This window comes from Osmia lignaria, unplaced genomic scaffold (genome assembly GCF_051020975.1).
Source record: "Osmia lignaria lignaria isolate PbOS001 unplaced genomic scaffold, iyOsmLign1 scaffold0006, whole genome shotgun sequence".
NCBI classification, from domain to species: domain Eukaryota; kingdom Metazoa; phylum Arthropoda; class Insecta; order Hymenoptera; family Megachilidae; genus Osmia; species Osmia lignaria.
The window spans coordinates 11,292,610-11,364,698 of record NW_027478163.1 but is presented as its reverse complement, the minus strand read 5'-3'; positions in this window follow the sequence as shown (position 1 = coordinate 11,364,698).

The window sequence follows — 72,089 nt, the reverse complement described above, 5'->3', positions numbered from 1 at the left end:
CCGTGGCCCCTTTCTTTGAGATAACTCTGCACTAGTGCGAGCCGCAAATGCCACTTCCAGCTTAGCTGTGCAGAAGAAGAACAACAAGAAGAAGAAATATCTCGAAATATGTCCGTCAGGCCCCTTCCCTTGAGACAAATCTGCAAATATCTCGGAAACGAAGCGAGCTATGGCAAAATGTTGAGAGACCTTTTTTGTAGAGAATTAAGTTTCCTACTTTTTATGTTCTATGATATTTTTTGATCAGATGCGTAGTTCTCGAGATATATCAAGATATTTAAAAGTTCCGAAGCCGCACCAACATAATAGAGATACAGAAACACCGTGGCCCCTTTCTTTGAGATAACTCTGTACTATTGCGAGCTGGAAATGCCACTTCCAGTTTAGCTGTGCAGAAGAAGAACAACAAGAAGAAGAAATATCTCGAAATATGTCCGTTAGGCCCCTTCCCTTGAGATAGATCTGCAAATATCTCGGAAACGAAGCGAGCTATGGCAAAATGTTAAGAGACGTTTTTTGTAGAGAATTACGTTTCCTACAATTTACGTTCTATGATATTTTTTGATCAGAAGCGTAGTTTTCGAGATATATCGAGATATTTAAAAGTTCCGAAGCAGCACCAACATAATAGAGATACAGAAACACCGTGGCCCCTTTCTTTGAGATAACTCTGCACTAGTGCGAGCCGCAAATGCCACTTCCAGCTTAGCTGTGCAGAAGAAGAACAACAAGAAGAAGAAATATCTCGAAATATGTCCGTCAGGCCCCTTCCCTTGAGATAAATCTGCAAATATCTCGGAAACAAAGCGAGCTATTGCAAAATGTTAAGAGGCCTTTTTTGTAGAGAATTGAGTTTCCTACTTTTTATGTTCTATGATATTTTTTAATCAGATGCGTAGTTCTCGAGATATATCAAGATATTTAAAAGTTCCGAAGCCGCACCAACATAATAGAGATACAGAAACACCGTGGCCCCTTTCTTTCAGATAACTATGCACTATTGCGAGCTGTAAATGCCACTTCCAGCTTAGCTGTGCAGAAGAAGAACAACAAGAAGAAGAAATATCTCGAAATATGTCCGTCAGGCCCCTTACCTTGAGATAAATCTGCAAATATCTCGGAAACGAAGCGAGCTATGGCAAAATGTTAAGAGACGTTTTTTGTAGAGAATTAAGTTTCCTACTTTTTATCTTCTATGATATTTTCTGATCAGATGCGTAGTTCTCGAGATATATCAAGATATTTAAAAGTTCCGAAGCCGCACCAACATAATAGAGATACAGAAACACCGTGGCCCCTTTCTTTGAGATAACTCTGCACTAGTGCGAGCCGCAAATGCCACTTCCAGCTTAGCTGTGCAGAAGAAGAACAACAAGAAGAAGAAATATCTCGAAATATGTCCGTCAGGCCACTTCCCTTGAGATAAATCTGCAAATATCTCGGAAACGAAGCGAGCTATGGCAAAATGTTAAGAGACCTTTTTTGTAGAGAATTATGTTTCCTACTTTTTATGTTCTATGATATTTTTTGATCAGACGCGTAGCTCTCGAGATATATCAAGATATTTAAAAGTTCCGAAGCCGCACCAACATAATAGAGATACAGAAACACCGTGGCCCCTCTCTTTGAGATAACTCTGCACTATTGCGAGCTGGAAATGCCACTTCCAGTTTAGCTGTGCAGAAGAAGAACAACAAGAAGAAGAAATATCTCGAAATATGTCCGTTAGGCCCCTTCCCTTGAGATAAATCTGCAAATATCTCGGAAACGAAGCGAGCTATGGCAAAATGCTAAGAGACCTTTTTTGTAGAGAATTATGTTTCCTACTTTTTATGTTCTATGATATTTTTTGATCAGAAGCGTAGTTTTCGAGATATATCGAGATATTTAAAAGTTCCGAAGCCGCACCAACATAATAGAGATACAGAAACACCGTGGCCCCTTTCTTTGAGATAACTCTGCACCATTGCGAGCTGCAAATGCCACTTCCAGTTTAGCTGTGCAGAAGAAGAACAACAAGAAGAAGAAATATCTCGAAATATGTCCGTTAGGCCCCTTCCCTTGAGATAAATCTGCAAATATCTCGGAAACGAAGCGAGCTATGGCAAAATGTTAAGAGACGTTTTTTGTAGAGAATTATGTTTCCTACAATTTATGTTCTATGATATTTTTTGATCAGAAGCGTAGTTTTCGAGATATATCGAGATATTTAAAAGTTCCGAAGCCGCACCAACATAATAGGGATACAGAAACACCGTGGCCCCTTTCTTTGAGATAACTCTGCACTATTGCGAGCCGCAAATGCCACTTCCAGCTTAGCTGTGCAGAAGAAGAACAACAAGAAGAAGAAATATCTCGAAATATGTCCGTCAGGCCCCTTCCCTTGAGATAAATCTGCAAATATCTCGGAAACGAAGCGAGCTATTGCAAAATGTTAAGAGACCTTTTTTGTAGAGAATTGAGTTTCCTACTTTTTATGTTCTATGATATTTTTTGATCAGATGCGTAGTTCTCGAGATATATCAAGATATTTAAAAGTTCCGAAGCCGCACCAACATAATAGAGATACAGAAACACCGTGGCCCCTTTCTTTCAGATAACTATGCACTATTGCGAGCTGTAAATGCCACTTCCAGCTTAGCTGTGCAGAAGAAGAACAACAAGAAGAAGAAATATCTCGAAATATGTCCGTCAGGCCCCTTACCTTGAGATAAATCTGCAAATATCTCGGAAACGAAGCGAGCTATGGCAAAATGTTAAGAGACGTTTTTTGTAGAGAATTAAGTTTCCTACTTTTTATCTTCTATGATATTTTCTGATCAGATGCGTAGTTCTCGAGATATATCAAGATATTTAAAAGTTCCGAAGCCGCACCAACATAATAGAGATACAGAAACACCGTGGCCCCTTTCTTTGAGATAACTCTGCACTAGTGCGAGCCGCAAATGCCACTTCCAGCTTAGCTGTGCAGAAGAAGAACAACAAGAAGAAGAAATATCTCGAAATATGTCCGTCAGGCCACTTCCCTTGAGATAAATCTGCAAATATCTCGGAAACGAAGCGAGCTATGGCAAAATGTTAAGAGACCTTTTTTGTAGAGAATTATGTTTCCTACTTTTTATGTTCTATGATATTTTTTGATCAGACGCGTAGCTCTCGAGATATATCAAGATATTTAAAAGTTCCGAAGCCGCACCAACATAATAGAGATACAGAAACACCGTGGCCCCTCTCTTTGAGATAACTCTGCACTATTGCGAGCTGGAAATGCCACTTCCAGTTTAGCTGTGCAGAAGAAGAACAACAAGAAGAAGAAATATCTCGAAATATGTCCGTTAGGCCCCTTCCCTTGAGATAAATCTGCAAATATCTCGGAAACAAAGCGAGCTATGGCAAAATGTTAAGAGACCTTTTTTGTAGAGAATTATGTTTCCTACTTTTTATGTTCTATGATATTTTTTGATCAGACGCGTAGCTCTCGAGATATATCAAGATATTTAAAAGTTCCGAAGCCGCACCAACATAATAGAGATACAGAAACACCGTGACCCCTCTCTTTGAGATAACTCTGCACTATTGCGAGCTGGAAATGCCACTTCCAGTTTAGCTGTGCAGAAGAAGAACAACAAGAAGAAGAAATATCTCGAAATATGTCCGTTAGGCCCCTTCCCTTGAGATAAATCTGCAAATATCTCGGAAACAAAGCGAGCTATGGCAAAATGTTAAGAGACCTTTTTTGTAGAGAATTATGTTTCCTACTTTTTATGTTCTATGATATTTTTTGATCAGACGCGTAGCTCTCGAGATATATCAAGATATTTAAAAGTTCCGAAGCCGCACCAACATAATAGAGATACAGAAACACCGTGGCCCCTCTCTTTGAGATAACTCTGCACTATTGCGAGCTGCAAATGCCACTTCCAGCTTAGCTGTGCAGAGGAAGAACAACAAGAAGAAGAAATATCTCGAAATATGTCCGTCAGGCCAGTTCCTTTGAGCTGAATCTGCAAATATCTCGGAAACGAAGCGAGCTATGGCAAAATGTTAAGAGACGTTTTTTGTAGAGAATTATGTTTCCTACAATTTATGTTCTATGATATTTTTTGATCAGAAGCGTAGTTTTCGAGATATATCGAGATATTTAAAAGTTCCGAAGCCGCACCAACATAATAGGGATACAGAAACACCGTGGCCCCTTTCTTTGAGATAACTCTGCACTATTGCGAGCCGCAACTGCCACTTCCAGCTTAGCTGTGCAGAAGAAGAACAACAAGAAGAAGAAATATCTCGAAATATGTCCGTCAGGCCCCTTCCCTTGAGATAAATCTGCAAATATCTCGGAAACGAAGCGAGCTATGGCAAAATGTTAAGAGACCTGTTTTGTAGAGAATTAAGTTTCCTACTTTTTATGTTCTATGATATTTTTCGATCAGATGCGTAGTTCTCGAGATATATCAAGATATTTAAAAGTTCCTAAGCCGCACCAACATAATAGAGATACAGAAACACCGTGGCCCCTTTCTTTGAGATAACTCTGCAGTATTGCGAGCTGTAAATGCCACTTCCAGCTTAGCTGTGCAGGAGAAGAACAACAAGAAGAAGAAATATCTCGAAATATGTCCGTCAGGCCCCTTCCCTTGAGATATATCTGCAAATATCTCGGAAACGAAGCGAGCTATGGCAAAATGTTAAGAGACCTTTTTTGTAGAGAATTATGTTTCCTACAATTTATGTTCTATGATATTTTTTGATCAGAAGCGTAGTTTTCGAGATATGTCGAGATATTTAAAAGTTCCAAAGCCGCACCAACATAATAGAGATACAGAAACACCGTGGCCCCTTTCTTTGAGATAACTCTGCACTAGTGCGAGCCGCAAATGCCACTTCCAGCTTAGCTGTGCAGAAGAAGAACAACAAGAAGAAGAAATATCTCGAAATATGTCCGTCAGGCCCCTTCCCTTGAGATAAATCTGCAAATATCTCGGAAACGAAGCGAGCTATGGCAAAATGTTGAGAGACCTTTTTTGTAGAGAATTAAGTTTCCTACTTTTTATGTTCTATGATATTTTTTGATCAGATGCGTAGTTCTCGAGATATATCAAGATATTTAAAAGTTCCGAAGCCGCACCAACATAATAGAGATACAGAAACACCGTGGCCCCTTTCTTTGAGATAACTCTGCAGTATTGCGAGCTGTAAATGCCACTTCCAGCTTAGCTGTGCAGGAGAAGAACAACAAGAAGAAGAAATATCTCGAAATATGTCCGTCAGGCCCCTTCCCTTGAGATATATCTGCAAATATCTCGGAAACGAAGCGAGCTATGGCAAAATGTTAAGAGACCTTTTTTGTAGAGAATTATGTTTCCTACAATTTATGTTCTATGATATTTTTTGATCAGAAGCGTAGTTTTCGAGATATGTCGAGATATTTAAAAGTTCCAAAGCCGCACCAACATAATAGAGATACAGAAACACCGTGGCCCCTTTCTTTGAGATAACTCTGCACTAGTGCGAGCCGCAAATGCCACTTCCAGCTTAGCTGTGCAGAAGAAGAACAACAAGAAGAAGAAATATCTCGAAATATGTCCGTCAGGCCCCTTCCCTTGAGACAAATCTGCAAATATCTCGGAAACGAAGCGAGCTATGGCAAAATGTTGAGAGACCTTTTTTGTAGAGAATTAAGTTTCCTACTTTTTATGTTCTATGATATTTTTTGATCAGATGCGTAGTTCTCGAGATATATCAAGATATTTAAAAGTTCCGAAGCCGCACCAACATAATAGAGATACAGAAACACCGTGGCCCCTTTCTTTGAGATAACTCTGTACTATTGCGAGCTGGAAATGCCACTTCCAGTTTAGCTGTGCAGAAGAAGAACAACAAGAAGAAGAAATATCTCGAAATATGTCCGTTAGGCCCCTTCCCTTGAGATAGATCTGCAAATATCTCGGAAACGAAGCGAGCTATGGCAAAATGTTAAGAGACGTTTTTTGTAGAGAATTACGTTTCCTACAATTTACGTTCTATGATATTTTTTGATCAGAAGCGTAGTTTTCGAGATATATCGAGATATTTAAAAGTTCCGAAGCAGCACCAACATAATAGAGATACAGAAACACCGTGGCCCCTTTCTTTGAGATAACTCTGCACTAGTGCGAGCCGCAAATGCCACTTCCAGCTTAGCTGTGCAGAAGAAGAACAACAAGAAGAAGAAATATCTCGAAATATGTCCGTCAGGCCCCTTCCCTTGAGATAAATCTGCAAATATCTCGGAAACAAAGCGAGCTATTGCAAAATGTTAAGAGGCCTTTTTTGTAGAGAATTGAGTTTCCTACTTTTTATGTTCTATGATATTTTTTAATCAGATGCGTAGTTCTCGAGATATATCAAGATATTTAAAAGTTCCGAAGCCGCACCAACATAATAGAGATACAGAAACACCGTGGCCCCTTTCTTTCAGATAACTATGCACTATTGCGAGCTGTAAATGCCACTTCCAGCTTAGCTGTGCAGAAGAAGAACAACAAGAAGAAGAAATATCTCGAAATATGTCCGTCAGGCCCCTTACCTTGAGATAAATCTGCAAATATCTCGGAAACGAAGCGAGCTATGGCAAAATGTTAAGAGACGTTTTTTGTAGAGAATTAAGTTTCCTACTTTTTATCTTCTATGATATTTTCTGATCAGATGCGTAGTTCTCGAGATATATCAAGATATTTAAAAGTTCCGAAGCCGCACCAACATAATAGAGATACAGAAACACCGTGGCCCCTTTCTTTGAGATAACTCTGCACTAGTGCGAGCCGCAAATGCCACTTCCAGCTTAGCTGTGCAGAAGAAGAACAACAAGAAGAAGAAATATCTCGAAATATGTCCGTCAGGCCACTTCCCTTGAGATAAATCTGCAAATATCTCGGAAACGAAGCGAGCTATGGCAAAATGTTAAGAGACCTTTTTTGTAGAGAATTATGTTTCCTACTTTTTATGTTCTATGATATTTTTTGATCAGACGCGTAGCTCTCGAGATATATCAAGATATTTAAAAGTTCCGAAGCCGCACCAACATAATAGAGATACAGAAACACCGTGGCCCCTCTCTTTGAGATAACTCTGCACTATTGCGAGCTGGAAATGCCACTTCCAGTTTAGCTGTGCAGAAGAAGAACAACAAGAAGAAGAAATATCTCGAAATATGTCCGTTAGGCCCCTTCCCTTGAGATAAATCTGCAAATATCTCGGAAACGAAGCGAGCTATGGCAAAATGCTAAGAGACCTTTTTTGTAGAGAATTATGTTTCCTACTTTTTATGTTCTATGATATTTTTTGATCAGAAGCGTAGTTTTCGAGATATATCGAGATATTTAAAAGTTCCGAAGCCGCACCAACATAATAGAGATACAGAAACACCGTGGCCCCTTTCTTTGAGATAACTCTGCACCATTGCGAGCTGCAAATGCCACTTCCAGTTTAGCTGTGCAGAAGAAGAACAACAAGAAGAAGAAATATCTCGAAATATGTCCGTTAGGCCCCTTCCCTTGAGATAAATCTGCAAATATCTCGGAAACGAAGCGAGCTATGGCAAAATGTTAAGAGACGTTTTTTGTAGAGAATTATGTTTCCTACAATTTATGTTCTATGATATTTTTTGATCAGAAGCGTAGTTTTCGAGATATATCGAGATATTTAAAAGTTCCGAAGCCGCACCAACATAATAGGGATACAGAAACACCGTGGCCCCTTTCTTTGAGATAACTCTGCACTATTGCGAGCCGCAAATGCCACTTCCAGCTTAGCTGTGCAGAAGAAGAACAACAAGAAGAAGAAATATCTCGAAATATGTCCGTGAGGCCCCTTCCCTTGAGATAAATCTGCAAATATCTCGGAAACGAAGCGAGCTATGGCAAAATGTTAAGAGACCTGTTTTGTAGAGAATTAAGTTTCCTACTTTTTATGTTCTATGATATTTTTCGATCAGATGCGTGGTTCTCGAGATATATCAAGATATTTAAAAGTTCCTAAGCCGCACCAACATAATAGAGATACAGAAACACCGTGGCCCCTTTCTTTGAGATAACTCTGCAGTATTGCGAGCTGTAAATGCCACTTCCAGCTTAGCTGTGCAGGAGAAGAACAACAAGAAGAAGAAATATCTCGAAATATGTCCGTCAGGCCCCTTCCCTTGAGATATATCTGCAAATATCTCGGAAACGAAGCGAGCTATGGCAAAATGTTAAGACACCTTTTTTGTAGAGAATTATGTTTCCTACAATTTATGTTCTATGATATTTTTTGATCAGAAGCGTAGTTTTCGAGATATGTCGAGATATTTAAAAGTTCCAAAGCCGCACCAACATAATAGAGATACAGAAACACCGTGGCCCCTTTCTTTGAGATAACTCTGCACTAGTGCGAGCCGCAAATGCCACTTCCAGCTTAGCTGTGCAGAAGAAGAACAACAAGAAGAAGAAATATCTCGAAATATGTCCGTCAGGCCCCTTCCCTTGAGATAAATCTGCAAATATCTCGGAAACGAAGCGAGCTATGGCAAAATGTTGAGAGACCTTTTTTGTAGAGAATTATGTTTCCTACTTTTTATGTTCTATGATATTTTTTGATCAGATGCGTAGTTCTCGAGATATATCAAGATATTTAAAAGTTCCGAAGCCGCACCAACATAATAGAGATACAGAAACACCGTGGCCCCTTTCTTTGAGATAACTCTGTACTATTGCGAGCTGGAAATGCCACTTCCAGTTTAGCTGTGCAGAAGAAGAACAACAAGAAGAAGAAATATCTCGAAATATGTCCGTTAGGCCCCTTCCCTTGAGATAAATCTGCAAATATCTCGGAAACGAAGCGAGCTATGGCAAAATGTTAAGAGACGTTTTTTGTAGAGAATTATGTTTCCTACAATTTATGTTCTATGATATTTTTTGATCAGAAGCGTAGTTTTCGAGATATATCGAGATATTTAAAAGTTCCGAAGCAGCACCAACATAATAGAGATACAGAAACACCGTGGCCCCTTTCTTTGAGATAACTCTGCACTGGTGCGAGCCGCAAATGCCACTTCCAGCTTAGCTGTGCAGAAGAAGAACAACAAGAAGAAGAAATATCTCGAAATATGTCCGTCAGGCCCCTTCCCTTGAGATAAATCTGCAAATATCTCGGAAACGAAGCGAGCTATTGCAAAATGTTAAGAGACCTTTTTTGTAGAGAATTGAGTTTCCTACTTTTTATGTTCTATGATATTTTTTGATCAGATGCGTAGTTCTCGAGATATATCAAGATATTTAAAAGTTCCGAAGCCGCACCAACATAATAGAGATACAGAAACACCGTGGCCCCTTTCTTTCAGATAACTATGCACTATTGCGAGCTGTAAATGCCACTTCCAGCTTAGCTGTGCAGAAGAAGAACAACAAGAAGAAGAAATATCTCGAAATATGTCCGTCAGGCCCCTTACCTTGAGATAAATCTGCAAATATCTCGGAAACGAAGCGAGCTATGGCAAAATGTTGAGAGACCTTTTTTGTAGAGAATTATGTTTCCTACTTTTTATGTTCTATGATATTTTTTGATCAGATGCGTAGTTCTCGAGATATATCAAGATATTTAAAAGTTCCGAAGCCGCACCAACATAATAGAGATACAGAAACACCGTGGCCCCTTTCTTTGAGATAACTCTGTACTATTGCGAGCTGGAAATGCCACTTCCAGTTTAGCTGTGCAGAAGAAGAACAACAAGAAGAAGAAATATCTCGAAATATGTCCGTTAGGCCCCTTCCCTTGAGATAAATCTGCAAATATCTCGAAAACGAAGCGAGCTATGGCAAAATGTTAAGAGACGTTTTTTGTAGAGAATTATGTTTCCTACAATTTATGTTCTATGATATTTTTTGATCAGAAGCGTAGTTTTCGAGATATATCGAGATATTTAAAAGTTCCGAAGCCGCACCAACATAATAGAGATACAGAAACACCGTGGCCCCTTTCTTTGAGATAACTCTGCACTAGTGCGAGCCGCAAATGCCACTTCCAGCTTAGCTGTGCAGAACAAGAACAACAAGAAGAAGAAATATCTCGAAATATGTCCGTCAGGCCCCTTCCCTTGAGATAAATCTGCAAATATCTCGGAAACGAAGCGAGCTATTGCAAAATGTTAAGAGACCTTTTTTGTAGAGAATTGAGTTTCCTACTTTTTATGTTCTATGATATTTTTTGATCAGATGCGTAGTTCTCGAGATATATCAAGATATTTAAAAGTTCCGAAGCCGCACCAACATAATAGAGATACAGAAACACCGTGGCCCCTTTCTTTCAGATAACTATGCACTATTGCGAGCTGTAAATGCCACTTCCAGCTTAGCTGTGCAGAAGAAGAACAACAAGAAGAAGAAATATCTCGAAATATGTCCGTCAGGCCCCTTACCTTGAGATAAATCTGCAAATATCTCGGAAACGAAGCGAGCTATGGCAAAATGTTAAGAGACCTTTTTTGTAGAGAATTATGTTTCCTACAATTTATCTTCTATGATATTTTCTGATCAGATGCGTAGTTCTCGAGATATATCAAGATATTTAAAAGTTCCGAAGCCGCACCAACATAATAGAGATACAGAAACACCGTGGCCCCTCTCTTTGAGATAACTCTGCACTATTGCGAGCTGCAAATGCCACTTCCAGCTTAGCTGTGCAGAGGAAGAACAACAAGAAGAAGAAATATCTCGAAATATGTCCGTCAGGCCAGTTCCTTTGAGCTGAATCTGCAAATATCTCGGAAACGAAGCGAGCTATGGCAAAATGTTAAGAGACGTTTTTTGTAGAGAATTATGTTTCCTACAATTTATGTTCTATGATATTTTTTGATCAGAAGCGTAGTTTTCGAGATATATCGAGATATTTAAAAGTTCCGAAGCCGCACCAACATAATAGGGATACAGAAACACCGTGGCCCCTTTCTTTGAGATAACTCTGCACTATTGCGAGCCGCAAATGCCACTTCCAGCTTAGCTGTGCAGAAGAAGAACAACAAGAAGAAGAAATATCTCGAAATATGTCCGTCAGGCCCCTTCCCTTGAGATAAATCTGCAAATATCTCGGAAACGAAGCGAACTATGGCAAAATGTTAAGAGACCTGTTTTGTAGAGAATTAAGTTTCCTACTTTTTATGTTCTATGATATTTTTCGATCAGATGCGTAGTTCTCGAGATATATCAAGATATTTAAAAGTTCCTAAGCCGCACCAACATAATAGAGATACAGAAACACCGTCGCCCCTTTCTTTGAGATAACTCTGCAGTATTGCGAGCTGTAAATGCCACTTCCAGCTTAGCTGTGCAGGAGAAGAACAACAAGAAGAAGAAATATCTCGAAATATGTCCGTCAGGCCCCTTCCCTTGAGATATATCTGCAAATATCTCGGAAACGAAGCGAGCTATGGCAAAATGTTAAGAGACCTTTGGTGTAGAGAATTATGTTTCCTACAATTTATGTTCTATGATATTTTTTGATCAGAAGCGTAGTTTTCGAGATATGTCGAGATATTTAAAAGTTCCAAAGCCGCACCAACATAATAGAGATACAGAAACACCGTGGCCCCTTTCTTTGAGATAACTCTGCACTAGTGCGAGCCGCAAATGCCACTTCCAGCTTAGCTGTGCAGAAGAAGAACAACAAGAAGAAGAAATATCTCGAAATATGTCCGTCAGGCCCCTTCCCTTGAGATAAATCTGCAAATATCTCGGAAACGAAGCGAGCTATGGCAAAATGTTGAGAGACCTTTTTTGTAGAGAATTAAGTTTCCTACTTTTTATGTTCTATGATATTTTTTGATCAGATGCGTAGTTCTCGAGATATATCAAGATATTTAAAAGTTCCGAAGCCGCACCAACATAATAGAGATACAGAAACACCGTGGCCCCTTTCTTTGAGATAACTCTGTACTATTGCGAGCTGGAAATGCCACTTCCAGTTTAGCTGTGCAGAAGAAGAACAACAAGAAGAAGAAATATCTCGAAATATGTCCGTTAGGCCCCTTCCCTTGAGATAAATCTGCAAATATCTCGGAAACGAAGGGAGCTATGGCAAAATGTTAAGAGACCTTTTTTGTAGAGAATTATGTTTCCTACTTTTTATGTTCTATGATATTTTTTGATCAGAAGCGTAGTTTTCGAGATATATCGAGATATTTAAAAGTTCCGAAGCCGCACCAACATAATAGAGATACAGAAACACCGTGGCCCCTTTCTTTGAGATAACTCTGCACCATTGCGAGCTGCAAATGCCACTTCCAGCTTAGCTGTGCAGAGGAAGAACAACAAGAAGAAGAAATATCTCGAAATATGTCCGTCAGGCCAGTTCCTTTGAGCTGAATCTGCAAATATCTCGGAAACGAAGCGAGCTATGGCAAAATGTTAAGAGACCTTTTTTGTAGAGAATTAAGTTTCCTACTTTTTATCTTCTATGATATTTTCTGATCAGATGCGTAGTTCTCGAGATATATCAAGATATTTAAAAGTTCCGAAGCCGCACCAACATAATAGAGATACAGAAACACCGTGGCCCCTTTCTTTGAAATAACTTTGCACTAGTGCGAGCCGCAAATGCCACTTCCAGCTTAGCTGTGCAGCAGAAGAACAACAAGAAGAAGAAATATCTCGAAATATGTCCGTCAGGCCCCTTCCCTTGAGATAAATCTGCAAATATCTCGGAAACGAAGCGAGCTATGGCAAAATGTTCTGAGACCTTTTTTGTAGAGAATTAAGTTTCCTCCGTTTTATGTTCTATGATATTTTTTGATCAGAAGCGTAGTTTTCGAGATACATCGAGATATTTAAAAGTTCCGAAGCCGCACCAACATAATAGAGATACAGAAACACCGTGGCCCCTTTCTTTGAGATAACTCTGCACTAGTGCGAGCCGCAAATGCCAGTTCCAGCTTAGCTGTGCAGAAGAAGAACAACAAGAAGAAGAAATATCTCGAAATATGTCCGTCTGGCCCCTTCCCTTGAGATAAATCTGCAAATATCTCGGAAACGAAGCGAGCTATGGCGAAATGTTAAGAGAACTTTTTTGTAGAGAATTAAGTTTCCTACTTTTTATGTTCTATGATATTTTTTGATCAGATGCGTAGTTCTCGAGATATATCAAGATATTTAAAAGTTCCGAAGCCGCACCAACATAATAGAGATACAGAAACACCGTGGCCCCTTTCTTTGAGATAACTCTGCACTATTGCGAGCTGCAAATGCCACTTCCAGCTTAGCTGTGCAGAGGAAGAACAACAAGAAGAAGAAATATCTCGAAATATGTCCGTCTGGCCCCTTCCCTTGAGATAAATCTGCAAATATCTCGGAAACGAAGCGAGTTATGGCAAAATGTTAAGAGACCTTTTTTGTAGAGAATTAAGTTTCCTACTTTTTATGTTGTATGATATTTTTTGATCAGATGCGTAGTTCTCGAGATATATCAAGATATTTAAAAGTTCCGAAGCCGCACCAACATAATAGAGATACAGAAACACCGTGGCCCCTTTCTTTGAGATAACTCTGCACTATTGCGAGCTGCAAATGCCACTTCCAGCTTAGCTGTGCAGAGGAAGAACAACAAGAAGAAGAAATATCTCGAAATATGTCCGTCAGGCCCCTTCCCTTGAGATAAATCTGCAAATATCTCTGAAACGAAGCGAGCTATGGCGAAATGTTAAGAGACCTTTTTTGTAGAGAATTAGGTTTCCTACTTTTTATGTTCTATGATATTTTTTGATCAGATGCGTAGTTCTCGAGATATATCAAGATATTTAAAAGTTCCGAAGCCGCACCAACATAATAGAGATACAGAAACACCGTGGCCCCTTTCTTTGAGATAACTCTGCACGATTGCGAGCTGTAAATGCCACTTCCAGCTTAGCTGTGCAGAAGAAGGACAACAAGAAGAAGAAATATCTCGAAATATGTCCGTCAGGCCCCTTCCCTTGAGATATATCTGCAAATATCTCGGAAACGAAGCGAGCTATGGCAAAATGTTAAGAGACATTTTTTGTAGAGAATTATGCTTCCTACAATTTATGTTCTATGATATTTTTTGATCAGAAGCGTAGTTTTCGAGATACATCGAGATATTTAAAAGTTCCGAAGCCGCACCAACATAATAGAGATACAGAAACACCGTGGCCCCTTTCTTTGAGATAACTCTGCACTAGTGCGAGCCGCAAATGCCAGTTCCAGCTTAGCTGTGCAGAAGAAGAACAACAAGAAGAAGAAATATCTCGAAATATGTCCGTCTGGCCCCTTCCCTTGAGATAAATCTGCAAATATCTCGGAAACGAAGCGAGCTATGGCGAAATGTTAAGAGACCTTTTTTGTAGAGAATTAAGTTTCCTACTTTTTATGTTCTATGATATTTTTTGATCAGATGCGTAGTTCTCGAGATATATCAAGATATTTAAAAGTTCCGAAGCCGCACCAACATAATAGAGATACAGAAACACCGTGGCCCCTTTCTTTGAGATAACTCTGCACTATTGCGAGCTGCAAATGCCACTTCCAGCTTAGCTGTGCAGAGGAAGAACAACAAGAAGAAGAAATATCTCGAAATATGTCCGTCAGGCCAGTTCCTTTGAGCTGAATCTGCAAATATCTCGGAAACGAAGCGAGCTATGGCAAAATGTTAAGAGACGTTTTTTATAGAGAATTATGTTTCCTACAATTTATGTTCTATGATATTTTTTGATCAGAAGCGTAGTTTTCGAGATATATCGAGATATTTAAAAGTTCCGACGCCGCACCAACATAATAGGGATACAGAAACACCGTGGCCCCTTTCTTTGAGATAACTCTGCACTAGTGCGAGCCGCAAATGCCACTTCCAGCTTAGCTGTGCAGAAGAAGAACAACAAGAAGAAGAAATATCTCGAAATATGTCCGTCAGGCCCCTTCCCTTGAGATAAATCTGCAAATATCTCGGAAACGAAGCGAGCTGTGGCAAAATGTTAAGAGACCTTTTTTGTAGAGAATTAAGTTTCCTACTTTTTATGTTGTATGATATTTTTTGATCAGATGCGTATTTCTGGAGATATATCAAGATATTTAAAAGTTCCGAAGCCGCACCAACATAATAGAGATACAGAAACACCGTGGCCCCTTTCTTTGAGATAACTCTGCACTATTGCGAGCTGCAAATGCCACTTCCAGCTTAGCTGTGCAGAGGAAGAACAACAAGAAGAAGAAATATCTCGAAATATGTCCGTCAGGCCCGTTCCTTTGAGCTGAATCTGCAAATATCTCGGAAACGAAGCAAGCTATGGCAAAATGTTAAGAGACGTTTTTTGTAGAGAATTATGTTTCCTACGATTTATGTTCTATGATATTTTTTGATCAGAAGCGTAGTTTTCGAGATATATCGAGATATTTAAAAGTTCCGAAGCCGCACCAACATAATAGAGATACAGAAACACCGTGGCCCCTTTCTTTGAGATAACTCTGCACTATTGCGACCTGCAAATGCCACTTCCAGCTCAGCTGTGCAGAAGAAGAACAACAAGAAGAAGAAATATCTCGAAATATGTCCGTCAGGCCCCTTCCCTTGAGATAAATCTGCAAATATCTCGGAAACGAAGCGAGCTATGGCAAAATGTTAAGAGACCTTTTTTGTAGAGAATTAAGTTTCCTACTTTTTATGTTCTATGATATTTTTTGATCAGATGCGTAGTTTTCGAGATATATCAAGATATTTAAAAGTTCCGAAGCCGCACCAACATAATAGAGATACAGAAACACCGTGGCCCCTTTCTTTGAGATAACTCTGCACTAGTGCGAGCCGCAAATGCCACTTCCAGCTTAGCTGTGCAGAAGAAGAACAACAAGAAGAAGAAATATCTCGAAATATGTCCGACAGGCCCCTTCCCTTGAGATAAATCTGCAAATATCTCGGAAACGAAGCGAGCTATGGCGAAATGTTAAGAGACCTTTTTTGTAGAGAATTAAGTTTCCTACTTTTTATGTTCTATGATATTTTTCGATCAGAGGCGTAGTTCTCGAGATATATCAAGATATTTAAAAGCTCCGAAGCCGCACCAACATAATAGAGATACAGAAACACCGTGGCCCCTTTCTTTGAGATAACTCTGCACTATTGCGAGCTGGAAATGCCACTTCCAGCTTAGCTGTGCAGAGGAAGAACAACAAGAAGAAGAAATATCTCGAAATATGTCCGTCAGGCCAGTTCCTTTGAGCTGAATCTGCAAATATCTCGGAAACGAAGCGAGCTATGGCAAAATGTTAAGAGACGTTTTTTGTAGAGAATTATGTTTCCTACAATTTATGTTCTATGATATTTTTTGATCAGAAGCGTAGTTTTCGAGATATATCGAGATATTTAAAAGTTCCGAAGCCGCACCAACATAATAGAGATACAGAAACACCGTGGCCCCTTTCTTTGAGATAACTCTGCACTATTGCGACCTGCAAATGCCACTTCCAGCTCAGCTGTGCAGAAGAAGAACAACAAGAAGAAGAAATATCTCGAAATATGTCCAACAGGCCCCTTCCCTTGAGATAAATCTGCAAATATCTCGGAAACGAAGCGAGCTATGGCGAAATGTTAAGAGACCTTTTTTGTAGAGAATTAAGTTTCCTACTTTTTATGTTCTATGATATTTTTCGATCAGAGGCGTAGTTCTCCAGATATATCAAGATATTTAAAAGCTCCGAAGCCGCACCAACATAATAGAGATACAGAAACACCGTGGCCCCTTTCTTTGAGATAACTCTGCACGATTGCGAGCTGGAAATGCCACTTCCAGTTTAGCTGTGCAGAAGAAGAACAACAAGAAGAAGAAATATCTCGAAATATGTCCATCAGGACCCTTCCCTTGAGATAAATCTGCAAATATCTCGGAAACGAAGCGAGCTATGGCAAAATGTTAAGAGACCTTTTTTGCAGAGAATAATGTTTCCTACAATTTACGTTCTATGATATTTTTTGATCAGAAGCGTAGTTTTCGAGATATATCGAGATATTTAAAAGTTCCGAAGCCGCACCAACATAATAGAGATACAGAAACACCGTGGCCCCTTTCTTTGAGATAACTCTGCACTATTGCGACCTGCAAATGCCACTTCCAGCTCAGCTGTGCAGAAGAAGAACAACAAGAAGAAGAAATATCTCGAAATATGTCCGTCAGGCCCCTTCCCTTGAGATAAATCTGCGAATATCTCGGAAACGAAGCGAGCTATGGCAAAATGTTAAGAGACCGTTTTTGTAGAGAATTAAGTTTCCTACTTTTTATGTTCTATGATATTTTTTGATCAGATGCGTGGTTCTCGAGATATATCAAGATATTTAAAAGTTCCGAAGCCGCACCAACATAATAGAGATACAGAAACACCGTGGCCCCTTTCTTAGAGATAACTCTGCACGATTGCGAGCTGCAAATGCCACTTCCAGCTTAGCTGTGCAGAAGAAGAACAACAAGAAGAAGAAATATCTCGAAATATGTCCGTCAGGCCCCTTCCCTTGAGATATATCTGCAAATATCTCGGAAACGAAGCGAGCTATGGCAAAATGTTAAGAGACCTTTTTTGTAGAGAATTATGTTTCCTACAATTTATGTTCTATGATATTTTTTGATCAGAAGCGTAGTTCTCGAGATATATCGAGATATTTAAAAGTTCCGAAGCCGCACCAACATAATAGAGATACAGAAACACCGTGGCCCCTTTCTTTGAGATAACTCTGCACTAGTGCGAGCTGCAAATGCCACTTCCAGCTTAGCTGTGCAGAAGAAGAACAACAAGAAGAAGAAATATCTCGAAATATGTCCGTCAGGCCCCTTCCCTTGAGATAAATCTGCAAATATCTCGGAAACGAAGCGAGCTATGGCAAAGTGTTAAGAGACCTTTTTTGTAGAGAATTAAGTTTCCTACTTTTTATGTTGTATGATATTTTTTGATCAGATGCGTAGTTCTCGAGATATATCAAGATACTTAAAAGTTCCGAAGCCGCACCAACATAATAGAGATACAGAAACACCGTGGCCCCTTCCTTTGAGATAACTCTGCACTATTGCGAGCTGCAAATGCCACTTCCAGCTTAGCTGTGCAGAGGAAGAACAACAAGAAGAAGAAGTATCTCGAAATATGTCCGTCAGGCCCGTTCCTTTGAACTGAATCTGCAAATATCTGGGAAACGAAGCGAGCTATGGCAAAATGTTAAGAGACGTTTTTTGTAGAGAATTATGTTTCCTACAATTTATGTTCTATGATATTTTTCGATCAGAAGCGTAGTTTTCGAGATATATCGAGATATTTAAAAGTTCCGAAGCCGCACCAAGATAATAGAGATACAGAAACACCGTGGCTCCTTTCTTTGAGATAACTCTGCACTAGTGCGAGCCGCAAATGCCACTTCCAGCTTAGCTGTGCAGAAGAAGAAAAACAGGAAGAAGAAATATCTCGAAATATGTCCGTCAGGCCCATTCCCTTGAAATAAATCTGCAAATATCTCGGAAACGAAGCGAGCTATGGCAAAATGTTAAGAGACCTTTTTTGTAGAGAATTAAGTTTCCTACTTTTTATGTTCTATGATATTTTTCGATCAGACGCGTAGTTCTCGAGATATATCGAGATATTTAAAAGTTCCGAAGCCGCACCAACATAATAGAGATACAGAAACACCGTGGCCCCTTTCTTTGAGATAACTCTGCACTAGTGCGAGCCGCAAATGCCACCTCCAGCTTAGCTGTGCAGAAGAAGAACAACAAGAAGAAGAAATATCTCGAAATATGTCCGTCAGGCCCCTTCCCTTGAGATAAATCTGCAAATATCTCGGGAACGAAGCGAGCTATGGCAAAATGTTAAGAGACCTTTTTTGTAGAGAATTAAGTGTCCTACTTTTTATGTTGTATGATATTTTTTGATCAGATGCGTAGTTCTCGAGATATATCAAGATATTTAAAAGTTCCGAAGCCGCACCAACATAATAGAGATACAGAAACACCGTGGCCCCTTTCCTTGAGATAACTCTGCACTATTGCGAGCCGCAAATGCCACTTCCAGCTTAGCTGTGCAGAGGAAGAACAACAAGAAGAAGAAGTATCTCGAAATATGTCCGTCAGGCCCCTTCCCTTGAGATATATCTGCAAATATCTCGGAAACGAAGCGAGCTATGGCAAAATGTTAAGAGACCTTTTTTGTAGAGAATTATGTTTCCTACAATTTATGTTCTATGATATTTTTTGATCAGAAGCGTAGTTTTCGAGATATATCGAGATATTTAAAAGTTCCAAAGCCGCACCAACATAATAGAGATACAGAAACACCGTGGCCCCTTTCTTTGAGATAACTCTGCACTATTGCGAGCCGCAAATGCCACTTCCAGCTTAGCTGTGCAAAAGAAGAACAACAAGAAGAAGAAATATCTCGAAATATGTCCGTCAGGCCCCTTCCCTTGAGATAAATCTGCAAATATCTCGGAAACGAAGCGAGCTATGGCAAAATGTTAGGAGACCTTTTTTGTACAGAATTATGTTTCCTACTTTTTATGTTCTATGATATTTTTTGATAAGACGCGTAGTTCTCGAGATATATCAAGATATTTAAAAGTTCCGAAGCCGCACCAACATAATAGAGATACAGAAACACCGTGGCCCCTTTCTTTGAGATATCTCTGCACTATTGCGAGCTGCAAATGCCACTTCCAGCTTAGCTGTGCAGAAGAAGAACAACAAGAAGAAGAAATATCTCGAAATATGTCCGTGAGGCCCCTTCCCTTGAGATAAATCTGCAAATATCTCGGAAACGAAGCGAGCTATGGCAAAATGTTAAGAGACCTTTTTTGTAGAGAATTAAGTTTCCTACTTTTTATGTTCTATGATATTTTTTGATCAGATGCGTAGTTCTCGAGATATATTAAGATATTTAAAAGTTCCGAAGCCGCACCAACATAATAGAGATACAGAAACACCGTGGCCCCTTTCTTTGAGATAACTCTGCACTATTGCGAGCTGCAAATGCCACTTCCAGCTTAGCTGTGCAGAAGAAGAACAACAAGAAGAAGAAGTATCTCGAAATATGTCCGTCAGGCTCCGTCCCTTGAGATAAATCTGCAAATATCTCGGAAACGAAGCGAGCTATGGCAAAATGTTAAGAGATCTTTTTTGTAGAGAATTAAGTTTCCTACTTTTTATGTTCTATGATATTTTTTGATCAGATGCGTAGTTCTCGAGATATATCAAGATATTTAAAAGTTCCGAAGCCGCACCAACATAATAGAGATACAGAAACACCGTGGCCCCTTTCTTTGAGATAACTCTGCACTAGCGCGAGCCGCAAATGCCACTTACAGCTTAGCTGTGCAGAAGAAGAACAACGAGAAGAAGAAATATCTCGAAATATGTCCGTCAGGCCCCTTCCCTTGAGATAAATCTGCAAATATCTCGGAAACGAAGCGAGCTATGGCAAAATGTTAAGAGATCTTTTTTGTAGAGAATTAAGTTTCCTACTTTTTATGTTCTATGATATTTTTTGATCAGAAGCGTAGTTTTCGAGATATATCGAGATACTTAAAAGTTCCGAAGCCGCACCAACATAATAGAGATACAGAAACACCGCGGCCCCTTTCTTTGAGATAACTGTGCACTAGTGCGAGCCGCAAATGCCACTTCCAGCTTAGCTGTGCAGAAGAAGAACAATAAGAAGAAGAAATATCTCGAAATATGTCCGTCAGGCCCCTTCCCTTGAGATAAATCTGCAAATATCTCGGAAACGAAGCGAGCTATGGCAAAGTGTTAAGAGACCTTTTTTGTAGAGAATTAAGTTTCCTACTTTTTATGTTCTATGATATTTTTTGATCAGATGCGTAGTTCTCGAGATATATCAAGATACTTAAAAGTTCCGAAGCCGCACCAACATAATAGAGATACGGAAACACCGTGGCCCCTTCCTTTGAGATAACTCTGCACTATTGCGAGCTGCAAATGCCACTTCCAGCTTAGCTGTGCAGAGGAAGAACAACAAGAAGAAGAAGTATCTCGAAATATGTCCGTCAGGCCCGTTCCTTTGAACTGAATCTGCAAATATCTGGGAAACGAAGCGAGCTATGGCAAAATGTTAAGAGACGTTTTTTGTAGAGAATTATGTTTCCTACAATTTATGTTCTATGATATTTTTCGATCAGAAGCGTAGTTTTCGAGATATATCGAGATATTTAAAAGTTCCGAAGCCGCACCAAGATAATAGAGATACAGAAACACCGTGGCTCCTTTCTTTGAGATAACTCTGCACTAGTGCGAGCCGCAAATGCCACTTCCAGCTTAGCTGTGCAGAAGAAGAACAACAGGAAGAAGAAATATCTCGAAATATGTCCGTCAGGCCCATTCCCTTGAAATAAATCTGCAAATATCTCGGAAACGAAGCGAGCTATGGCAAAATGTTAAGAGACCTTTTTTGTAGAGAATTAAGTTTCCTACTTTTTATGTTCTATGATATTTTTTGATCAGATGCGTAGTTCTCGAGATATATTAAGATATTTAAAAGTTCCGAAGCCGCACCAACATAATAGAGATACAGAAACACCGTGGCCCCTTTCTTTGAGATAACTCTGCAATATTGCGAGCTGCAAATGCCACTTCCAGCTTAGCTGTGCAGAAGAAGAACAACAAGAAGAAGAAGTATCTCGAAATATGTCCGTCAGGCTCCGTCCCTTGAGATAAATCTGCAAATATCTCGGAAACGAAGCGAGCTATGGCAAAATGTTAAGAGATCTTTTTTGTAGAGAATTAAGTTTCCTACTTTTTATGTTCTATGATATTTTTTGATCAGATGCGTAGTTCTCGAGATATATCAAGATATTTAAAAGTTCCGAAGCCGCACCAACATAATAGAGATACAGAAACACCGTGGCCCCTTTCTTTGAGATAACTCTGCACTAGCGCGAGCCGCAAATGCCACTTACAGCTTAGCTGTGCAGAAGAAGAACAACGAGAAGAAGAAATATCTCGAAATATGTCCGTCAGGCCCCTTCCCTTGAGATAAATCTGCAAATATCTCGGAAACGAAGCGAGCTATGGCAAAATGTTAAGAGATCTTTTTTGTAGAGAATTAAGTTTCCTACTTTTTATGTTCTATGATATTTTTTGATCAGAAGCGTAGTTTTCGAGATATATCGAGATACTTAAAAGTTCCGAAGCCGCACCAACATAATAGAGATACAGAAACACCGCGGCCCCTTTCTTTGAGATAACTGTGCACTAGTGCGAGCCGCAAATGCCACTTCCAGCTTAGCTGTGCAGAAGAAGAACAATAAGAAGAAGAAATATCTCGAAATATGTCCGTCAGGCCCCTTCCCTTGAGATAAATCTGCAAATATCTCGGAAACGAAGCGAGCTATGGCAAAATGTTAGGAGACCTTTTTTGTACAGAATTATGTTTCCTACTTTTTATGTTCTATGATATTTTTTGATCAGACGCGTAGTTCTCGAGATATATCAAGATATTTAAAAGTTCCGAAGCCGCACCAACATAATAGAGATACAGAAACACCGTGGCCCCTTTCTTTGAGATAACTGTGCACTAGTGCGAGCCGCAAATGCCACTTCCAGCTTAGCTGTGCAGAAGAAGAACAACAAGAAGAAGAAATATCTCGAAATATGTCCGTCAGGCCCCTTCCCTTGAGATAAATCTGCAAATATCTCGGAAACGAAGCGAGCTATGGCAAAATGTTAAGAGATCTTTCTTGTAGAGAATTAAGTTTCCTACTTTTTATGTTCTATGATATTTTTTGATCAGAAGCGTAGTTTTCGAGATATATCGAGATACTTAAAAGTTCCGAAGCCGCACCAACATAATAGAGATACAGAAACACCGTGGCCCCTTTCTTTGAGATAAGTCTGCACTATTGCGAGCTGCAAATGCCACTTCCAGCTTAGCTGTGCAGAAGAAGAACAACAAGAAGAAGAAGTATCTCGAAATATGTCCGTCAGGCCCCGTCCCTTGAGATAAATCTGCAAATATCTCGGAAACGAAGCGAGCTATGGCAAAATGTTAAGAGATCTTTTTTGTAGAGAATTAAGTTTCCTACTTTTTATGTTCTATGATATTTTTTGATCAGATGCGTAGTTCTCGAGATATATCAAGATATTTAAAAGTTCCGAAGCCGCACCAACATAATAGAGATACAGAAACACCGTGGCCCCTTTCTTTGAGATAACTCTGCACTAGCGCGAGCCGCAAATGCCACTTACAGCTTAGCTGTGCAGAAGAAGAACAACAAGAAGAAGAAATATCTCGAAATATGTTCGTCAGGCCCCTTCCCTTGAGATAAATCTGCAAATATCTCGGAAACGAAGCGAGCTATGGCAAAATGTTAGGAGACCTTTTTTGTACAGAATTATGTTTCCTACAATTTATGTTCTATGATATTTTTTGATCAGAAGCGTAGTTTTCGAGATATATCGAGATACTTAAAAGTTCCGAAGCCGCACCAACATAATAGAGATACAGAAACACCGTGGCCGCTTTCTTTGAGATAACTGTGCACTAGTGCGAGCCGCAAATGCCACTTCCAGCTTAGCTGTGCAGAAGAAAAACAACAAGAAGAAGAAATATCTCGAAATATGTCCGTCAGGCCCCTTCCCTTGAGATAAATCTGCAAATATCTCGGAAACGAAGCGAGCTATGGCAAAATGTTAAGAGACCTTTTTTGTACAGAATTATGTTTCCTACTTTTTATGTTCTATGATATTTTTTGATCAGATGCGTAGTTCTCGAGGTATATTAAGATATTTAAAAGTTCCGAAGCCGCACCAACATAATAGAGATACAGAAACACCGTGGCCCCTTTCTTTGAGATAACTCTGCACTAGTGCGAGCCGCAAATGCCACTTCCAGCTTAGCTGTGCAGAAGAAGAACAACAAGAAGAAGAAATATCTCGAAATATGTCCGTCAGGCCCCTTCCCTTGAGATAAATCTGCAAATATCTCGGAAACGAAGCGAGCTATGGCAAAATGTTAAGAGACCTTTTTTGTAGAGAATTATGTTTCCTACAATTTATGTTCTATGATATTTTTTGATCAGATGCGTAGTTCTCGAGATATACCAAGATATTTAAAAGTTCCGAAGCCGCACCAACATAATAGAGATACAGAAACACCGTGGCCCCTTTCTTTGAGATAACTCTGCACTATTGCGAGCTGCAAATGCCACTTCCAGCTTAGCTGTGCAGAGGAAGAACAACAAGAAGAAGAAATATCTCGAAATATGTCCGTGAGGCCCCTTCCCTTGAGATAAATCTGCAAATATCTCGGAAACGAAGCGAGCTATGGCAAAATGTTAAGAGACCTTTTTTGTAGAGAATTAAGTTTCCTACTTTTTATGTTCTATGATATTTTTTGATCAGATGCGTAGTTCTCGAGATATATTAAGATATTTAAAAGTTCCGAAGCCGCACCAACATAATAGAGATACAGAAACACCGTGGCCCCATTCTTTGAGATAACTCTGCACTAGTGCGAGCCGCAAATGCCGCTTCCAGCTTAGCTGTGCAGAAGAAGAACAACAAGAAGAAGAAATATCTCGAAATATGTCCGTCAGGCCCCTTCCCTTGAGATAAATCTGCAAATATCTCGGAAACGAAGCGAGCTATGGCAAAATGTTAAGAGACCTTTTTTGTAGAGAATTAAGTTTCCGACTTTTTATGTTGTATGATATTTGTTGATCAGATGCGTAGTTCTCGAGATATATCAAGATATTTAAAAGTTCCGAAGCCGCACCAACATAAGAGAGATACAGAAACACCGTGGCCCCTTTCTTTGAGATAACTCTGCACTATTGCGAGCTGCAAATGCCACTTCCAGCTTAGCTGTGCAGAAGAAGAACAACAAGAAGAAGAAATATCTCGAAATATGTCCGTCAGGCCCCTTCCCTTGAGATAAATCTGCAAATATCTCGGAAACGAAGAGAGCTATGGCAAAATGTTAAGAGACCTTTTTTGTAGAGAATTAAGTTTCCTACTTTTCATGTTCTATGATATTTTTTGATCAGATGCGTAGTTCTCTAGATATATCAAGATATTTAAAAGTTCCGAAGCCGCACCAACATAATAGAGATACAGAAACACCGTGGCCCCTTTCTTTGAGATAACTCTGCACTATTGCGAGCTGCAAATGCCACTTCCAGCTTAGCTGTGCAGAAGAAGAACAACAAGAAGAAGAAATATCTCCAAATATGTCCGTCAGGCCCCTTCCCTTGAGATAAATCTGCAAATATCTCGGAAACGAAGAGAGCTATGGCAAAATGTTAAGAGACCTTTTTTGTAGAGAATTAAGTTTCCTACTTTTCATGTTCTATGATATTTTTTGATCAGATGCGTAGTTCTCGAGATATATCAAGATATTTAAAAGTTCCGAAGCCGCATCAACATAATAGAGATACAGAAACACCGTGGCCCCTTTCTTTGAGATAACTCTGCACTATTGCGCGCTGCAAATGCCACTTCCAGCTTAGCTGTGCAGAAGAAGAACAACAAGAAGAAGAAATATCTCGAAATATGTCCGTCAGGCCCCTTCCCTTGAGATAAATCTGCAAATATCTCGGAAACGAAGAGAGCTATGGCAAAATGTTAAGAGACCTTTTTTGTAGAGAATTAAGTTTCCTACTTTTTATGTTCTATGATATTTTTTGATCAGATGCGTAGTTCTCGAGATATATCAAGATATTTAAAAGTTCCGAAGCCGCACCAACATAATAGAGATACAGAAACACCGTGGCCCCTTTCTTTGAGATAACTCTGCACTATTGCGAGCTGTAAATGCCACTTCCAGCTTAGCTGTGCAGAAGAAGAACAACAAGAAGAAGAAATATCTCGAAATATGTCCGTCAGGCCCCTGCCCTTGAGATATATCTGCAAATATCTCGGAAACGAAGCGAGCTATGGCAAAATGTTAAGAGACCTTTTTTGTAGAGAATTAGGTTTCCTACTTTTTATGTTCTATGATATTTTTTGATCGGATGCGTAGTTCTCGAGATATATCAAGATATTTAAAAGTTCCGAAGCCGCACCAACATAATAGAGATACAGAAACACCGTGGCCCCTTTCTTTGAGATAACTCTGCACTATTGCGAGCTGCAAATGCCACTTCCAGCTTAGCTGTGCAGAAGAAGAACAACAAGAATAAGAGATATTTCGAAATATGTCCGTCAGGCCCCTTCCCTTGAGATAAATCTGCAAATATCTCGGAAACGATGCGAGCTATGGCAAAATGTTAAGAGACCTTTTTTGTACAGAATTATGTTTCCTACTTTTTATGTTCTATGATATTTTTTGATCAGACGCGTAGTGCTCGAGATATATCAAGATATTTAAAAGTTCCGAAGCCGCACCAACATAATAGAGATACAGAAACACCGTGGCTCCTTTCTTTGAGATAACTCTGCACTATTGCGAGCTGGAAATGCCACTTCCAGTTTAGCTGTGCAGAAGAAGAACAACAAGAAGAAGAAATATCTCGAAATATGTCCGTGAGGCCCCTTCCCTTGAGATAAATCTGGAAATATCTCGGAAACGAAGAGAGCTATGGCAAAATGTTAAGAGACCTTTTTTGTAGAGAATTAAGTTTCCCACTTTTTATGTTCTATGATATTTTTTGATCAGACGCGTAGTTCTCGAGATATATCAAGATATTTAAAAGTTCCGAAGCCGCACCAACATAATAGAGATATTCAGAAACACCGTGGCTCCTTTCTTTTAGATAACTCTGCACTATTGCGACCTGGAAATGCCACTTCCAGTTTAGCTGTGTAGAAGAAGAACAACAAGAAGAAGAAATATCTCGAAATAAGTCCGTTAGGCCCCTTCCCTTGAGATAAATCTGCAAATATCTCGGAAACGAAGCGAGCTATGGCAAAATGTTAAGAGACCTTTTTTGTAGAGAATTAAGTTTCCTACTTTTCATGTTCTATGATATTTTTTGATCAGATGCGTAGTTCTCGAGATATATCAAGATATTTAAAAGTTCCGAAGCCGCATCAACATAATAGAGATACAGAAACACCGTGGCCCCTTTCTTTGAGATAACTCTGCACTATTGCGCGCTGCAAATGCCACTTCCAGCTTAGCTGTGCAGAAGAAGAACAACAAGAAGAAGAAATATCTCGAAATATGTCCGTCAGGCCCCTTCCCTTGAGATAAATCTGCAAATATCTCGGAAACGAAGCGAGCTATGGCAAAATGTTAAGAGACCTTTTTTGTAGAGAATTAAGTTTCCTGCTTTTTATGTTCTATGATATTTTTTGATCAGATGCGTAGTTCTGGAGATATATCAAGATATTTAAAAGTTCCGAAGCCGCACCAACATAATAGAGATACAGAAACACCGTGGCCCCTTTCTTTGAGATAACTCTGCACTATTGCGAGCTGCAAATGCCACTTCCAGCTTAGCTGTGCAGAAGAGGAACAACAAGAAGAAGAAATATCTCGGAATATGTCCGTCAGGCCCCTTCCCTTGAGATAAATCTGCAAATATCTCGGAAACGATGCCAGCTATGGGAAAATGTTAAGAGACCTTTTTTGTAGAGAATTAAGTTTCCTACTTTTTATCTTCTATGATATTTTTTGATCAGATGCGTAGTTCTAGAGATATATCAAGATATTTAAAAGTTCCGAAGCCGCACCAACATAATAGAGATACAGAAACACCGTGGCCCCTTTCTTTGAGATAACTGTGCACTAGTGCGAGCCGCAAATGCCACTTCCAGCTTAGCTGTGCAGAAGAAGAACAACAAGAAGAAGAAATATCTCGAAATATGTCCGTCAGGCCCCTTCCCTTGAGATAAATCTGCAAATATCTCGGAAACGAAGCGAGCTATGGCAAAATGTTAAGAGACCCTTTTTGTAGAGAATTAAGTTTCCCACTTTTTATGTTCTATGATATTTTTTGATCAGACGCGTAGTTCTCGAGATATATCAAGATATTTAAAAGTTCCGAAGCCGCACCAACATAATAGAGATACAGAAACACCGTGGCCCCTTTCTTTGAGATAACTCTGCACTATTGCGCGCTGCAAATGCCACTTCCAGCTTAGCTGTGCAGAAGAAGAACAACAAGAAGAAGAAATATCTCGAAATATGTCCGTCAGGCCCCTTCCCTTGAGATGAATCTGCAAATATCTCGGAAACGAAGCGAGCTAGGGCAAAATGTTAAGAGACCTTTTTTGTAGAGAATTAAGTTTCCTGCTTTTTATGTTCTATGATATTTTTTGATCAGATGCGTAGTTCTCGAGATATATCAAGATATTTAAAAGTTCCGAAGCCGCACCAACATAATAGAGATACAGAAACACCGTGGCCCCTTTCTTTGAGATAACTCTGCACTATTGCGAGCTGCAAATGCCACTTCCAGCTTAGCTGTGCAGAAGAGGAACAACAAGAAGAAGAAATATCTCGGAATATGTCCGTCAGGCCCCTTCCCTTGAGATATATCTGCAAATATCTCGGAAACGAAGCGAGCTATGGCAAAATGTTAAGAGACCTTTTTTGTAGAGAATTAGGTTTCCTACTTTTTATGTTCTATGATATTTTTTGATCGGATGCGTAGTTCTCGAGATATATCAAGATATTTAAAAGTTCCGAAGCCGCACCAACATAATAGAGATACAGAGACACCGTGGCCCCTTTCTTTGAGATAACTCTGCACTATTGCGAGCTGCAAATGCCACTTCCAGCTTAGCTGTGCAGAAGAAGAACAACAAGAATAAGAAATATTTCGAAATATGTCCGTCAGGCCCCTTCCCTTGAGATAAATCTGCAAATATCTCGGAAACGATGCGAGCTATGGCAAAATGTTAAGAGACCTTTTTTGTACAGAATTATGTTTCCTACTTTTTATGTTCTATGATATTTTTTGATCAGACGCGTAGTGCTCGAGATATATCAAGATATTTAAAAGTTCCGAAGCCGCACCAACATAATAGAGATACAGAAACACCGTGGCTCCTTTCTTTGAGATAACTCTGCACTATTGCGAGCTGGAAATGCCACTTCCAGTTTAGCTGTGCAGAAGAAGAACAACAAGAAGAAGAAATATCTCGAAATATGTCCGTGAGGCCCCTTCCCTTGAGATAAATCTGGAAATATCTCGGAAACGAAGAGAGCTATGGCAAAATGTTAAGAGACCTTTTTTGTAGAGAATTAAGTTTCCCACTTTTTACGTTCTATGACATTTTTTGATCAGATGCGTAGTTCTCGAGATATATCAAGATATTTAAAAGTTCCGAAGCCGCACCAACATAATAGAGATACAGAAACACCTTGGCCCCTTTCTTTGAGATAACTCTGCACTAGTGCGAGCCGCAAATGCCACTTCCAGCTTAGCTGTGCAGAAGAAGAACAACAAGAAGAAGAAATATCTCGAAATATGTCCGTTAGGCCCCTTCCCTTGAGATAAATCTGCAAATATCTCGGAAACGAAGCGAGCTATGGGAAAATCTTAAGAGACCTTTTTTGTAGAGAATTAAGTTTCCTACAATTTATGTGCTATGATATTTTTTGATCAGAAGCGTAGTTTTCGAGATATATCGAGATATTTAAAGGTTCCGAAGCCGCACCAACATAATAGAGATACAAAAACACCGTGGCCCCTTTCTTTGAGATAACTCTGCACTAGTGCGAGCCGCAAATGCCACTTCCAGCTTAGCTGTGCAGAAGAAGAACAACAAGAAGAAGAAATATCTCGAAATATGTCCGTCAGGCCCCTTCCCTTGAGATAAATCTGCAAATATCTCGGAAACGAAGCGAGCTATGGCAAAATGTTAAGAGACCTTTTTTGTAGAGAATTAGGTCTCCTACTTTTTATGTTCTATGATATTTTTTGATCAGATGCGTAGTTCTCGAGATATATCAAGATATTTAAAAGTTCCGAAGCCGCACCAACATAATAGAGATACAGAAACACCGTGGCCCCTTTCTTTGAGCTAACTCTGCACTAGTGCGAGCCGCAAATGCCACTTCCAGCTTAGCTGTGCAGAAGAAGAACAACAAGAAGAAGAAATATCTCGAAATATGTCCGTCAGGCCCCTTCCCTTGAGATAAATCTGCAAATATCTCGGAAACGAAGCGAGCTATGGCAAAATGTTAAGAGACCTTTTTTGTAGAGAATTAAGTTTCCTACTTTTTATGTTCTATGATATTTTTTGATCAGATGCGCAGTTCTCGAGATATATCAAGATATTTAAAAGTTCCGAAGCCGCACCAACATAATAGAGATACAGAAACACCGTGGTCCCTTTCTTTGAGATAACTCTGCACTATTGCGAGCTGTAAATGCCACTTCCAGCTTAGCTGTGCAGAAGAAGAACAACAAGAAGAAGAAATATCTCGAAATATGTCCGTCAGGCCCCTTCCCTTGAGATATATCTGCAAATATCTCGGAAACGAAGCGAGCTATGGCAAAATGTTAAGAGACCTTTTTTGTCGAGAATTATGTTTCCTACAATTTATGTTCTATGATATTTTTTGATCAGAAGCGTAGTTTTCGAGATATATCGAGATATTTAAAAGTTCCGAAGCCGCACCAACATAATACAGATACAGAAACACCGTGGCCCCTTTCTTTGAGATGACTCTGCACTATTGCGAGCTGGAAATGCCACTTCCAGTTTAGCTGTGCAGAAGAAGAACAACAAGAAGAAGAAATATCTCGAAATATGTCCGTTAGGCCCCTTCCCTTGAGATAAATCTGCAAATATCTCGGAAACGAAGAGAGCTATGGCAAAATGTTAAGAGACCTTTTTTGTAGAGAATTAAGTTTCCTACTTTTCATGTTCTATGATATTTTTTGATCAGATGCGTAGTTCTCGAGATATATCAAGATATTTAAAAGTTCCGAAGCCGCACCAACATAATAGAGATACAGAAACACCGTGGCCCCTTTCTTTGAGATAACTCTGCACTATTGCGAGCTGCAAATGCCACTTCCAGCTTAGCTGTGCAGAAGAAGAACAACAAGAAGAAGAAATATCTCGAAATATGTCCGTCAGGCCCCTTCCCTTGAGATAAATCTGCAAATATCTCGGAAACGAAGAGAGCTATGGCAAAATGTTAAGAGACCTTTTTTGTAGAGAATTAAGTTTCCTACTTTTCATGTTCTATGATATTTTTTGATCAGATGCGTAGTTCTCGAGATATATCAAGATATTTAAAAGTTCCGAAGCCGCACCAACATAATAGAGATACAGAAACACCGTGGCCCCTTTCTTTGAGATAACTCTGCACTATTGCGAGCTGTAAATGCCACTTCCAGCTTAGCTGTGCAGAAGAAGAACAACAAGAAGAAGAAATATCTCGAAATATGTCCGTCAGGCCCCTTCCCTTGAGATAAATCTGGAAATATCTCGGAAACGAAGAGAGCTATGGCAAAATGTTAAGAGACCTTTTTTGTAGAGAATTAAGTTTCCTACTTTTTACGTTCTATGACATTTTTTGATCAGATGCGTAGTTCTCGAGATATATCAAGATATTTAAAAGTTCCGAAGCCGCACCAACATAATAGAGATACAGAAACACCGTGGTCCCTTTCTTTGAGATAACTCTGCACTATTGTGAGCTGTAAATGCCACTTCCAGCTTAGCTGTGCAGAAGAAGAACAACAAGAAGAAGAAATATCTCGAAATATGTCCGTCAGGCCCCTTCCCTTGAGATATATCTGCAAATATCTCGGAAACGAAGCGAGCTATGGCAAAATGTTAAGAGACCTTTTTTGTCGAGAATTATGTTTCCTACAATTTATGTTCTATGATATTCTTTGATCAGAAGCGTAGTTTTCGAGATATATCGAGATATTTAAAAGTTCCGAAGCCGCACCAACATAATAGAGATACAGAAACACCGTGGCCCCTTTCTTTGAGATGACTCTGCACTATTGCGAGCTGGAAATGCCACTTCCAGTTTAGCTGTGCAGAAGAAGAACAACAAGAAGAAGAAATATCTCGAAATATGTCCGTTAGGCCCCTTCCCTTGAGATAAATCTGCAAACATCTCGGAAACGAAGCGAGCTATGGCATAATGTTAAGAGACCTTTTTTGTAGAGAATTAAGTTTCCTACTTTTTATGTTCTATGATATTTTTTGATCAGAAGCGTAGTTCTCGAGATATATCAAGATATTTAAAAGTTCCGAAGCCGCACCAACATAAGAGAGATACAGAAACACCGTGGCCCCTTTCTTTGAGATAACTCTGCACTATTGCGAGCTGCAAATGCCACTTCCAGCTTAGCTGTGCAGAAGAAGAACAACAAGAAGAAGAAATATCTCGAAATATGTCCGTCAGGCCCCTTCCCTTGAGATAAATCTGCAAATATCTCGGAAACGAAGAGAGCTATGGCAAAATGTTAAGAGACCTTTTTTGTAGAGAATTAGGTTTCCTACTTTTTATGTTCTATGATATTTTTTGATCAGATGCGTAGTTCTCGAGATATATCAAGATATTTAAAAGTTCCGAAGCCGCACCAACATAATAGAGATACAGAAACACCGTGGCCCCTTTCTTTGAGCTAACTCTGCACTAGTGCGAGCCGCAAATGCCACTTCCAGCTTAGCTGTGCAGAAGAAGAACAACAAGAAGAAGAAATATCTCGAAATATGTCCGTCAGGCCCCTTCCCTTGAGATAAATCTGCAAATATCTCGGAAACGAAGCGAGCTATGGCAAAATGTTAAGAGACCTTTTTTGTAGAGAATTAAGTTTCCTACTTTTTATGTTCTATGATATTTTTTGATCAGATGCGCAGTTCTCGAGATATATCAAGATATTTAAAAGTTCCGAAGCCGCACCAACATAATAGAGATACAGAAACACCGTGGTCCCTTTCTTTGAGATAACTCTGCACTATTGCGAGCTGTAAATGCCACTTCCAGCTTAGCTGTGCAGAAGAAGAACAACAAGAAGAAGAAATATCTCGAAATATGTCCGTCAGGCCCCTTCCCTTGAGATATATCTGCAAATATCTCGGAAACGAAGCGAGCTATGGCAAAATGTTAAGAGACCTTTTTTGTCGAGAATTATGTTTCCTACAATTTATGTTCTATGATATTTTTTGATCAGAAGCGTAGTTTTCGAGATATATCGAGATATTTAAAAGTTCCGAAGCCGTACCAACATAATACAGATACAGAAACACCGTGGCCCCTTTCTTTGAGATCACTCTGCACTATTGCGAGCTGGAAATGCCACTTCCAGTTTAGCTGTGCAGAAGAAGAACAACAAGAAGAAGAAATATCTCGAAATATGTCCGTTAGGCCCCTTCCCTTGAGATAAATCTGCAAATATCTCGGAAACGAAGAGAGCTATGGCAAAATGTTAAGAGACCTTTTTTGTAGAGAATTAAGTTTCCTACTTTTCATGTTCTATGATATTTTTTGATCAGATGCGTAGTTCTCGAGATATATCAAGATATTTAAAAGTTCCGAAGCCGCACCAACATAATAGAGATACAGAAACACCGTGGCCCCTTTCTTTGAGATAACTCTGCACTATTGCGAGCTGCAAATGCCACTTCCAGCTTAGCTGTGCAGAAGAAGAACAACAAGAAGAAGAAATATCTCGAAATATGTCCGTCAGGCCCCTTCCCTTGAGATAAATCTGCAAATATCTCGGAAACGAAGAGAGCTATGGCAAAATGTTAAGAGACCTTTTTTGTAGAGAATTAAGTTTCCTACTTTTCATGTTCTATGATATTTTATGATCAGAAGCGTAGTTCTCGAGATATATCAAGATATTTAAAAGTTCCGAAGCCGCACCAACATAATAGAGATACAGAAACACCGTGGCCCCTTTCTTTGAGATAACTCTGCACTATTGCGAGCTGCAAATGCCACTTCCAGCTTAGCTGTGCAGAAGAAGAACAACAAGAAGAAGAAATATCTCGAAATATGTCCGTCAGGCCCCTTCCCTTGAGATAAATCTGCAAATATCTCGGAAACGAAGATAGCTATGGCAAAATGTTAAGAGACCTTTTTTGTAGAGAATTAAGTTTCCTACTTTTCATGTTCTATGATATTTTTTGATCAGATGCGTAGTTCTCGAGATATATCAAGATATTTAAAAGTTCCGAAGCCGCACCAACATAATAGAGATACAGAAACACCGTGGCCCCATTCTTTGAGATAACTCTGCACTATTGCGAGCTGTAAATGCCACTTCCAGCTTAGCTGTGCAGAAGAAGAACAACAAGAAGAAGAAATATCTCGAAATATGTCCGTCAGGCCCCTTCCCTTGAGATATATCTGCAAATATCTCGGAAACGAAGATAGCTATGGCAAAATGTTAAGAGACCTTTTTTGTAGAGAATTAAGTTTCCTACTTTTCATGTTCTATGATATTTTTTGATCAGATGCGTAGTTCTCGAGATATATCAAGATATTTAAAAGTTCCGAAGCCGCACCAACATAATAGAGATACAGAAACACCTTGGCCCCTTTCTTTGAGATAACTCTGCACTAGTGCGAGCCGCAAATGCCACTTCCAGCTTAGCTGTGCAGAAGAAGAACAACAAGAAGAAGAAATATCTCGAAATATGTCCGTTAGGCCCCTTCCCTTGAGATAAATCTGCAAATATCTCGGAAACGAAGCGAGCTATGGGAAAATCTTAAGAGACCTTTTTTGTAGAGAATTAAGTTTCCTACAATTTATGTTCTATGATATTTTTTGATCAGAAGCGTAGTTTTCGAGATATATCGAGATATTTAAAGGTTCCGAAGCCGCACCAACATAATAGAGATACAAAAACACCGTGGCCCCTTTCTTTGAGATAACTCTGCACTAGTGCGAGCCGCAAATGCCACTTCCAGCTTAGCTGTGCAGAAGAAGAACAACAAGAAGAAGAAATATCTCGAAATATGTCCGTCAGGCCCCTTCCCTTGAGATAAATCTGCAAATATCTCGGAAACGAAGCGAGCTATGGCAAAATGTTAAGAGACCTTTTTTGTAGAGAATTAGGTCTCCTACTTTTTATGTTCTATGATATTTTTTGATCAGATGCGTAGTTCTCGAGATATATCAAGATATTTAAAAGTTCCGAAGCCGCACCAACATAATAGAGATACAGAAACACCGTGGCCCCTTTCTTTGAGCTAACTCTGCACTAGTGCGAGCCGCAAATGCCACTTCCAGCTTAGCTGTGCAGAAGAAGAACAACAAGAAGAAGAAATATCTCGAAATATGTCCGTCAGGCCCCTTCCCTTGAGATAAATCTGCAAATATCTCGGAAACGAAGCGAGCTATGGCAAAATGTTAAGAGACCTTTTTTGTAGAGAATTAAGTTTCCTACTTTTTATGTTCTATGATATTTTTTGATCAGATGCGCAGTTCTCGAGATATATCAAGATATTTAAAAGTTCCGAAGCCGCACCAACATAATAGAGATACAGAAACACCGTGGTCCCTTTCTTTGAGATAACTCTGCACTATTGCGAGCTGCAAATGCCACTTCCAGCTTAGCTGTGCAGAAGAAGAACAACAAGAAGAAGAAATATCTCGAAATATGTCCGTCAGGCCCCTTCCCTTGAGATAAATCTGCAAATATCTCGGAAACGAAGATAGCTATGGCAAAATGTTAAGAGACCTTTTTTGTAGAGAATTAAGTTTCCTACTTTTCATGTTCTATGATATTTTTTGATCAGATGCGTAGTTCTCGAGATATATCAAGATATTTAAAAGTTCCGAAGCCGCACCAACATAATAGAGATACAGAAACACCGTGGCCCCATTCTTTGAGATAACTCTGCACTATTGCGAGCTGTAAATGCCACTTCCAGCTTAGCTGTGCAGAAGAAGAACAACAAGAAGAAGAAATATCTCGAAATATGTCCGTCAGGCCCCTTCCCTTGAGATATATCTGCAAATATCTCGGAAACGAAGATAGCTATGGCAAAATGTTAAGAGACCTTTTTTGTAGAGAATTAAGTTTCCTACTTTTCATGTTCTATGATATTTTTTGATCAGATGCGTAGTTCTCGAGATATATCAAGATATTTAAAAGTTCCGAAGCCGCACCAACATAATAGAGATACAGAAACACCTTGGCCCCTTTCTTTGAGATAACTCTGCACTAGTGCGAGCCGCAAATGCCACTTCCAGCTTAGCTGTGCAGAAGAAGAACAACAAGAAGAAGAAATATCTCGAAATATGTCCGTTAGGCCCCTTCCCTTGAGATAAATCTGCAAATATCTCGGAAACGAAGCGAGCTATGGGAAAATCTTAAGAGACCTTTTTTGTAGAGAATTAAGTTTCCTACAATTTATGTTCTATGATATTTTTTGATCAGAAGCGTAGTTTTCGAGATATATCGAGATATTTAAAGGTTCCGAAGCCGCACCAACATAATAGAGATACAAAAACACCGTGGCCCCTTTCTTTGAGATAACTCTGCACTAGTGCGAGCCGCAAATGCCACTTCCAGCTTAGCTGTGCAGAAGAAGAACAACAAGAAGAAGAAATATCTCGAAATATGTCCGTCAGGCCCCTTCCCTTGAGATAAATCTGCAAATATCTCGGAAACGAAGCGAGCTATGGCAAAATGTTAAGAGACCTTTTTTGTAGAGAATTAGGTCTCCTACTTTTTATGTTCTATGATATTTTTTGATCAGATGCGTAGTTCTCGAGATATATCAAGATATTTAAAAGTTCCGAAGCCGCACCAACATAATAGAGATACAGAAACACCGTGGCCCCTTTCTTTGAGCTAACTCTGCACTAGTGCGAGCCGCAAATGCCACTTCCAGCTTAGCTGTGCAGAAGAAGAACAACAAGAAGAAGAAATATCTCGAAATATGTCCGTCAGGCCCCTTCCCTTGAGATAAATCTGCAAATATCTCGGAAACGAAGCGAGCTATGGCAAAATGTTAAGAGACCTTTTTTGTAGAGAATTAAGTTTCCTACTTTTTATGTTCTATGATATTTTTTGATCAGATGCGCAGTTCTCGAGATATATCAAGATATTTAAAAGTTCCGAAGCCGCACCAACATAATAGAGATACAGAAACACCGTGGTCCCTTTCTTTGAGATAACTCTGCACTATTGCGAGCTGTAAATGCCACTTCCAGCTTAGCTGTGCAGAAGAAGAACAACAAGAAGAAGAAATATCTCGAAATATGTCCGTCAGGCCCCTTCCCTTGAGATATATCTGCAAATATCTCGGAAACGAAGCGAGCTATGGCAAAATGTTAAGAGACCTTTTTTGTCGAGAATTATGTTTCCTACAATTTATGTTCTATGATATTTTTTGATCAGAAGCGTAGTTTTCGAGATATATCGAGATATTTAAAAGTTCCGAAGCCGCACCAACATAATACAGATACAGAAACACCGTGGCCCCTTTCTTTGAGATGACTCTGCACTATTGCGAGCTGGAAATGCCACTTCCAGTTTAGCTGTGCAGAAGAAGAACAACAAGAAGAAGAAATATCTCGAAATATGTCCGTTAGGCCCCTTCCCTTGAGATAAATCTGCAAATATCTCGGAAACGAAGAGAGCTATGGCAAAATGTTAAGAGACCTTTTTTGTAGAGAATTAAGTTTCCTACTTTTTACGTTCTATGACATTTTTTGATCAGATGCGTAGTTCTCGAGATATATCAAGATATTTAAAAGTTCCGAAGCCGCACCAACATAATAGAGATACAGAAACACCGTGGTCCCTTTCTTTGAGATAACTCTGCACTATTGTGAGCTGTAAATGCCACTTCCAGCTTAGCTGTGCAGAAGAAGAACAACAAGAAGAAGAAATATCTCGAAATATGTCCGTCAGGCCCCTTCCCTTGAGATATATCTGCAAATATCTCGGAAACGAAGCGAGCTATGGCAAAATGTTAAGAGACCTTTTTTGTCGAGAATTATGTTTCCTACAATTTATGTTCTATGATATTCTTTGATCAGAAGCGTAGTTTTCGAGATATATCGAGATATTTAAAAGTTCCGAAGCCGCACCAACATAATAGAGATACAGAAACACCGTGGCCCCTTTCTTTGAGATGACTCTGCACTATTGCGAGCTGGAAATGCCACTTCCAGTTTAGCTGTGCAGAAGAAGAACAACAAGAAGAAGAAATATCTCGAAATATGTCCGTTAGGCCCCTTCCCTTGAGATAAATCTGCAAACATCTCGGAAACGAAGCGAGCTATGGCATAATGTTAAGAGACCTTTTTTGTAGAGAATTAAGTTTCCTACTTTTTATGTTCTATGATATTTTTTGATCAGAAGCGTAGTTCTCGAGATATATCAAGATATTTAAAAGTTCCGAAGCCGCACCAACATAAGAGAGATACAGAAACACCGTGGCCCCTTTCTTTGAGATAACTCTGCACTATTGCGAGCTGCAAATGCCACTTCCAGCTTAGCTGTGCAGAAGAAGAACAACAAGAAGAAGAAATATCTCGAAATATGTCCGTCAGGCCCCTTCCCTTGAGATAAATCTGCAAATATCTCGGAAACGAAGAGAGCTATGGCAAAATGTTAAGAGACCTTTTTTGTAGAGAATTAGGTTTCCTACTTTTTATGTTCTATGATATTTTTTGATCAGATGCGTAGTTCTCGAGATATATCAAGATATTTAAAAGTTCCGAAGCCGCACCAACATAATAGAGATACAGAAACACCGTGGCCCCTTTCTTTGAGCTAACTCTGCACTAGTGCGAGCCGCAAATGCCACTTCCAGCTTAGCTGTGCAGAAGAAGAACAACAAGAAGAAGAAATATCTCGAAATATGTCCGTCAGGCCCCTTCCCTTGAGATAAATCTGCAAATATCTCGGAAACGAAGCGAGCTATGGCAAAATGTTAAGAGACCTTTTTTGTAGAGAATTAAGTTTCCTACTTTTTACGTTCTATGATATTTTTTGATCAGATGCGCAGTTCTCGAGATATATCAAGATATTTAAAAGTTCCGAAGCCGCACCAACATAATAGAGATACAGAAACACCGTGGTCCCTTTCTTTGAGATAACTCTGCACTATTGCGAGCTGTAAATGCCACTTCCAGCTTAGCTGTGCAGAAGAAGAACAACAAGAAGAAGAAATATCTCGAAATATGTCCGTCAGGCCCCTTCCCTTGAGATATATCTGCAAATATCTCGGAAACGAAGCGAGCTATGGCAAAATGTTAAGAGACCTTTTTTGTCGAGAATTATGTTTCCTACAATTTATGTTCTATGATATTTTTTGATCAGAAGCGTAGTTTTCGAGATATATCGAGATATTTAAAAGTTCCGAAGCCGTACCAACATAATACAGATACAGAAACACCGTGGCCCCTTTCTTTGAGATCACTCTGCACTATTGCGAGCTGGAAATGCCACTTCCAGTTTAGCTGTGCAGAAGAAGAACAACAAGAAGAAGAAATATCTCGAAATATGTCCGTTAGGCCCCTTCCCTTGAGATAAATCTGCAAATATCTCGGAAACGAAGAGAGCTATGGCAAAATGTTAAGAGACCTTTTTTGTAGAGAATTAAGTTTCCTACTTTTCATGTTCTATGATATTTTTTGATCAGATGCGTAGTTCTCGAGATATATCAAGATATTTAAAAGTTCCGAAGCCGCACCAACATAATAGAGATACAGAAACACCGTGGCCCCTTTCTTTGAGATAACTCTGCACTATTGCGAGCTGCAAATGCCACTTCCAGCTTAGCTGTGCAGAAGAAGAACAACAAGAAGAAGAAATATCTCGAAATATGTCCGTCAGGCCCCTTCCCTTGAGATAAATCTGCAAATATCTCGGAAACGAAGAGAGCTATGGCAAAATGTTAAGAGACCTTTTTTGTAGAGAATTAAGTTTCCTACTTTTCATGTTCTATGATATTTTATGATCAGAAGCGTAGTTCTCGAGATATATCAAGATATTTAAAAGTTCCGAAGCCGCACCAACATAATAGAGATACAGAAACACCGTGGCCCCTTTCTTTGAGATAACTCTGCACTATTGCGAGCTGCAAATGCCACTTCCAGCTTAGCTGTGCAGAAGAAGAACAACAAGAAGAAGAAATATCTCGAAATATGTCCGTCAGGCCCCTTCCCTTGAGATAAATCTGCAAATATCTCGGAAACGAAGATAGCTATGGCAAAATGTTAAGAGACCTTTTTTGTAGAGAATTAAGTTTCCTACTTTTCATGTTCTATGATATTTTTTGATCAGATGCGTAGTTCTCGAGATATATCAAGATATTTAAAAGTTCCGAAGCCGCACCAACATAATAGAGATACAGAAACACCGTGGCCCCATTCTTTGAGATAACTCTGAACTATTGCGAGCTGTAAATGCCACTTCAAGCTTAGCTGTGCAGAAGAAGAACAACAAGAAGAAGAAATATCTCGAAATATGTCCGTCAGGCCCCTTCCCTTGAGATATATCTGCAAATATCTCGGAAACGAAGATAGCTATGGCAAAATGTTAAGAGACCTTTTTTGTAGAGAATTAAGTTTCCTACTTTTCATGTTCTATGATATTTTTTGATCAGATGCGTAGTTCTCGAGATATATCAAGATATTTAAAAGTTCCGAAGCCGCACCAACATAATAGAGATACAGAAACACCTTGGCCCCTTTCTTTGAGATAACTCTGCACTAGTGCGAGCCGCAAATGCCACTTCCAGCTTAGCTGTGCAGAAGAAGAACAACAAGAAGAAGAAATATCTCGAAATATGTCCGTTAGGCCCCTTCCCTTGAGATAAATCTGCAAATATCTCGGAAACGAAGCGAGCTATGGGAAAATGTTAAGAGACCTTTTTTGTAGAGAATTAAGTTTCCTACAATTTATGTTCTATGATATTTTTTGATCAGAAGCGTAGTTTTCGAGATATATCGAGATATTTAAAGGTTCCGAAGCCGCACCAACATAATAGAGATACAAAAACACCGTGGCCCCTTTCTTTGAGATAACTCTGCACTAGTGCGAGCCGCAAATGCCACTTCCAGCTTAGCTGTGCAGAAGAAGAACAACAAGAAGAAGAAATATCTCGAAATATGTCCGTCAGGCCCCTTCCCTTGAGATAAATCTGCAAATATCTCGGAAACGAAGCGAGCTATGGCAAAATGTTAAGAGACCTTTTTTGTAGAGAATTAGGTTTCCTACTTTTTATGTTCTATGATATTTTTTGATCAGATGCGTAGTTCTCGAGATATATCAAGATATTTAAAAGTTCCGAAGCCGCACCAACATAATAGAGATACAGAAACACCGTGGCCCCTTTCTTTGAGCTAACTCTGCACTAGTGCGAGCCGCAAATGCCACTTCCAGCTTAGCTGTGCAGAAGAAGAACAACAAGAAGAAGAAATATCTCGAAATATGTCCGTCAGGCCCCTTCCCTTGAGATAAATCTGGAAATATCTCGGAAACGAAGCGAGCTATGGCAAAATGTTAAGAGACCTTTTTTGTAGAGAATTAAGTTTCCTACTTTTTACGTTCTATGACATTTTTTGATCAGATGCGTAGTTCTCGAGATATATCAAGATATTTAAAAGTTCCGAAGCCGCACCAACATAATAGAGATACAGAAACACCGTGGCCCCTTTCTTTGAGCTAACTCTGCACTAGTGCGAGCCGCAAATGCCACTTCCAGCTTAGCTGTGCAGAAGAAGAACAACAAGAAGAAGAAATATCTCGAAATATGTCCGTCAGGCCCCTTCCCTTGAGATAAATCTGCAAATATCTCGGAAACGAAGATAGCTATGGCAAAATGTTAAGAGACCTTTTTTGTAGAGAATTAAGTTTCCTACTTTTCATGTTCTATGATATTTTTTGATCAGATGCGTAGTTCTCGAGATATATCAAGATATTTAAAAGTTCCGAAGCCGCACCAACATAATAGAGATACAGAAACACCGTGGCCCCATTCTTTGAGATAACTCTGCACTATTGCGAGCTGTAAATGCCACTTCCAGCTTAGCTGTGCAGAAGAAGAACAACAAGAAGAAGAAATATCTCGAAATATGTCCGTCAGGCCCCTTCCCTTGAGATATATCTGCAAATATCTCGGAAACGAAGCGAGCTATGGCAAAATGTTAAGAGACCTTTTTTGTCGAGAATTATGTTTCCTACAATTTATGTTCTATGATATTTTTTGATCAGAAGCGTAGTTTTCGAGATATATCGAGATATTTAAAAGTTCCGAAGTCGCACCAACATAATAGAGATACAGAAACACCGTGACCCCTTTCTTTGAGATGACTCTGCACTATTGCGAGCTGGAAATGCCACTTCCAGTTTAGCTGTGCAGAAGAAGAACAACAAGAAGAAGAAATATCTCGAAATATGTCCGTCAGGCCCCTTCCCTTGAGATAAATCTGGAAATATCTCGGAAACGAAGAGAGCTATGGCAAAATGTTAAGAGACCTTTTCTGTAGAGAATTAAGTTTCCTACTTTTTACGTTCTATGACATTTTTTGATCAGATGCGTAGTTCTCGAGATATATCAAGATATTTAAAAGTTCCGAAGCCGCACCAACATAATAGAGATACAGAAACACCGTGGCCCCTTTCTTTGAGATAACTCTGCACTATTGCGAGCTGTAAATGCCACTTCCAGCTTAGCTGTGCAGAAGAAGAACAACAAGAAGAAGAAATATCTTGAAATATGTCCGTCAGGCCCCTTCCCTTGAGATATATCTGCAAATATCTCGGAAACGAAGCGAGCTATGGCAAAATGTTAAGAGACCTTTTTTGTCGAGAATTATGTTTCCTACAATTTATGTTCTATGATATTTTTTGATCAGAAGCGTAGTTTTCGAGATATATCGAGATATTTAAAAGTTCCGAAGCCGCACCAACATAATAGAGATACAGAAACACCGTGGCCCCTTTCTTTGAGATGACTCTGCACTATTGCGAGCTGGAAATGCCACTTCCAGTTTAGCTGTGCAGAAGAAGAACAACAAGAAGAAGAAATATCTCGAAATATGTCCGTTAGGCCCCTTCCCTTGAGATAAATCTGCAAATATCTCGGAAACGAAGCGAGCTATGGCAAAATGTTAAGAGACCTTTTCTGTAGAGAATTAAGTTTCCTACTTTTTATGTTCTATGATATTTTTTGATCAGAAGCGTAGTTTTCGAGATATATCGAGATATTTAAAAGTTCCGAAGCCGCACCAACATAATAGAGATACAGAAACACCGTGGCCCCTTTCTTTGAGATGACTCTGCACTATTGCGAGCTGGAAATGCCACTTCCAGTTTAGCTGTGCAGAAGAAGAACAACAAGAAGAACAAATATCTCGAAATATGTCCGTTAGGCCCCTTCCCTTGAGATAAATCTGCAAATATCTCGTAAACGAAGCGAGCTATGGCAAAATGTTAAGAGACCTTTTTTGTAGAGAATTAATTTTCCTACTTTTCATGTTCTATGATATTTTTTGATCAGATGCGTAGTTCTCGAGATATATCAAGATATTTAAAAGTTCCGAAGTCGCACCAACATAATAGAGATACAGAAACACCGTGGCCCCTTTCTTTGAGATAACTCTGCACTATTGCGAGCTGTAAATGCCACTTCCAGCTTAGCTGTGCAGAAGAAGAACAACAAGAAGAAGAAATATCTTGAAATATGTCCGTCAGGCCCCTTCCCTTGAGATATATCTGCAAATATCTCGGAAACGAAGCGAGCTATGGCAAAATGTTAAGAGACCTTTTTTGTCGAGAATTATGTTTCCTACAATTTATGTTCTATGATATTTTTTGATCAGAAGCGTAGTTTTCGAGATATATCGACATATTTAAAAGTTCCGAAGCCGCACCAACATAATAGAGATACAGAAACACCGTGGCCCCTTTCTTTGAGATGACTCTGCACTATTGCGAGCTGGAAATCCCACTTCCAGTTTAGCTGTGCAGAAGAAGAACAACGAGAAGAAGAAATATCTCGAAATATGTCCGTTAGGCCCCTTCCCTTGAGATAAATCTGCAAATATCTCGGAAACGAAGCGAGCTATGGCAAAATGTTAAGAGACCTTTTTTGTAGAGAATTAAGTTTCCTACTTTTTATGTTCTATGATATTTTTTGATCAGAAGCGTAGTTTTCGAGATATATCGAGATATTTAAAAGTTCCGAAGCCGCACCAACATAATAGAGATACAGAAACACCGTGGCCCCTTTCTTTGAGATGACTCTGCACTATTGCGAGCTGGAAATGCCACTTCCAGTTTAGCTGTGCAGAAGAAGAACAACAAGAAGAAGAAATATCTCGAAATATGTCCGTTAGGCCCCTTCCCTTGAGATAAATCTGCAAATATCTCGGAAACGAAGCGAGGTATGGCAAAATGTTAAGAGACCTTTTTTGTAGAGAATTAATTTTCCTACTTTTCATGTTCTACGATATTTTTTGATCAGATGCGTAGTTCTCGAGATATATCAAGATATTTAAAAGTTCCGAAGTCGCACCAACATAATAGAGATACAGAAACACCGTGGCCCCTTTCTTTGAGATAACTCTGCACTATTGCGAGCTGTAAATGCCACTTCCAGCTTAGCTGTGCAGAAGAAGAACAACAAGAAGAAGAAATATCTTGAAATATGTCCGTCAGGCCCCTTCCCTTGAGATATATCTGCAAATATCTCGGAAACGAAGCGAGCTATGGCAAAATGTTAAGAGATCTTTTTTGTCGAGAATTATGTTTCCTACAATTTATGTTCTATGATATTTTTTGATCAGAAGCGTAGTTTTCGAGATATATCGAGATATTTAAAAGTTCCGAAGCCGCACCAACATAATAGAGATACAGAAACACCGTGGCCCCTTTCTTTGAGATGACTCTGCACTATTGCGAGCTGGAAATGCCACTTCCAGTTTAGCTGTGCAGAAGAAGAACAACAAGAAGAAGAAATATCTTGAAATATGTCCGTCAGGCCCCTTCCCTTGAGATATATCTGCAAATATCTCGGAAACGAAGCGAGCTATGGCAAAATGTTAAGAGATCTTTTTTGTCGAGAATTATGTTTCCTACAATTTATGTTCTATGATATTTTTTGATCAGAAGCGTAGTTTTCGAGATATATCGAGATATTTAAAAGTTCCGAAGCCGCACCAACATAATAGAGATACAGAAACACCGTGGCCCCTTTCTTTGAGATGACTCTGCACTATTGCGAGCTGGAAATGCCACTTCCAGTTTAGCTGTGCAGAAGAAGAACAACAAGAAGAAGAAATACCTCGAAATATGTCCGTTAGGCCCCTTCCCTTGAGATAAATCTGCAAATATCTCGGAAACGAAGCGAGCTATGGCAAAATGTTAAGAGACCTTTTTTGTAGAGAATTAAGTTTCCTACTTTTTATGTTCTATGATATTTTTTGATCAGAAGCGTAGTTTTCGAGATATATCGAGATATTTAAAAGTTCCGAAGCCGCACCAACATAATAGAGATACAGAAACACCGTGGCCCCTTTCTTTGAGATGACTCTGCACTATTGCGAGCTGGAAATGCCACTTCCAGTTTAGCTGTGCAGAAGAAGAACAACAAGAAGAAGAAATATCTCGAAATATGTCCGTTAGGCCCCTTCCCTTGAGATAAATCTGCAAATATCTCGGAAACGAAGCGAGCTATGGCAAAATGTTAAGAGACCTTTTTTGTAGAGAATTAATTTTCCTACTTTTCATGTTCTATGATATTTTTTGATCAGATGCGTAGTTCTCGAGATATATCAAGATATTTAAAAGTTCCGAAGTCGCACCAACATAATAGAGATACAGAAACACCGTGGCCCCTTTCTTTGAGATAACTCTGCACTATTGCGAGCTGTAAATGCCACTTCCAGCTTAGCTGTGCAGAAGAAGAACAACAAGAAGAAGAAATATCTTGAAATATGTCCGTCAGGCCCCTTCCCTTGAGATATATCTGCAAATATCTCGGAAACGAAGCGAGCTATGGCAAAATGTTAAGAGACCTTTTTTGTCGAGAATTATGTTTCCTACAATTTATGTTCTATGATATTTTTTGATCAGAAGCGTAGTTTTCGAGATATATCGACATATTTAAAAGTTCCGAAGCCGCACCAACATAATAGAGATACAGAAACACCGTGGCCCCTTTCTTTGAGATGACTCTGCACTATTGCGAGCTGGAAATGCCACTTCCAGTTTAGCTGTGCAGAAGAAGAACAACAAGAAGAAGAAATATCTCGAAATATGTCCGTTAGGCCCCTTCCCTTGAGATAAATCTGCAAATATCTCGGAAACGAAGGGAGCTATGGCAAAATGTTAAGAGACCTTTTTTGTAGAGAATTAAGTTTCCTACTTTTTATGTTCTATGATATTTTTTGATCAGAAGCGTAGTTTTCGAGATATATCGAGATATTTAAAAGTTCCGAAGCCGCACCAACATAATAGAGATACAGAAACACCGTGGCCCCTTTCTTTGAGATGACTCTGCACTATTGCGAGCTGGAAATGCCACTTCCAGTTTAGCTGTGCAGAAGAAGAACAACAAGAAGAAGAAATATCTCGAAATATGTCCGTTAGGCCCCTTCCCTTGAGATAAATCTGCAAATATCTCGGAAACGAAGCGAGCTATGGCAAAATGTTAAGAGACCTTTTTTGTAGAGAATTAATTTTCCTACTTTTCATGTTCTACGATATTTTTTGATCAGATGCGTAGTTCTCGAGATATATCAAGATATTTAAAAGTTCCGAAGTCGCACCAACATAATAGAGATACAGAAACACCGTGGCCCCTTTCTTTGAGATAACTCTGCACTATTGCGAGCTGTAAATGCCACTTCCAGCTTAGCTGTGCAGAAGAAGAACAACAAGAAGAAGAAATATCTTGAAATATGTCCGTCAGGCCCCTTCCCTTGAGATATATCTGCAAATATCTCGGAAACGAAGCGAGCTATGGCAAAATGTTAAGAGACCTTTTTTGTCGAGAATTATGTTTCCTACAATTTATGTTCTATGATATTTTTTGATCAGCAGCGTAGTTTTCGAGATATATCGAGATATTTAAAAGTTCCGAAGCCGCACCAACATAATAGAGATACAGAAACACCGTGGCCCCTTTCTTTGAGATGACTCTGCACTATTGCGAGCTGGAAATGCCACTTCCAGTTTAGCTGTGCAGAAGAAGAACAACAAGAAGAAGAAATATCTCGAAATATGTCCGTTAGGCCCCTTCCCTTGAGATAAATCTGCAAATATCTCGGAAACGAAGCGAGCTATGGCAAAATGTTAAGAGACCTTTTTTGTAGAGAATTAAGTTTCCTACTTTTTATGTTCTATGATATTTTTTGATCAGATGCGTAGTTCTCGAGATATATCAAGATATTTAAAAGTTCCGAAGCCGCACCAACATAATAGAGATACAGAAACACCGTGGCCCCTTTCTTTGAGATAACTCTGCACTATTGCGAGCTGCAAATGCCACTTCCAGCTTAGCTGTGCAGAAGAAGAACAACAAGAAGAAGAAATATCTCGAAATATGTCCGTCAGGCCCCTTCCCTTGAGATAAATCTGCAAATATCTCGGAAACGAAGAGAGCTATGGCAAAATGTTAAGAGACCTTTTTTGTAGAGAATTAAGTTTCCTACTTTTCATGTTCTATGATATTTTTTGATCAGATGCGTAGTTCTCGAGATATATCAAGATATTTAAAAGTTCCGAAGCCGCACCAACATAATAGAGATACAGAAACACCGTGGTCCCTTTCTTTGAGATAACTCTGCACTATTGCGAGCTGTAAATGCCACTTCCAGCTTAGCTGTGCAGAAGAAGAACAACAAGAAGAAGAAATATCTCGAAATATGTCCGTCAGGCCCCTTCCCTTGAGATATATCTGCAAATATCTCGGAAACGAAGCGAGCTATGGCAAAATGTTAAGAGACCTTTTTTGTCGAGAATTATGTTTCCTACAATTTATGTTCTATGATATTTTTTGATCAGAAGCGTAGTTTTCGAGATATATCGAGATATTTAAAAGTTCCGAAGCCGCACCAACATAATACAGATACAGAAACACCGTGGCCCCTTTCTTTGAGATGACTCTGCACTATTGCGAGCTGGAAATGCCACTTCCAGTTTAGCTGTGCAGAAGAAGAACAACAAGAAGAAGAAATATCTCGAAATATGTCCGTTAGGCCCCTTCCCTTGAGATAAATCTGCAAATATCTCGGAAACGAAGAGAGCTATGGCAAAATGTTAAGAGACCTTTTTTGTAGAGAATTAAGTTTCCTACTTTTCATGTTCTATGATATTTTTTGATCAGATGCGTAGTTCTCGAGATATATCAAGATATTTAAAAGTTCCGAAGCCGCACCAACATAATAGAGATACAGAAACACCGTGGCCCCTTTCTTTGAGATAACTCTGCACTATTGCGAGCTGCAAATGCCACTTCCAGCTTAGCTGTGCAGAAGAAGAACAACAAGAAGAAGAAATATCTCGAAATATGTCCGTCAGGCCCCTTCCCTTGAGATAAATCTGCAAATATCTCGGAAACGAAGAGAGCTATGGCAAAATGTTAAGAGACCTTTTTTGTAGAGAATTAAGTTTCCTACTTTTCATGTTCTATGATATTTTTTGATCAGATGCGTAGTTCTCGAGATATATCAAGATATTTAAAAGTTCCGAAGCCGCACCAACATAATAGAGATACAGAAACACCGTGGCCCCTTTCTTTGAGATAACTCTGCACTATTGCGAGCTGTAAATGCCACTTCCAGCTTAGCTGTGCAGAAGAAGAACAACAAGAAGAAGAAATATCTCGAAATATGTCCGTCAGGCCCCTTCCCTTGAGATAAATCTGGAAATATCTCGGAAACGAAGAGAGCTATGGCAAAATGTTAAGAGACCTTTTTTGTAGAGAATTAAGTTTCCTACTTTTTACGTTCTATGACATTTTTTGATCAGATGCGTAGTTCTCGAGATATATCAAGATATTTAAAAGTTCCGAAGCCGCACCAACATAATAGAGATACAGAAACACCGTGGCCCCTTTCTTTGAGCTAACTCTGCACTAGTGCGAGCCGCAAATGCCACTTCCAGCTTAGCTGTGCAGAAGAAGAACAACAAGAAGAAGAAATATCTCGAAATATGTCCGTCAGGCCCCTTCCCTTGAGATAAATCTGCAAATATCTCGGAAACGAAGATAGCTATGGCAAAATGTTAAGAGACCTTTTTTGTAGAGAATTAAGTTTCCTACTTTTCATGTTCTATGATATTTTTTGATCAGATGCGTAGTTCTCGAGATATATCAAGATATTTAAAAGTTCCGAAGCCGCACCAACATAATAGAGATACAGAAACACCGTGGCCCCATTCTTTGAGATAACTCTGCACTATTGCGAGCTGTAAATGCCACTTCCAGCTTAGCTGTGCAGAAGAAGAACAACAAGAAGAAGAAATATCTCGAAATATGTCCGTCAGGCCCCTTCCCTTGAGATATATCTGCAAATATCTCGGAAACCAAGCGAGCTATGGCAAAATGTTAAGAGACCTTTTTTGTCGAGAATTATGTTTCCTACAATTTATGTTCTATGATATTTTTTGATCAGAAGCGTAGTTTTCGAGATATATCGAGATATTTAAAAGTTCCGAAGCCGCACCAACATAATAGAGATACAGAAACACCGTGACCCCTTTCTTTGAGATGACTCTGCACTATTGCGAGCTGGAAATGCCACTTCCAGTTTAGCTGTGCAGAAGAAGAACAACAAGAAGAAGAAATATCTCGAAATATGTCCGTCAGGCCCCTTCCCTTGAGATAAATCTGGAAATATCTCGGAAACGAAGAGAGCTATGGCAAAATGTTAAGAGACCTTTTCTGTAGAGAATTAAGTTTCCTACTTTTTACGTTCTATGACATTTTTTGATCAGATGCGTAGTTCTCGAGATATATCAAGATATTTAAAAGTTCCGAAGCCGCACCAACATAATAGAGATACAGAAACACCGTGGCCCCTTTCTTTGAGATAACTCTGCACTATTGCGAGCTGTAAATGCCACTTCCAGCTTAGCTGTGCAGAAGAAGAACAACAAGAAGAAGAAATATCTTGAAATATGTCCGTCAGGCCCCTTCCCTTGAGATATATCTGCAAATATCTCGGAAACGAAGCGAGCTATGGCAAAATGTTAAGAGACCTTTTTTGTCGAGAATTATGTTTCCTACAATTTATGTTCTATGATATTTTTTGATCAGAAGCGTAGTTTTCGAGATATATCGAGATATTTAAAAGTTCCGAAGCCGCACCAACATAATAGAGATACAGAAACACCGTGGCCCCTTTCTTTGAGATGACTCTGCACTATTGCGAGCTGGAAATGCCACTTCCAGTTTAGCTGTGCAGAAGAAGAACAACAAGAAGAAGAAATATCTCGAAATATGTCCGTTAGGCCCCTTCCCTTGAGATAAATCTGCAAATATCTCGGAAACGAAGCGAGCTATGGCAAAATGTTAAGAGACCTTTTCTGTAGAGAATTAAGTTTCCTACTTTTTATGTTCTATGATATTTTTTGATCAGAAGCGTAGTTTTCGAGATATATCGAGATATTTAAAAGTTCCGAAGCCGCACCAACATAATAGAGATACAGAAACACCGTGGCCCCTTTCTTTGAGATGACTCTGCACTATTGCGAGCTGGAAATGCCACTTCCAGTTTAGCTGTGCAGAAGAAGAACAACAAGAAGAAGAAATATCTCGAAATATGTCCGTTAGGCCCCTTCCCTTGAGATAAATCTGCAAATATCTCGGAAACGAAGCGAGCTATGGCAAAATGTTAAGAGACCTTTTTTGTAGAGAATTAATTTTCCTACTTTTCATGTTCTATGATATTTTTTGATCAGATGCGTAGTTCTCGAGATATATCAAGATATTTAAAAGTTCCGAAGTCGCACCAACATAATAGAGATACAGAAACACCGTGGCCCCTTTCTTTGAGATAACTCTGCACTATTGCGAGCTGTAAATGCCACTTCCAGCTTAGCTGTGCAGAAGAAGAACAACAAGAAGAAGAAATATCTTGAAATATGTCCGTCAGGCCCCTTCCCTTGAGATATATCTGCAAATATCTCGGAAACGAAGCGAGCTATGGCAAAATGTTAAGAGACCTTTTTTGTCGAGAATTATGTTTCCTACAATTTATGTTCTATGATATTTTTTGATCAGAAGCGTAGTTTTCGAGATATATCGACATATTTAAAAGTTCCGAAGCCGCACCAACATAATAGAGATACAGAAACACCGTGGCCCCTTTCTTTGAGATGACTCTGCACTATTGCGAGCTGGAAATCCCACTTCCAGTTTAGCTGTGCAGAAGAAGAACAACGAGAAGAAGAAATATCTCGAAATATGTCCGTTAGGCCCCTTCCCTTGAGATAAATCTGCAAATATCTCGGAAACGAAGCGAGCTATGGCAAAATGTTAAGAGACCTTTCTTGTAGAGAATTAAGTTTCCTACTTTTTATGTTCTATGATATTTTTTGATCAGAAGCGTAGTTTTCGAGATATATCGAGATATTTAAAAGTTCCGAAGCCGCACCAACATAATAGAGATACAGAAACACCGTGGCCCCTTTCTTTGAGATGACTCTGCACTATTGCGAGCTGGAAATGCCACTTCCAGTTTAGCTGTGCAGAAGAAGAACAACAAGAAGAAGAAATATCTCGAAATATGTCCGTTAGGCCCCTTCCCTTGAGATAAATCTGCAAATATCTCGGAAACGAAGCGAGGTATGGCAAAATGTTAAGAGACCTTTTTTGTAGAGAATTAATTTTCCTACTTTTCATGTTCTACGATATTTTTTGATGAGATGCGTAGTTCTCGAGATATATCAAGATATTTAAAAGTTCCGAAGTCGCACCAACATAATAGAGATACAGAAACACCGTGGCCCCTTTCTTTGAGATAACTCTGCACTATTGCGAGCTGTAAATGCCACTTCCAGCTTAGCTGTGCAGAAGAAGAACAACAAGAAGAAGAAATATCTTGAAATATGTCCGTCAGGCCCCTTCCCTTGAGATATATCTGCAAATATCTCGGAAACGAAGCGAGCTATGGCAAAATGTTAAGAGATCTTTTTTGTCGAGAATTATGTTTCCTACAATTTATGTTCTATGATATTTTTTGATCAGAAGCGTAGTTTTCGAGATATATCGAGATATTTAAAAGTTCCGAAGCCGCACCAACATAATAGAGATACAGAAACACCGTGGCCCCTTTCTTTGAGATGACTCTGCACTATTGCGAGCTGGAAATGCCACTTCCAGTTTAGCTGTGCAGAAGAAGAACAACAAGAAGAAGAAATACCTCGAAATATGTCCGTTAGGCCCCTTCCCTTGAGATAAATCTGCAAATATCTCGGAAACGAAGCGAGCTATGGCAAAATGTTAAGAGACCTTTTTTGTAGAGAATTAAGTTTCCTACTTTTTATGTTCTATGATATTTTTTGATCAGAAGCGTAGTTTTCGAGATATATCGAGATATTTAAAAGTTCCGAAGCCGCACCAACATAATAGAGATACAGAAACACCGTGGCCCCTTTCTTTGAGATGACTCTGCACTATTGCGAGCTGGAAATGCCACTTCCAGTTTAGCTGTGCAGAAGAAGAACAACAAGAAGAAGAAATATCTCGAAATATGTCCGTTAGGCCCCTTCCCTTGAGATAAATCTGCAAATATCTCGGAAACGAAGCGAGCTATGGCAAAATGTTAAGAGACCTTTTTTGTAGAGAATTAATTTTCCTACTTTTCATGTTCTATGATATTTTTTGATCAGATGCGTAGTTCTCGAGATATATCAAGATATTTAAAAGTTCCGAAGTCGCACCAACATAATAGAGATACAGAAACACCGTGGCCCCTTTCTTTGAGATAACTCTGCACTATTGCGAGCTGTAAATGCCACTTCCAGCTTAGCTGTGCAGAAGAAGAACAACAAGAAGAAGAAATATCTTGAAATATGTCCGTCAGGCCCCTTCCCTTGAGATATATCTGCAAATATCTCGGAAACGAAGCGAGCTATGGCAAAATGTTAAGAGACCTTTTTTGTCGAGAATTATGTTTCCTACAATTTATGTTCTATGATATTTTTTGATCAGAAGCGTAGTTTTCGAGATATATCGACATATTTAAAAGTTCCGAAGCCGCACCAACATAATAGAGATACAGAAACACCGTGGCCCCTTTCTTTGAGATGACTCTGCACTATTGCGAGCTGGAAATGCCACTTCCAGTTTAGCTGTGCAGAAGAAGAACAACAAGAAGAAGAAATATCTCGAAATATGTCCGTTAGGCCCCTTCCCTTGAGATAAATCTGCAAATATCTCGGAAACGAAGGGAGCTATGGCAAAATGTTAAGAGACCTTTTTTGTAGAGAATTAAGTTTCCTACTTTTTATGTTCTATGATATTTTTTGATCAGAAGCGTAGTTTTCGAGATATATCGAGATATTTAAAAGTTCCGAAGCCGCACCAACATAATAGAGATACAGAAACACCGTGGCCCCTTTCTTTGAGATGACTCTGCACTATTGCGAGCTGGAAATGCCACTTCCAGTTTAGCTGTGCAGAAGAAGAACAACAAGAAGAAGAAATATCTCGAAATATGTCCGTTAGGCCCCTTCCCTTGAGATAAATCTGCAAATATCTCGGAAACGAAGCGAGCTATGGCAAAATGTTAAGAGACCTTTTTTGTAGAGAATTAATTTTCCTACTTTTCATGTTCTACGATATTTTTTGATCAGATGCGTAGTTCTCGAGATATATCAAGATATTTAAAAGTTCCGAAGTCGCACCAACATAATAGAGATACAGAAACACCGTGGCCCCTTTCTTTGAGATAACTCTGCACTATTGCGAGCTGTAAATGCCACTTCCAGCTTAGCTGTGCAGAAGAAGAACAACAAGAAGAAGAAATATCTTGAAATATGTCCGTCAGGCCCCTTCCCTTGAGATATATCTGCAAATATCTCGGAAACGAAGCGAGCTATGGCAAAATGTTAAGAGACCTTTTTTGTCGAGAATTATGTTTCCTACAATTTATGTTCTATGATATTTTTTGATCAGCTTCGTAGTTTTCGAGATATATCGAGATATTTAAAAGTTCCGAAGCCGCACCAACATAATAGAGATACAGAAACACCGTGGCCCCTTTCTTTGAGATGACTCTGCACTATTGCGAGCTGGAAATGCCACTTCCAGTTTAGCTGTGCAGAAGAAGAACAACAAGAAGAAGAAATATCTCGAAATATGTCCGTTAGGCCCCTTCCCTTGAGATAAATCTGCAAATATCTCGGAAACGATGCCAGCTATGGGAAAATGTTAAGAGACCTTTTTTGTAGAGAATTAAGTTTCCTACTTTTTATCTTCTATGATATTTTTTGATTAGATGCGTAGTTCTAGAGATATATCAAGATATTTAAAAGTTCCGAAGCCGCACCAACATAATAGAGATACAGAAACACCGTGGCCCCTTTCTTTGAGATAACTGTGCACTAGTGCGAGCCGCAAATGCCACTTCCAGCTTAGCTGTGCAGAAGAAGAACAACAAGAAGAAGAAATATCTCGAAATATGTCCGTCAGGCCCCTTCCCTTGAGATAAATCTGCAAATATCTCGGAAACGAAGCGAGCTATGGCAAAATGTTAAGAGACCCTTTTTGTAGAGAATTAAGTTTCCCACTTTTTATGTTCGATGATATTTTTTGATCAGACGCGTAGTTCTCGAGATATATCAAGATATTTAAAAGTTCCGAAGCCGCACCAACATAATAGAGATACAGAAACACCGTGGCCCCTTTCTTTGAGATAACTCTGCACTATTGCGCGCTGCAAATGCCACTTCCAGCTTAGCTGTGCAGAAGAAGAACAACAAGAAGAAGAAATATCTCGAAATATGTCCGTCAGGCCCCTTCCCTTGAGATAAATCTGCAAATATCTCGGAAACGAAGCGAGCTATGGCAAAATGTTAAGAGACCTTTTTTGTAGAGAATTAAGTTTCCTACTTTTTATGTTCTATGATATTTTTTGATCAGATGCGTAGTTCTCGAGATATAGCAAGATATTTAAAAGTTCCGAAGCCGCACCAACATAATAGAGATACAGAAACACCGTGGCCCCTTTCTTTGAGATAACTCTGCACTATTGCGAGCTGCAAATGCCACTTCCAGCTTAGCTGTGCAGAGGAAGAACAACAAGAAGAAGAAGTATCTCGAAATATGTCCGTCAGGCCCGTTCCTTTGAGCTGAATCTGCAAATATCTCGGAAACGAAGCGAGCTATGGCAAAATGTTAAGAGACGTTTTTTGTAGTGAATTATGTTTCCTACAATTTATGTTCTATGATATTTTTTGATCAGAAGCGTAGTTTTCGAGATATATCGAGATATTTAAAAGTTCCGAAGCCGCACCAACATAATAGAGATACAGAAACACCGTGGCCCCTTTCTTTGAGATAACTCTGCATGATTGCGAGCTGGAAATGCCACTTCCAGTTTAGCTGTGCAGAAGAAGAACAACAAGAAGAAGAAATATCTCGAAATATGTCCGTCAGGCCCCTTCCCTTGAGATAAATCTGCAAATATCTCGGAAACTAAGCGAGCTATGGCAAAATGTTAAGAGACCTTTTTTGTAGAGAATTAAGTTTCCTACTTTTTATGTTCTATGATATTTTTTGATCAGATGCGTAGTTCTCGAGATATAGCAAGATATTTAAAAGTTCCGAAGCCGCACCAACATAATAGAGATACAGAAACACCGTGGCCCCTTTCTTTGAGATAACTCTGCACTATTGCGAGCTGCAAATGCCACTTCCAGCTTAGCTGTGCAGAAGAAGAACAACAAGAACAAGAAATATCTCGAAATATGTCCGTCAGGCCCCTTCCCTTGAGATAAATCTGCAAATATCTCGGAAACCAAGCGAGCTATGGCAAGATGTTAAGAGACCTTATTTGTAGAGAATTAAGTTTCCTACTTTTTATGTTCTACGATATTTTTTGATCAGATGCGTAGTTCTCGAGATATATCAAGATATTTAAAAGTTCCGAAGCCGCACCAACATAATAGAGATACAGAAACACCGTGGCCCCTTTCTTTGAGATAACTCTGCACTATTGCGCGCTGCAAATGCCACTTCCAGCTTAGCTGTGCAGAAGAAGAACAACAAGAAGAAGAAGTATCTCGAAATATGTCCGTCAGGCCCGTTCCTTTGAGCTGAATCTGCAAATATCTCGGAAACGAAGCGAGCTATGGCAAAATGTTGAGAGACGTTTTTTGTAGTGAATTATGTTTCCTACAATTTATGTTCTATGATATTTTTTGATCAGAAGCGTAGTTTTCGAGATATATCGAGATATTTAAAAGTTCCGAAGCCGCACCAACATAATAGAGATACAGAAACACCGTGGCCCCTTTCTTTGAGATAACTCTGCATGATTGCGAGCTGGAAATGCCACTTCCAGTTTAGCTGTGCAGAAGAAGAACAACAAGAAGAAGAAATATCTCGAAATATGTCCATCAGGACCCTTCCCTTGAGATAAATCTGCAAATATCTCGGAAACGAAGCGAGCTACGGCAAAATGTTAAGCGACCTTTTTTGTAGAAAATTAGGTTTCCTACTTTTTATGTTCTATGATATTTTTTGATCAGATGCGTAGTTCTCGAGATATATCCAGATATTTAAAAGTTCCGAAGCCGCACCAACATAATAGAGATACAGAAACACCGTGGCCCCTTTCTTTGAGATAACTCTGCACTATTGCGAGCTGCAAATGCCACTTCCAGCTTAGCTGTGCAGAAGAAGAACAACAAGAAGAAGAAATATCTCGAAATATGTCCGTCAGGCCCCTTCCCTTGAGATAAATCTGCAAATATCTCGGAAACGAAGCGAGCTATGGCAAAATGTTAAGAGACCTTTTTTGTAGAGAATTATGTTTCCCACAATTTACGTTCTCTGATATTTTTTGATCAGAAGCGTAGTTTTCGAGATATATCAAGATATTTAAAAGTTCCGAAGCCGCACCAACATAATAGAGATACAGAAACACCGTGGCCCCTTTCTTTGAGATAACTCTGCACTATTGCGCGCTGCAAATGCCACTTCCAGCTTAGCTGTGCAGAAGAAGAACAACAAGAAGAAGAAATATCTCGAAATATGTCCGTCAGGCCCCTTCCCTTGAGATAAATCTGCAAATATCTCGGAAACCAAGCGAGCTATGGCAAAATGTTAAGAGACCTTTTTTGTAGAGAATTAAGTTTCCTACTTTTTATGTTCTCTGATATTTTTTGATCAGATGCGTAGTTCTCGAGATATATCAAGATATTTAAAAGCTCCGAAGCTGCACCAACATAATAGAGGTACAGAAACACCGTGGCCCCTTTCTTTGAGATAACTCTGCACTATTGCGAGCTGCAAATGCCACTTCCAGCTTAGCTGTGCAGAAGAAGAACAACAAGAAGAAGAAATATCTCGAAATATGTCCGTCAGGCTCCTTCCCTTGAGATAAATCTGCAAATATCTCGGAAACGAAGCGAGCTATGGCAAAATGTTAAGAGACCTTTTTTGTAGAGAATTATGTTTCCTACAATTTATGTTCTGTGATATTTTTTGATCAGAAGCGTAGTTTTCGAGATATATCGAGATATTTAAAAGTTCCGAAGCCGCACCAACATAATAGAGATATAGAAACACCGTGGCCCCTTTCTTTGAGATAACTCTGCACTATTGCGAGCTGCAAATGCCACTTCCAGCTTAGCTGTGCAGAAGAAGAACAACAAGAAGAAGAAATATCTGGAAATATGTCCGTCAGGCCCCTTCCCTTGAGATAAATCTGCAAATATCTCGGAAACCAAGCGAGCTATGGCAAGATGTTAAGAGACCTTATTTGTAGAGAATTAAGTTTCCTACTTTTTATGTTCTACGATATTTTTTGATCAGATGCGTAGTTCTCGAGATATATCAAGATATTTAAAAGTTCCGAAGCCGCACCAACATAATAGAGATACAGAAACACCGTGGCCCCTTTCTTTGAGATAACTCTGCACTATTGCGCGCTGCAAATGCCACTTCCAGCTTAGCTGTGCAGAAGAAGAACAACAAGAAGAAGAAATATCTCGAAATATGTCCGTCAGGCCCCTTCCCTTGAGATAAATCAGCAAATATCTCGGAAACGAAGCGAGCTATGGCAAAATGTTAAGAGACCTTTTTTGTAGAGAATTAAGTTTCCTACTTTTTATGTTCTATGATATTTTTTGATCAGATGCGTAGTTCTCGAGATATAGCAAGATATTTAAAAGTTCCGAAGCCGCACCAACATAATAGAGATACAGAAACACCGTGGCCCCCTTCTTTGAGATAACTCTGCACTACTGCGAGCTGCAAATGCCACTTCCAGCTTAGCTGTGCAGAAGAAGAACAACAAGAAGAAGAAATATCTCGAAATATGTCCGTTAGGCCCCTTCCCTTGAGATAAATCTGCAAATATCTCGGAAACGAAGCGAGCTATGGCAAAATGTTAAGAGACCTTTTTTGTAGAGAATTAAGTTTCCTACTTTTTATGTTCTATGATATTTTTTGATCAGATGCGTAGTTCTCGAGATATATCCAGATATTTAAAAGTTCCGAAGCGGCACCAACATAATAGAGATACAGAAACACCGTGGCCCCTTTCTTTGAGGTAACTCTGCACTATTGCGAGCTGCAAATGCCACTTCCAGCTTAGCTGTGCAGAAGAAGAACAACAAGAAGAAGAAATATCTCGAAATATGTCCCTCAGGCCCCTTCCCTTGAGATAAATCTGCAAATATCTCGGAAACCAAGCGAGCTATGGCAAAATGTTAAGAGACCTTATTTGTAGAGAATTAAGTTTCCTACTTTTTATGTTCTACGATATTTTTTGATCAGATGCGTAGTTCTCGAGATATATCAAGATACTTAAAAGTTCCGAAGCCGCACCAACATAATAGAGATACAGAAACACCGTGGCCCCTTTCTTTGAGATAACTCTGCACTATTGCGAGCTGCAAATGCCACTTCCAGCTTAGCTGTGCAGAAGAAGAACAACAAGAACAAGAAATATCTCGAAATATGTCCGTCAGGCCCCTTCCCTTGAGATAAATCTGCAAATATCTCGGAAACGAAGCGAGCTATGGCAAAATGTTAAGAGACCTTTTTTGTAGAGAATTATGTTTCCTACAATTTATGTTCTATGATATTTTTTGATCAGATGCGTAGTTCTCGAGATATATCAAGATATTTAAAAGCTCCGAAGCTGCACCAACATAATAGAGGTACAGAAACACCGTGGCCCCTTTCTTTGAGATAACTCTGCACTACTGCGAGCTGCAAATGCCACTTCCAGCTTAGCTGTGCAGAAGAAGAACAACAAGAAGAAGAAATATCTCGAAATATGTCCGTCAGGCCCCTTCCCTTGAGATAAATCTGCAAATATCTCGGAAACGAAGCGAGCTATGGCAAAATGTTAAGAGACCTTTTTTGTAGAGAATTAAGTTTCCTACTTTTTATGTTCTATGATATTTTTTGATCAGATGCGTAGTTCTCGAGATATATCCAGATATTTAAAAGTTCCGAAGCGGCACCAACATAATAGAGATACAGAAACACCGTGGCCCCTTTCTTTGAGGTAACTCTGCACTATTGCGAGCTGCAAATGCCACTTCCAGCTTAGCTGTGCAGAAGAAGAACAACAAGAAGAAGAAATATCTCGAAATATGTCCCTCAGGCCCCTTCCCTTGAGATAAATCTGCAAATATCTCGGAAACCAAGCGAGCTATGGCAAAATGTTAAGAGACCTTATTTGTAGAGAATTAAGTTTCCTACTTTTTATGTTCTACGATATTTTTTGATCAGATGCGTAGTTCTCGAGATATATCAAGATACTTAAAAGTTCCGAAGCCGCACCAACATAATAGAGATACAGAAACACCGTAGACCCTTTCTTTGAGATAACTCTGCACTATTGCGCGCTGCAAATGGCACTTCCAGCTTAGCTGTGCAGAAGAAGAACAACAAGAAGAAGAAATATCTCGAAATATGTCCGTCAGGCCCCTTCCCTTGAGATAAATCTGCAAATATCTCGGAAACGAAGCGAGCTATGGCAAAATGTTAAGAGACCTTTTTTGTAGAGAATTATGTTTCCTACAATTTGTGTTCTATGATATTTTTTGATCAGAAGCGTAGTTTTCGAGATATATCGAGATATTTAAAAGTTCCGAAGCCGCACCAACATAATAGAGATACAGAAACACCGTGGCCCCTTTCTTTGAGATAACTCTGCACTATTGCGAGCTGCAAATGCCACTTCCAGCTTAGCTGTGCAGAAGAAGAACAACAAGAACAACAAATATCTCGAAATATGTCCGTCAGGCCCCTTCCCTTGAGATAAATCTGCAAATATCTCGGAAACGAAGCGAGCTATGGCAAAATGTTAAGAGACCTTTTTTGTAGAGAATTAAGTTTCCTACTTTTTATGTTCTATGATATTTTTTGATCAGATGCGTAGTTCTCGAGATATATCCAGATATTTAAAAGTTCCGAAGCGGCACCAACATAATAGAGATACAGAAACACCGTGGCCCCTTTCTTTGAGGTAACTCTGCACTATTGCGAGCTGCAAATGCCACTTCCAGCTTAGCTGTGCAGAAGAAGAACAACAAGACGAAGAAATATCTCGAAATATGTCCCTCAGGCCCCTTCCCTTGAGATAAATCTGCAAATATCTCGGAAACCAAGCGAGCTATGGCAAAATGTTAAGAGACCTTATTTGTAGAGAATTAAGTTTCCTACTTTTTATGTTCTACGATATTTTTTGATCAGATGCGTAGTTCTCGAGATATATCAAGATACTTAAAAGTTCCGAAGCCGCACCAACATAATAGAGATACAGAAACACCGTGGCCCCTTTCTTTGAGATAACTCTGCACTATTGCGAGCTGCAAATGCCACTTCCAGCTTAGCTGTGCAGAAGAAGAACAACAAGAAGAAGAAATATCTCGAAATATGTCCGTCAGGCCCCTTCCCTTGAGATAAATCTGCAAATATCTCGGAAACGAAGCGAGCTATGGCAAAATGTTGGGAGACCTTTTTTGTAGAGAATTAAGTTTCCTACTTTTTATGTTCTATGATATTTTTTGATCAGATGCGTAGTTCTCGAGATATATCAAGATATTTAAAAGTTCCGAAGCCGCACCAACATAATAGAGATACAGAAACACCGTGGCCCCTTTCTTTGAGATAACTCTGCACTATTGCGAGCTGCAAATGCCACTTCCAGCTTAGCTGTGCAGAAGAAGAACATCAAGAAGAAGAAATATCTCGAAATATGTCCGTCAGGCCCCTTCCCTTGAGATATATCTGCAAATATCTCGGAAACGAAGCGAGCTATGGCAAAATGTTAACAGACCTTTTTTGTAGAGAATTATGTTTTCTACAATTTATGTTCTATGATATTTTTTGATCAGAAGCGTAGTTTTCGAGATATATCGAGATATTTAAAAGTTCCGAAGCCGCACCAACATAATAGAGATACAGAAACACCGTGGCCCCTTTCTTTGAGATAACTCTGCACTAGTGCGAGCCGCAAATGCCACTTCCAGCTTAGCTGTGCAGAAGAAGAACAACAAGAAGAAGAAATATCTCGAAATATGTCCGTCAGGCCCCTTCCCTTGAGATATATCTGCAAATATCTCGGAAACGAAGCGAGCTATGGCAAAATGTTAAGAGACCTTATTTGTAGAGAATTAAGTTTTCTACAATTTATGTTCTATGATATTTTTTGATCAGAAGCGTAGTTTTCGAGATATATCGAGATATTTAAAAGTTCCGAAGCCGCACCAACATAATAGAGATACAGAAACACCGTGGCCCCTTTCTTTGAGATAACTCTGCACTAGTGCGAGCCGCAAATGCCACTTCCAGCTTAGCTGTGCAGAAGAAGAACAACAAGAAGAAGAAATATCTCGAAATATGTCCGTCAGGCCCCTTCCCTTGAGATAAATCTGCAAATATCTCGGAAACGAAGCGAGCTATGGCAAAATGTTTAGAGACCTTTTTTGTAGAGAATTAAGTTTCCTACTTTTTATGTTCTATGATATTTTTTGATCAGATGCGTAGTTTTCGAGATATATCGAGATATTTAAAAGTTCCGAAGCCGCACCAACATAATAGGGATACAGAAACACCGTGGCCCCTTTCTTTGAGATAACTCTGCACTAGTGCGAGCCGCAAATGCCATTTCCAGCTTAGCTGTGCAGAAGAAGAACAACAAGAAGAAGAAATATCTCGAAATATTTCCGTTAGGCTCCTTCCCTTGAGATAAATCTGCAAATATCTCGGAAACGAAGCGACCTATGGCAAAATGTTCAGAGACCTTTTTTGTAGAGAATTAAGTTTCCTACTTTTTATGTTCTATGATATTTTTTGATCAGATGCGTAGTTCTCGAGATATATCAAGATATTTAAAAGTTCCGAAGCCGCACCAACATAATAGAGATACAGAAACGCCGTGGCCCCTTTCTTTGAGATAACTCTGCACTATTGCGAGCTGCAAATGCCACTTCCAGCTTAGCTGTGCAGAGGAAGAACAACAAGAAGAAGAAATATCTCGAAATATGTCCGTCAGGCCAGTTCCTTTGAGATGAATCTGCAAATATCTCGGAAACGAAGCGAGCTATGGCAAAATGTTAAGAGACGTTTTTTATAGAGAATTATGTTTCCTACAATTTATGTTCTGTGATATTTTTTGATCAGATGCGTAGTTTTCGAGATACATCGAGATATTTAAAAGTTCCGAAGCCGCACCAACATAATAGAGATACAGAAACACCGTGGCCCCTTTCTTTGAGATAACTCTGCACTAGTGCGAGCAGCAAATGCCACTTCCAGCTTAGCTGTGCAGAAGAAGAACAACAAGAAGAAGAAATATCTCGAAATATGTCCGTCAGGCCCCTTCCCTTGAGATAAATCCGCAAATATCTCGGAAACGAAGAGAGCTATGGCAAAATGTTACGAGACCTTTTTTGTAGAGAATTAAGTTTCCTACTTTTTATGTTCTATGATATTTTTTGATCAGATGCGTAGTTCTCGAGATATATCCAGATATTTAAAAGTTCCGAAGCCGCACCAACATAATAGAGATACAGAAACACCGTGGCCCCTTTCTTTGAGATAACTCTGCACTATTGCGAGCTGTAAATGCCACTTCCAGCTTAGCTGTGCAGAAGAAGAACAACAAGAAGAAGAAATATCTCGAAATATGTCCGTCAGGCCCCTTCCCTTGAGATATATCTGCAAATATCTCGGAAACGAAGCGAGCTATGGCAAAATGTTGAGAGACCTTTTTTGTAGAGAATTATGTTTCCTACAATTTATGTTCTATGATATTTTTTGATCAGAAGCGTAGTTTTCGAGATATATCGAGATATTTAAAAGTTCCGAAGCCGCACCAACATAATAGAGATACAGAAACACCGTGGCCCCTTTCGTTGAGATAACTCTGCACTAGTGCGAGCCGCAAATGCCACTTCCAGCTTAGCTGTGCAGAAGAAGAACAACAAGAAGAAGAAATATCTCGAAATATGTCCGTCAGGCCCCTTCCCTTGAGATATATCTGCAAATATCTCGGAAACGAAGCGAGCTATGGCAAAATGTTGAGAGACCTTTTTTGTAGAGAATTATGTTTCCTACAATTTATGTTCTATGATATTTTTTGATCAGAAGCGTAGTTTTCGAGATATATCGAGATATTTAAAAGTTCCGAAGCCGCACCAACATAATAGAGATACAGAAACACCGTGGCCCCTTTCGTTGAGATAACTCTGCACTAGTGCGAGCCGCAAATGCCACTTCCAGCTTAGCTGTGCAGAAGAAGAACAACAAGAAGAAGAAATATCTCGAAATATGTCCGTCAGGCCCCTTCCCTTGAGATAAATCTGCACATATCTCGGAAACGAAGCGAGCTATGGCAAAATGTTAAGAGACGTTTTTTGTAGAGAATTATGTTTCCTACTATTTATGTTCTATGATATTTTTTGATCCGAAGCGTAGTTTTCGAGATATATCGAGATATTTAAAAGTTCCGAAGCCGCACCAACATAATAGAGATACAGAAACACCGTGGCCCCTTCCTTTGAGATAACTCTGCACTATTGCGAGCTGTAAATGCCACTTCCAGCTTAGCTGTGCAGAAGAAGAACAACAAGAAGAAGAAGTATCTCGAAATATGTCCGTCAGGCCCCTTCCCTTGAGATAAATCTGCAAATATCTCGGAAACGAAGCGAGCTATGGCAAAATATTAACAGACCTTTTTTGTAGAGAATTAAGTTTCCTACTTTTTATGTTCTATGATATTTTTTGATCAGATGCGTAGTTCTCGAGATATATCAAGATATTTAAAAGTTCCGAAGCCGCACCAACATAATAGAGATACAGAAACACCGTGGCCCCTTTCTTTGAGATAACTCTGCACTATTGCGAGCTGCAAATGCCACTTCCAGCTTAGCTGTGCAGAGGAAGAACAACAACAAGAAGAAGTATCTCGAAATATGTCCGTCAGGCCCGTTCGTTTGAGCTGAATCTGCAAATATCTCGGAAACGAAGCGAGCTATGGCAAAATGTTAAGAGACGTTTTTTGTAGAGAATTATCTTTCCTACAATTTATGTTCTATGATATTTTTTGATCAGAAGCGTAGTTTTCGAGATATATCGAGATATTTAAAAGTTCCGAAGCCGCACCAACATAATAGAGATACCGAAACACCGTGGCCCCTTTCTTTGAGATAACTCTGCACTAGTGCGAGCCGCAAATGCCACTTCCAGCTTAGCTGTGCAGAAGAAGAACAACAAGAAGAAGAAATATCTCGAAATTTGTCCGTCAGGCCCCTTCCCTTGAGATAAATCTGCAAATATCTCGGAAACGAAGCGAGCTATGGCAAAATGTTAAGAGACCTTTTTTGTAGAGAATTAAGTTTCCTACTTTTTATGTTCTATGATATTTTTCGATCAGAGGCGTAGTTCTCGAGATATATCAAGATATTTAAAAGTTCCGAAGCCGCACCAACATAATAGAGATACAGAAACACCGTGGCCCCTTTCTTTGAGATAACTCTGCACGATTGCGAGCTGGAAATGCCACTTCCAGTTTAGCTGTGCAGAAGAAGAACAACAAGAAGAAGGAATATCTCGAAATATGTCCGTCAGGCCACTTCCCTTGAGATAAATCTGCAAATATCTCGGAAACGAAGCGAACTATGGCAAAATGTTAAGAGACCTTTTTTGTAGAGAATTATGTTTCCTACTTTTTATGTTCGATGATATTTTTTGATCAGATGCGTAGTTCTCGAGATATATCAAGATATTTAAAAGTTCCGAAGCTGCACCAACATAATAGAGGTACAGAAACACCGTGGCCTCTTTCTTTGAGATAACTCTGCACTATTGCGAGCTGCAAATGCCACTTCGAGCTTAGCTGTGCAGAAGAAGAACAACAAGAAGAAGAAATATCTCGAAATATGTCCGTCAGACCCCTTCCCTTGAGATGAATCTGCAAATATCTCGGAAACGAAGCGAGCTATGGCAAAATGTTAAGAGACCTTTTTTGTAGAGAATAATGTTTCCTACAATTTATGTTCTATGATATTTTTTGATCAGCAGCGTAGTTTTCGAGATATATCGAGATATTTAAAAGTTCCGAAGCCGCACCAACATAATAGAGATACAGAAACACCGTGGCCCCTTTCTTTGAGATAACTCTGCACTATTGCGACCTGCAAATGCCACTTCCAGCTCAGCTGTGCAGAAGAAGAACAACAAGAAGAAGAAATATCTCGAAATATGCCCGTCAGGCCCCTTCCCTTGAGATATATCTGCAAATATCTCGGAAACGAAGCGAGCTATGGCAAAATGTTAAGAGACCTTTTTTGTAGAGAATTATGCTTCCTACAATTTATGTTCTATGATATTTTTTGATCAGAAGCGTAGTTTTCGAGGTATATCGAGATATTTAAAAGTTCCGAAGCCGCACAAACATAATAGAGATACAGAAACACCGTGGCCCCTTTCTTTGAGATAACTCTGCACTATTGCGAGCTGCAAATGCCACTTCCAGCTTAGCTGTGCAGAAGAAGAACAACAAGAAGAAGAAATATCTCGAAATATGTCCGTCAGGCCCCTTCCCTTGAGATAAATCTGCAAATATCTCGGAAACCAAGCGAGCTATCGCAAAATGTTAAGAGACCTTATTTGTAGAGAATTAAGTTTCCTACTTTTTATGTTCTACGATATTTTTTGATCAGATGCGTAGTTCTCGAGATATATCAAGATATTTAAAAGTTCCGAAGCCGCACCAACATAATAGAGATACAGAAACACCGTGGCCCCTTTCTTTGAGGTAACTCTACACTATTGCGCGCTGCAAATGCCACTTCCAGCTTAGCTGTGCAGAAGAAGAACAACAAGAAGAAGAAATATCTGGAAATATGTCCGTCAGGCCCCTTCCCTTGAGATAAATCTGCAAATATCTCGGAAACGAAGCGAGCTACCGCAAAATGTTAAGAGACCTTTTTTGTAGAAAATTAGGATTCCTACTTTTTTTGTTCTATGATATTTTTTGATCAGATGCGTAGTTCTCGAGATATATCCTGATATTTAAAAGTTCCGAAGCGGCACCAACATAATAGAGATACAGAAACACCGTGGCCCCTTTCTTTGAGGTAACTCTGCACTATTGCGAGCTGCAAATGCCACTTCCAGCTTAGCTGTGCAGAAGAAGAACAACAAGAAGAAGAAATATCTCGAAATATGTCCGTCAGGCCCCTTCCCTTGAGATAAATCTGCAAATATCTCGGAAACGAAGCGAGCTATGGCAAAATGTTAAGAGACCTTATTTGTAGAGATTTAAGTTTCCTACTTTTTATGTTCTACGATATTTTTTGATCAGATGCGTAGTTCTCGAGATATATCAAGATATTTAAAAGTTCCGAAGCCGCACCAACATAATAGAGATACAGAAACACCGTGGCCCCTTTCTTTGAGATAACTCTGCACTATTGCGAGCTGCAAATGCCACTTCCAGCTTAGCTGTGCAGAAGAAGAACAACAAGAAGAAGAAATATCTGGAAATATGTCCGTCAGGCCCCTTCCCTTGAGATAATTCTGCAAATATCTCGGAAACGAAGCGAGCTATGGCAAAATGTTAATAGACCTTTTTTGTAGAGAATTATGTTTCCTACAATTTACGTTCTCTGATATTTTTTGATCAGAAGCGTAGTTTTCGAGATATATCAAGATATTTAAAAGTTCCGAAGCCGCACCAACATAATAGAGATACAGAAACACCGTGGCCCCTTTCTTTGAGATAACTCTGCACTATTGCGACCTGCAAATGCCACTTCCAGCTTAGCTGTGCAGAAGAGGAACAACAAGAAGAAGAAATATCTCGGAATATGTCCGTCAGGCCCCTTCCCTTGAGCTAAATTTGCAAATATCTCGGAAACGATGCCAGCTATGGGAAAATGTTAAGAGACCTTTTTTGTAGAGAATTAAGTTTCCTACTTTTTATGTTCTATGATATTTTTTGATCAGATGCGTAGTTCTCGAGATATATCAAGACATTTAAAAGCTCCGAAGCTGCACCAACATAATAGAGGTACAGAAACACCGTGGCCCCTTTCTTTGAGATAACTCTGCACTATTGCGAGCTGCAAATGCCACTTCCAGCTTAGCTGTGCAGAAGAAGAACAACAAGAATAAGAAATATTTCGAAATATGTCCGTCAGGCCCCTTCCCTTGAGATAAATCTGCAAATATCTCGGAAACGAAGCGAGCTACGGCAAAATGTTAAGAGACCTTTTTTGTAGAAAATTAGGTTTCCTACTTTTTATGTTCTATGATATTTTTTGATCAGATGCGTAGTTCTCGAGATATATCAAGATATTTAAAAGTTCCGAAGCCGCACCAACATAATAGAGATACAGAAACACCGTGGCCCCTTTCTTTGCGATAACTCTGCACTATTGCGAGCTGCAAATGCCACTTCCAGCTTAGCTGTGCAGAAGAAGAACAACAAGAAGAAGAAATATCTCGAAATATGTCCGTCAGGCCCCTTCCCTTGAGATAAATCTGCAAATATCTCGGAAACGAAGCGAGCTATGGCAAAATGTTAAGAGACCTTTTTTGTAGAGAATTAAGTTTCCTACTTTTTATGTTCTATGATATTTTTCGATCAGAGGCGTAGTTCTCGAGATATATCAAGATATTTAAAAGTTCCGAAGCCGCACCAACATAATAGAGATACAGAAACACCGTGGCCCCTCTCTTTGAGATAACTCTGCACGATTGCGAGCTGGAAATGCCACTTCCAGTTTAGCTGTGCAGAAGAAGTACAACAAGAAGAAGAAATATCTCGAAATATGTCCGTCAGGCCCCTTCCCTTGAGATAAATCTGCAAATATCTCGGAAACGAAGCGAGCTACGGCAAAATGTTAAGAGACCTTTTTTGTAGAAAATTAGGTTTCCTACTTTTTATGTTCTATGATATTTTTTTATCAGATGCGTGGTTCTCGAGATATATCAAGATATTTAAAAGTTCCGAAGCGGCACCAACATAATAGAGATACAGAAACACCGTGGCCCCTTTCTTTGAGGTAACTCTGCACTATTGCGAGCTGCAAATGCCACTTCCAGCTTAGCTGTGCAGAAGAAGAACAACAAGAAGAAGAAATATCTCGAAATATGTCCGTCAGGCCCCTTCCCTTGAGATAAATCTGCAAATATCTCGGAAACGAAGCGAGCTATGGCAAAATGTTAAGAGACCTTATTTGTAGAGATTTAAGTTTCCTACTTTTTATGTTCTACGATATTTTTTGATCAGATGCGTAGTTCTCGAGATATATCAAGATATTTAAAAGTTCCGAAGCCGCACCAACATAATAGAGATACAGAAACACCGTGGCCCCTTTCTTTGAGATAACTCTGCACTATTGCGAGCTGCAAATGCCACTTCCAGCTTAGCTGTGCAGAAGAAGAACAACAAGAAGAAGAAATATCTGGAAATATGTCCGTCAGGCCCCTTCCCTTGAGATAATTCTGCAAATATCTCGGAAACGAAGCGAGCTATGGCAAAATGTTAATAGACCTTTTTTGTAGAGAATTATGTTTCCTACAATTTACGTTCTCTGATATTTTTTGATCAGAAGCGTAGTTTTCGAGATATATCGAGATATTTAAAAGTTCCGAAGCCGCACCAACATAATAGAGATACAGAAACACCGTGGCCCCTTTCTTTGAGATAACTCTGCACTATTGCGACCTGCAAATGCCACTTCCAGCTTAGCTGTGCAGAAGAGGAACAACAAGAAGAAGAAATATCTCGGAATATGTCCGTCAGGCCCCTTCCCTTGAGCTAAATCTGCAAATATCTCGGAAACGATGCCAGCTATGGGAAAATGTTAAGAGACCTTTTTTGTAGAGAATTAAGTTTCCTACTTTTTATGTTCTATGATATTTTTTGATCAGATGCGTAGTTCTCGAGATATATCAAGACATTTAAAAGCTCCGAAGCTGCACCAACATAATAGAGGTACAGAAACACCGTGGCCCCTTTCTTTGAGATAACTCTGCACTATTGCGAGCTGCAAATGCCACTTCCAGCTTAGCTGTGCAGAAGAAGAACAACAAGAATAAGAAATATTTCGAAATATGTCCGTCAGGCCCCTTCCCTTGAGATAAATCTGCAAATATCTCGGAAACGAAGCGAGCTACGGCAAAATGTTAAGAGACCTTTTTTGTAGAAAATTAGGTTTCCTACTTTTTATGTTCTATGATATTTTTTGATCAGATGCGTAGTTCTCGAGATATATCAAGATATTTAAAAGTTCCGAAGCCGCACCAACATAATAGAGATACAGAAACACCGTGGCCCCTTTCTTTGAGATAACTCTGCACTATTGCGAGCTGCAAATGCCACTTCCAGCTTAGCTGTGCAGGAGAAGAACAACAAGAAGAAGAAATATCTGGAAATATGTCCGTCAGGCCCCTTCCCTTGAGATAATTCTGCAAATATCTCGGAAACGAAGCGAGCTATGGCAAAATGTTAAGAGACCTTTTTTGTAGAAAATTAGGATTCCTACTTTTTTTGTTCTATGATATTTTTTGATCAGATGCGTAGTTCTCGAGATATATCCTGATATTTAAAAGTTCCGAAGCGGCACCAACATAATAGAGATACAGAAACACCGTGGCCCCTTTCTTTGAGGTAACTCTGCACTATTGCGAGCTGCAAATGCCACTTCCAGCTTAGCTGTGCAGAAGAAGAACAACAAGAAGAAGAAATATCTCGAAATATGTCCGTCAGGCCCCTTCCCTTGAGATAAATCTGCAAATATCTCGGAAACGAAGCGAGCTATGGCAAAATGTTAAGAGACCTTATTTGTATAGATTTAAGTTTCCTACTTTTTATGTTCTACGATATTTTTTGATCAGATGCGTAGTTCTCGAGATATATCAAGATATTTAAAAGTTCCGAAGCCGCACCAACATAATAGAGATACAGAAACACCGTGGCCCCTTTCTTTGAGATAACTCTGCACTATTGCGAGCTGCAAATGCCACTTCCAGCTTAGCTGTGCAGAAGAAGAACAACAAGAAGAAGAAATATCTGGAAATATGTCCGTCAGGCCCCTTCCCTTGAGATAATTCTGCAAATATCTCGGAAACGAAGCGAGCTATGGCAAAATGTTAATAGACCTTTTTTGTAGAGAATTATGTTTCCTACAATTTACGTTCTCTGATATTTTTTGATCAGAAGCGTAGTTTTCGAGATATATCGAGATATTTAAAAGTTCCGAAGCCGCACCAACATAATAGAGATACAGAAACACCGTGGCCCCTTTCTTTGAGATAACTCTGCACTATTGCGAGCTGCAAATGCCACTTCCAGCTTAGCTGTGCAGAAGAAGAACAACAAGAAGAAGAAATATCTGGAAATATGTCCGTCAGGCCCCTTCCCTTGAGATAATTCTGCAAATATCTCGGAAACGAAGCGAGCTATGGCAAAATGTTAATAGACCTTTTTTGTAGAGAATTATGTTTCCTACAATTTACGTTCTCTGATATTTTTTGATCAGAAGCGTAGTTTTCGAGATATATCGAGATATTTAAAAGTTCCGAAGCCGCACCAACATAATAGAGATACAGAAACACCGTGGCCCCTTTCTTTGAGATAACTCTGCACTATTGCGACCTGCAAATGCCACTTCCAGCTTAGCTGTGCAGAAGAGGAACAACAAGAAGAAGAAATATCTCGGAATATGTCCGTCAGGCCCCTTCCCTTCAGATAAATCTGCAAATATCTCGGAAACGAAGCGAGCTACGGCAAAATGTTAAGAGACCTTTTTTGTAGAAAATTAGGTTTCCTACTTTTTACGTTCTATGATATTTTTTGATCAGATGCGTAGTTCTCGAGATATATCAAGATATTTAAAAGTTCCGAAGCCGCACCAACATAATAGAGATACAGAAACACCGTGGCCCCTTTCTTTGCGATAACTCTGCACTATTGCGAGCTGCAAATGCCACTTCCAGCTTAGCTGTGCAGAAGAAGAACAACAAGAAGAAGAAATATCTCGAAATATGTCCGTCAGGCCCCTTCCCTTGAGATAAATCTGCAAATATCTCGGAAACGAAGCGAGCTATGGCAAAATGTTAAGAGACCTTTTTTGTAGAGAATTAAGTTTCCTACTTTTTATGTTCTATGATATTTTTCGATCAGAGGCGTAGTTCTCGAGATATATCAAGATATTTAAAAGTTCCGAAGCCGCACCAACATAATAGAGATACAGAAACACCGTGGCCCCTCTCTTTGAGATAACTCTGCACGATTGCGAGCTGGAAATGCCACTTCCAGTTTAGCTGTGCAGAAGTAGAACAACAAGAAGAAGAAATGTCTCGAAATATGTCCGTCAGGCCCCTTCCCTTGAGATAAATCTGCAAATATCTCGGAAACGAAGCGAGCTACGGCAAAATGTTAAGAGACCTTTTTTGTAGAAAATTAGGTTTCCTACTTTTTATGTTCTATGATATTTTTTTATCAGATGCGTGGTTCTCGAGATATATCAAGATATTTAA